The 72,089-nt window shown below is 39.8% G+C and overlaps 2 protein-coding genes and 2 long non-coding RNA genes across 7 annotated transcripts in view; 2 read left to right on the top strand and 2 right to left on the bottom strand.

The window, feature by feature from the left end:
* LOC129720757 (uncharacterized protein K02A2.6-like) overlaps positions 1 to 3,810 on the bottom strand; it is a 5,441-nt gene extending 1,631 nt beyond the window's left edge. Inside the window, exons 1-2 of one of the 4 annotated variants that reach the window (XM_055672452.1) lie at positions 3,166 to 3,810; positions 1 to 2,845 (exon numbers count right to left, since the gene is read on the bottom strand). The exon at positions 1 to 2,845 is cut by the window's left edge and continues 1,631 nt beyond it. In XM_055672452.1, the coding sequence (XP_055528427.1) occupies positions 1 to 2,844 (2,844 nt within the window). In that variant the 5' untranslated portion in view covers position 2,845; positions 3,166 to 3,810. The other 3 variants (XM_055672453.1, XM_055672454.1, XM_055672455.1) reach the window with 3 other exon arrangements.
* A 16,556-nt stretch (positions 3,811 to 20,366) lies between these two features.
* LOC129720759 (uncharacterized) lies at positions 20,367 to 21,103 on the top strand. Its single transcript, XR_008727277.1, has 2 exons — positions 20,367 to 20,738; positions 20,806 to 21,103. It is a non-coding gene; the product is annotated as an uncharacterized LOC129720759 (long non-coding RNA).
* A 22,768-nt stretch (positions 21,104 to 43,871) lies between these two features.
* LOC129720068 (uncharacterized protein K02A2.6-like) lies at positions 43,872 to 45,290 on the top strand. The gene has a single exon (XM_055671478.1). The coding sequence runs from the start codon at positions 43,872 to 43,874 to the stop codon at positions 45,288 to 45,290; it is 1,419 nt and encodes a 472-aa protein (XP_055527453.1).
* A 7,929-nt stretch (positions 45,291 to 53,219) lies between these two features.
* Positions 53,220 to 53,978, bottom strand: LOC129720756 (uncharacterized). The gene is made up of 5 exons (XR_008727275.1): positions 53,894 to 53,978; positions 53,732 to 53,806; positions 53,560 to 53,660; positions 53,407 to 53,492; positions 53,220 to 53,347 (listed from the first exon to the last, which is right to left on the bottom strand). It is a non-coding gene; the product is annotated as an uncharacterized LOC129720756 (long non-coding RNA).
* Positions 53,979 to 72,089: the final 18,111 nt, after the last annotated feature.

Genomic DNA, 72,089 nt, shown 5'->3' with positions numbered 1-72,089 from the left:
TACTTCCAAGTCTTGGTGTTGTGCGTATACATCTAAAAAACTTCGATCTAACTTCTGTGGCCAACCATGCTTCATGTAGTAAACAATTTTTTGCAAAAACGGATCTTTTTGTGATTCACTCGCAATCAAAGCATGGTCTAACGGAAACTCATTGGAAACATTCAAACTCTTTATGTATTCCTTTTGCAGACTTAACGGAACATTTTCAGGAAGAGGAAATCGTGAGCAAAAATCTGCGTTGCCCATCTTTGTTGACGGCCTGTAAACAATGTCAAAATCGTAAATACTCAGTTCCATTACATATCTCTGCAGACGCGTCACAAACAACGTATTTTTTCCTTCCTTCCCGAAAATTCCAATCAATGGCTTATGATCAGTATACACAGTAAACTTTTTGCCAAAAAGAAACTTATGAAACTTTTTGATGGTGCTAACAACTGCCAACGCTTCTAAGTGCAAAATTGGGTAGGATTTTTGTGCATTTGTTAAACTGAAAGAAACAAAACTAATAGGTCTTTCCTCATTCTTGATTTGATGTGCGATTACGCCGCCTAACCCATAACTACATGCATCTGTTACAACGACAACAGGTTTCCTCGGATCATAAAACTCTAACAGCTTTGAACTCAGCAACGCCTGTTTACAGTCTTCAAACACTCGACTACAATCTGAGTCCCAGACAAACTTAACGTCTTTTTTTAATAAACGATACAGACAGCTGAGGCGTGAGGACAAATTGGGTATGAACTTCCCGTAGTAATTAACCAAACCCAAAAATGCCTTCAGTTCAGAAACATTATTCGGAATATTAGCTTTCCGAATAGTCTCGACCTTTTCCGGGCACGGCAACAAACCTCTGTCGCTCAAAATGTGACCCAAGAATGGCAAACTTGAAACAAACCATTTGCATTTTTGCAGATTAATCTTAATATTGGCATTAGAAAGACGCTCTAAGACCAAATTAAGCTTCCGTACACAGTCCGAATAGTCCTTGCCTGCTATCAAAACATCGTCTAAGTAACAGTAAACTCCGTCGATATCCTTCAAAACCAGATCCATGATCCGCTGAAATATAGCCGCACTTGAAGAAGCACCCTGTGGCAAACGATTGTACGTAAACAACCCTTTGATTGTGTTAATCACCATGATTTTTCTTGACCTTTTTGACAACAATAGCTGTGTATACGCACCAGACAGATCAAGAGAACAGAAAACCTTCGCGCCAGCCAAAGAAGCAAACAAATCCTGTGTTAGTGGGAGCGGATACACATTAGGAATCAAAACTTTATTGATAGAAACTTTACAATCAATAACCATCCTAATGCCACCGTCCTTTTTCACCACTTGAATTACGGGTGACGCCCACTCGCTCGAATCTATTGGTGTTATGACTCCATCCTTTTCCAAACAGTCGAGGTGCTGTAAAACCTTGTCCCTCAACCTGTATGGAACGTCATAAGCACGCTTAAAAACCGGTGTATGATCTTTTAAAACTAGATCTGCTTCGAACCCTTTAATTGGCGTACATAAAGATTTATCAAAAACATTGGCAAACTTACTCTGTATCTCTGCAACAATCTGGTCCGGGCAAACTGCCAGTTGATTGATGCTGCTTCCAAACGCCTTCCTCCAGTCAGGAATGAATACATCCAGCCAGTCTCGTCCCAACAAAGGTGTGAAGCAACTTCCACTTCGCAAAACGATCAGTTGAACAGTTTTCGCTTGGCCGTTAAACTCAACTTTTACTGTTATTTCTCCTTCCACCTTCAACTTACTGCCATTGATCACTGCTAATTTCTTGTCGCACGTCTCTAAAGGTATGTGATCGAATTCTCCCTCGTACATCTCCAAACTGATGACGGAGACTGCAGCGCCACAATCAACTTCCATCTTCAACCGCAAGCCGTCAACGAAAACGTTACGGAAACACGGTTCGTTGATTCTATTGACTGATGATATCATCAAACAGTCCATGTCGTCGTCATCCGAGACGGATCTATTCAATCGACGTCTCAAACTTTTCTGATACTCGTTCAATTTTGGCTTTGCTGCTGGAGAATCGACAAACTTCACTGACTTTTTCTTGTTTTTCAAGTCGTAACAAAAACGACGTGTATGCCCACTTCTACGACAGAAATTGCAAAACAGATTTCGTGACTTTGAAGTGGAACGATTTTTTCGGTCAAACGAAACTGATCGGCTTCTGCTCCTTCCTCTGCTAGGCTGACGACTCCGTCCACGCGAGCGATCTCGGAAATCAGACCGATTGTCCCGATTCCCAAGCCTGTTCAACACGCTCGTACGGCGCGAACTGGAATCTCGAGAGATTATTTTCACCCTCTCTCCTGCTGCTTCCGTATTCGTGATGAGTTTCTCCGTTTTCGCCAAGGTTAGATCGTCCTCATCAAACAAACGCCTTTGTAGCTCCTCATCGCGGATTCCACAAACCAACTTATCGCGAATCGCCATGTCCTTAAACTGTCCGAATTCACACAACTCTGCTTGGAGCTTAACAGCTAGTATGAAATCCACAGCTGTTTCATTCGGCCCTTGTTCGCGTTTGTAGAATCTGTAGCGATGGATCAAATCGCTTTCCGTCTTGTCATACCGTTTTTTAAGAGCATCCGTAATCTCCTTAAACGATAAAGCTTTCAAATCCTTGCCAGGGAAAAGAAGCTTTATCTCGCTGTAGACTTCCCTGCTACAGGTAGCGAGAAACGAAACTTTTTGCTCCGCCGGATCAACCACTTTATGATGCGCAAACACCCAGTCCAACTGCTCCAAAAACTGCGCAAACGGAATAGTACCAGGAACGTACGGCTCGATTTGATTCACTAACGGCATACTTGACATGATGAAGAAAAAAAAATTAAAAAAAAAAATTGACAAACTAAAACTTGTACTAGTGTGCAAAATTACAAAAATATTTTTTTCAGTGTATATTTCACTGGTGCGATCAAATCAAAACAAACTGAATTTGATCACCACACAACTCAACATAAAAAAAAGACAGCTGTGAACAACAAAACACTTTTGCCTATTCCGCTTCGTGCGGAACGAAAAACACAAGCAAGAATACAATTTGTTTCGGCGGTGCGATGAAGCAGACAAAAAAAAAAAATGCCGCCGATGATTAGTGTTAGTGCTGAATCAAACAGAACTTACATGCAAAACTTTAATATGCTGCTGTTTGATTATGGTAGTGCAGCATAAACTTTGGCAAAATCAAAAATGGCTCTTTTGCCTATCCGATCACGGTAAAAAACAAAATGAAGCGCAATTCCTCCTGCGTGCTAAACAGTCGAAAAAGGCTTACAATCGCACTTTAAACATGCAGTTAAAACAAGATAAACTGTGCAAAAACTTACGTGATCGTTGACGCAAACCTGTTTGATCGAAATAAAAAAAACTTCAAAAAGTAAAACAAACCTGATCTACCAGGATAAACTTTTTTTTAATAGATTTTTATTATTTCGCGGAAAAACACCACTACCGCTTGTTAACACTGGCTCTCCGCAAACACTTGGCGGGGCAAAACTTTTATAAATTATTTTTTTTTCTGCCGCTTTTTACACCAGCGGGAAACAAACTTTTGGCAAACTGAACGCCGCGAAACCACTTCACCAGCAAACTTAACGCCGGGAAAAAAAAACTGTTCGTAGGCTACGGAAACACTGTCGCAAAACTAAAATGCTCGTACACACGCGAATTTCTAAGAAACAAAAAAACCGATTTCCTCGTCGCCACTAAAATAACTGTGAAAGCTAACGGGACTGGTGATACGCTACTAAAATAAAACGCGAGGTGTACTCTTCGACAGTCAACTATAAACTGATCTATTATCTTCATCAGAACACTGAGCCAGCCAGTTGTTCAGACAGGGTTGTATTCTAGGGTGGTCACCACAAGTTGCTTTGCGAAAAACAGCTTGTACGTCTTTTCATCGCCGTCGTCCTCCGTCAAGTCACTGTTGTAATGTAATTGGAAACTTCCCTTTCTCAATACTTCTTTTCCAATATGCTAATTGCACGGGCTAATGAGGAATAATACGTATTGCACGTAATTCGAAAACACTGAAGACGTAAGAAAGGAAATTATTCAGTAGCATATCCAAGACTTCAACCTTATGTTTTGCTTTTCCAACGACGACCTTAAAGTCGGGGTAAGTAATGGGTGGACGTCTCCGTCATTCTTCATGCAGCATATTTAGAATCTGTCTGCGACCATGAACGTATGCCCATATTCAAAATACTTAAGAAAAATATGACTACTCCTACACCGAGCGGTTGAAAGTGAGACTGGTATACGATTATTTTGCTACTCGATGGCCAAAATAATCGCATATCAGTCTCTTCCTTATTTTTGATTCAAATTTTCACGAAAAAGGTAATTCTTAAATGAAGAAGTTATGATTAGGGTCTGTTTCATTACATTATGTCGTAAAAATAGGAATAACCCAACCCAAACAGCTGAAATACCCAAAACAAGAAAAATATCTTCAAGCGCTGTTTTCTCAACTCGATGATTTTCTAGATGGGACTGATATGCGATTATGGGCAGTATACATGATTCTTAATTTCTATATCAAACATAAGCTATCTCAAAAGGCCGTTGTAGACCTCCTAAAAATGATAAATATTATCACTGGCACGAAAAATCTTCCGGAATGCTTCGAAGCATTTATAGCTGCATTTCATGATCCATACAAATCCTATAGAGTTTATTTTTGTGCTGAGTGCCAGTGTGAACTGGGCAATGATCCTCCTGCAAAAAAAACTGTTTGTTTGGTACCAGGCTACTCTTCAAAAACATTTGAACAGGGGATGACCCCTGTTGAGAATCAAATTAAAGAAACAATTCAAATATACCGCAAAGAAATAGACGAGTACGAGAGTATTATTAGTAAAGGAAACGTGTCAGATATTAATCGGGGAGATGTTTACAACAAAATTAAAAAGGGGGAAGGAGACAAAATTATTTCCCTATCAATAAATACAGATGGCGCAGCAGCATACCGTTGGAGAACAAACAAGCCATGTTATCCTATTTTTTTGGCAGTAAATAATCTCCCACTACGTTTGCCTTTTGCAAAACGTAACATAATTCTTGCTGCTATATGGCTTAGTAAAGGTGATCCGGATATGTGCATGTTTTTCAAAAATCTATGCAAAAAATTAAAATGTTTGCGCTATGGACTGGAAGTTGACAATGATATCTACAAGGTGATAGTACTTCAAACATGCCTAGATTCAATTGCTAGGCCAAAAGTACAGAACACGACACAATTTAACGGGGAATTTGGATGCTCATTGTGTCTCCACAGCGGTGAAATAATCAATGGCAACCAAGTACGATACCCTTGCCAACAATCCAAACTTAGGAACCATAACGAAACACGGCGGTTGATGATGAAAGTACACGATACTGGAACACCACAATTTGGAATCAAAGGGCTCTCGATTTTTCTATATGTTTCAGATTTTGATATAATACATGGTAATTATCTACATCTGTTATCTACAACTTAACCTACAAATATTATTACAGGTTTCCCCCCTGATTATATGAATAATGTTCTTCTGGGAGTAGTCAAGCAATTATGGGAACTTTTCACAGCAACGTCTAATCATACCAAGCCCTATTATGTTGGACGTGAGCTGGAAGAAATTGAACAACGATTAATCGGTATACGCCCTCCAAGTTCTATCCCTCGGTACCCAGGGAAATTGCAAGATTTAAAAAAAAAATAAGGCATCTGACTGGGAAAACATGTTGTTTAATTACTTTTATCCATGTTTTTTTTTAAATTCTTCCAAAAGTTTACTTTGATCATCTCATGATACTTTCTTCAAACATTTTTGAGTTATTAGAAATAAGACTACCATCATCACACAAATATCAAGATGCGAAAAATCTCTTAAAATTTTCGTGAAAAAGTTCGAAAAATATTACGGAAAACTAAATATGGTGTTCAATATATATTTATTAACTCACTTATCTCGTGCTAGGGATTTTGGAGCTTTGTGGAATTCATCATTATTTCCTTACGAAAATGCTAACGGCATAATTCTAGGATATAAAACTATTAGGCCTGTATTACACTGTTTGACCGAGCGTCAAATATTTGTCATTTTTTGACAGATAAAAATTTGGTCAAATATAATTGTTTGTCACTCTCCAATTTTAACATGGGGCAAACACGGGCAAACAACAACCATGATGTCAAATAAATTTGACCATTATGTCAGAAGGTCAAATATTTGACCATTAGACAAAGAGTGTACTACAGGCTTTACCCGTTCAACTATTCTCCAGTAGTTGAAATAAGTGCTTCCAGAAAATATTGTTATAAATGAAACTAATGATGAACGTGAATTTAGTCAAACCGATAGAATTTTGTTAGAAAACACACAATATCGAACTAGTGATTACTGCAAAAAACTTGGCTACGATGACTCTTTTGTTTTGATAAATATTTTTTTCTATTGTATTGATAAAATATTAGTAGATAAAATAGGCGCCACTTGTATCATTGGTGTAAGATTAGTTACTAAAAAACATTATTATAACATGTTCACTTACACGAAGAGTGAAAACTGTTATTTGATAAAAACTGACCTAGTATTTCGTCAATGCATTAGTATTTCTATAGATGTTGATGAAAAAACTATAAACTTTATATCTGTATGCAAATATAGTAGTCAAATTGACTAAAATTGAATCAACCATAAACTTTGATGAGTTTTCGACTGTTGGGATGTTGTGTACTTATGTTATACGTTCGGCTGAGCAGTCACAAAAATTTAGAACTACTTATTTTATACTATCCCATATAAAATAAGTAGTTCTAAATTTTTGTGACTGCTCAGCCGAACGTATAACATAAGTACATTGAATCAACCGGCAATCTTAACATATCATTCAACATACCAACGGATCATCAAATTTTATACTGAATATAATTTCAAATTTATAACAAATTTTCAATGCAGCGAATGAGATCAAAATTAAAGCAAATTTAGATAACTCATAGGCTTCATCTCAACATGATACCTAGCAAAGCATGATTCCATTTTGATTTCATTTGCAAAATATGTAATCATTTTGATACATTTTTGCTGTTAAATTTTGCTCGGGTATCATATCCTATGGCCGATTCGTCGTGCAATTCTAGACTTTAAACACATCGCAAGGAATCAACAAATTTGGAACGTTCAAATAGTACGATACCACATTTAAATTATGTTGGGGCCACATACATCGATCAAAGCAGGTATAGTTTTAAATAGTCTTTGAATTTCTTTTCTTTCCATAACTTTTGAGCTTACTTTGTTATTTGTAAGTTTGAGAGATGAGTCGTTCGTATAACGCTAGTAATGTTCAAATAAGTCATGTAATCTTTGAGATAATAGAACTTTTTTTTTCATTCTCGCTTATTTTTCGTCGGTCTAGTTCCGCCACTGTTGTTGTGCCAAACACCGGCGCCCGGGAGGCGACTCCACCCAGGACCCTAACTTACGACCCGTTGATTAACGGACCGGCGCCAACGGTTTTACTTCCTCATGCGATGGAAGGCCACAGATTTTTCGCCTCAGAAAACTCCCGGTGTCGGCTAGGATTGAACTTAGACCAGTTGGGTTGGTTGTGAGTAGATCACGCCACCCCACAACCATCGACACCTATGTCGGCGTTGGGATTCGAACCCAGGCGTTGAGCGTGTCTGGCGGAGATGTTACCAACCACGCTAGGCCCCCGCCTTACTTTCGTTGTTTTACTAACAATTTAATACATAACGGTGGCTTATTTTCAATTATAATCAAATGAAATGGGAACCTATAGGGCAGCCAAAATTTGAAACCACGTGTTTAATCATAATTCATCAGTTAACCCTTAACTAGCCCGCTCATCTGACAATAATGTTGATCAAATCGGTTGTGTAGTTTCTAATATAATGAAGTTTCGTGATTTTCACATTTCGGTATATTACAGACGAAGTTACAGTTTGATTACAGTAAAATTCAATAGGGTGTTATGCTGAGGGTGTTATGCTGAACCTCTCATTTGACAATAATTTAGTGAAAATCAGCTCAGCCATCTCTGAGAAAAGTGAGTGAGTCCAAGTAGTTTTCGGAATATGTTCCTTTTCATAACTGGATTTCACATTTTTAAACATAACAGGCAAAGTAATAGTCCAAATGCAAAACAAATCAATTGGGTCTTATGGGGCAACTAGACCTTCCATTTGACACTGATTTTATGAAAATCGGTTCAGCCATCTCTGAGAAACATGAGTGAGATTTAACAGTCTTCAGAACACGTTTCTTTTCATAACTTTTGAACCACAAGTCAAATCTTTATGAAATTCAAAACTTAAAGGTAAGCCCGTTCATTTGAAACCAATTCTGTTCAAATCAGTTGTATAGTTTTCGAGATATTGACGTTTCATGATTTTTACATTTTGATACATAACCTCACAACAACAAGACCTTTCATTTGCAATTAATTTCATGAAAATCGGTCCAGCCATCTTTGAGAAAAGTGAGTGAGAATAAAAATCTGCACAAACACACACACACACACACACACACATACACACACACACACATACACACACACACACACACACACACACACACACACACACACACACACACACACACACACACACACACAGAGAAAATGCTCAGCTCGTCGAGCTGAGTCGAGTGATATACGTGATTCGGCCCTTTGGAGCACTTTTATACTTCCGGTTTTGCTAGTGATTGCTATACCTTTCTAGGAGAAAGGCACAACTGATTTTAATGGGGGGTGTTCCACAAAAAACTCTATTTTGTCGTGTCCAACGTACAGATAGGACATCGCAGTTTCCAGCAATTGTTTTTCTTTCAATATTTTCCACAAATTTGCTGAAGGAAGCAAGCTGGTATATTGAAAATAAGAAAAAATATTTTTTTGCAAACCGAAAACGATCCGAAGTATGCTGATTCAGAAAATTGCATATTTTTGGTGGTTTTAATGTTTCAAATCACAAAACTATTACAAAAAAACCTAAATTAATCCACCTAGCGGTCAGACTCAGCCTTTCTCATTCAAACTGATTATTTGTAAAAATAGATTCACATGAATGCTTAAGTTCAATAAAGGTATACACTGGGGTCTTTTTTTACGCGTATGGTTGTACTGCGTTGAAAATATCCGCTTATAAAAAACCGCATAATTTTGAAAAATCGCGTAAGAAAACCCATTTCAATAAAAAGATCCGATTAAAAATAATAGCGCGTAAGTAAATATAAACTTGAAAAATGTTATAATAATGATAACGAAACACACAAAATGAGTTTATAGTGCTATAGTGAAAATTCATTGAAGAACATGACAGTAACTTTTTTAATATAATTTTGCCACATGTTTGAGCTTTCGTTCCTTAATCGGAAGTTAATCGCCATGATCCTGACTCGTATCGTTATAAAAATATTAATGTATTTTTGTTCCTTCTTCCCTAATCAACGGAAATTGCCTATTATTTGATAATAACAGCAAATATACACTAAGGTCGTTTTTTACGTGGGGGATGCGTTTCAAATTTGTATGGGCCCGCGTATAAAACGACTTTTTTGAGTTGAAAATATAACAAAGAAAACCGTCCTAAAACGTTTAAACCTCGTTTGAATATGATAGTGGCCAATCTAGAGACCATAATGCAATATTTTAAATTTTGAGTATTTACACCAAAAATTGTGTTCTTTTTTGAAAACTGATATATGATCACTCGTGGCCTAAAACGGAAAACGTGATTGAAATGAGGTCGATATCTTGTACCGTTTTTGAGTAATGGAGAAAAGCAACCCGCGTAAAAAAAACGCGTAAAAAGCGACCTTACTGTATTAAAAATATGCATTATTTCCCAAGTAACCATAAGCATTAGGAGATAGGATTTTATTAGCACTAATTCAGCCTTGTTTAGGCCCAATAGTTTTATATCATGTTTTTCAATGTTTAGGGTATTATTTTTTCGTAAGTGCCAATAACGAGCGATAGCGAGTGGTCAATTAAAAATAGACGGAACATGGATACTCCACGTAAAAGGAAAAAAACTTTAAGGAGTGGGAATTTTCGACGCAAAGTTCGGGTATATGGAAGCATGAAACTTTCGAAATACCCAATACAAAACAATTGTAAACTAGTGAGTTGGATCCAGGATCTACATCTCCTGGGCTCGTGGTTTCTGAACCGTCAATATCAGAAGATGAAAAAAGTCCCTGATGAATTCCAAATGATGTTGAGGATGAACACATGCACAAAATAAACCATATGTATTACTTCTGAATATTTTTTTGCATTCGTGCCAGACACCAAATAATTAGGGTTCTAAATTTTTTTTCGTTTTTTTTCTTAACTCACATGTCAGAAAAGAAAAATCTCATGGGTGCTTCAATTCAGCATTAGTGATGCATATCAATGGTTACCACTTGCAGCACTTTATCAGATTACTATTTCGCCTTTTCAACATTATATCAGATATATACAAGCATTTAGGTCAGAATAAGTTCTTACCTAGAATTCTGTAATCAAATATAGCAGCGGTTCTCAACTTTTTTTTGTCCGCGTACCCCTTGGCGATATTTTCCAAATCAATTGTATCCCCTGGCTTGGAATGTTCTCGCAAAGTGGGAGAGAGTAGTGGTAGATCATGTTGTGGTAGTTTAGTTCAGGTTTCAAATTGAACTGTGATTTGTTTGATTGCTACAGACATGTTTTAAGAGCAAGTTTGAACAACAAATAAAGTTTTTTTAAAAATGGCTTTGTCCGCCATTACTGATTTTTCTTTCGCGTACCTCCTGAAGGCTCTCGCGTACCCCTAGGGGACACAGCATCACAACACACCCGCCAGACAGTGATACCTGATCGTGCGGCGCTAAAAGAGGTGACGAAAAGCTGCGGCGAACGAATTGTGAGTTGTGAGAGAAAAAAGCGCCAGTTATGACAAAATGTTTTTATGTGTTTTTTATGTATTTTTTAAAAATGTTTGTTTTTTTTTTATATAAAATTGCAGGCGTCAGAAGATGGCTGAAACGCAACAGTAGGCCGAAACGTCACGCAAAGTAATAGATGTTTCATAATTGTTCACCGAAAAATATCAATTAATACAGACAGACAGACAGACAGACAGACAGACAGACAGACAGACAGACAGACAGACAGACAGACAGACAGACAGACAGACAGACAGACAGACAGACAGACAGACAGACAGACAGACAGACAGACAGACAGACAGACAGACAGACAGACAGACAGACAGACAGACAGACAGACAGACAGACAGACAGACAGACAGACAGACAGACAGACAGACAGACAGACAGACAGACAGACAGACAGACAGACAGACAGACAGACAGACAGACAGACAGACAGACAGACAGACAGACAGACAGACAGACAGACAGACAGACAGACAGACAGACAGACAGACAGACAGACAGACAGACAGACAGACAGACAGACAGACAGACAGACAGACAGACAGACAGACAGACAGACAGACAGACAGACAGACAGACAGACAGACAGACAGACAGACAGACAGACAGACAGACAGACAGACAGACAGACAGACAGACAGACAGACAGACAGACAGACAGACAGACAGACAGACAGACAGACAGACAGACAGACAGACAGACAGACAGACAGACAGACAGACAGACAGACAGACAGACAGACAGACAGACAGACAGACAGACAGACAGACAGACAGACAGACAGACAGACAGACAGACAGACAGACAGACAGACAGACAGACAGACAGACAGACAGACAGACAGACAGACAGACAGACAGACAGACAGACAGACAGACAGACAGACAGACAGACAGACAGACAGACAGACAGACAGACAGACAGACAGACAGACAGACAGACAGACAGACAGACAGACAGACAGACAGACAGACAGACAGACAGACAGACAGACAGACAGACAGACAGACAGACAGACAGACAGACAGACAGACAGACAGACAGACAGACAGACAGACAGACAGACAGACAGACAGACAGACAGACAGACAGACAGACAGACAGACAGACAGACAGACAGACAGACAGACAGACAGACAGACAGACAGACAGACAGACAGACAGACAGACAGACAGACAGACAGACAGACAGACAGACAGACAGACAGACAGACAGACAGACAGACAGACAGACAGACAGACAGACAGACAGACAGACAGACAGACAGACAGACAGACAGACAGACAGACAGACAGACAGACAGACAGACAGACAGACAGACAGACAGACAGACAGACAGACAGACAGACAGACAGACAGACAGACAGACAGACAGACAGACAGACAGACAGACAGACAGACAGACAGACAGACAGACAGACAGACAGACAGACAGACAGACAGACAGACAGACAGACAGACAGACAGACAGACAGACAGACAGACAGACAGACAGACAGACTGACAGACAGACAGACAGACAGACAGACAGACAGACAGACAGACAGTTTTCTCACGGCTATTATACATGCAATATCAATATGATTTGTACTGCTCATTCTTTAGCAGAGTCTAATGCTTGTTTATGTGAAAATAAGGAACCGCTAGATTTTATAATTTTTAAAACCACGCTCTATGAGGACCAAACTGTAGGGATTTGTATTATGTTTCTGTTCTAAAAATCTTCACAAATCTTACAGATGATATCTTTGTCTTTTGCTTTATCATTGTGTGGTAAATTAGAATAAAAATATAATAAATGCAAATCACATTCTCTAAAGTGTTTGTAGAACCAGATATCCTCCAATAGCAAAGATAGCATCAACAAAGAGTCGAACGTTCTAGTTTTGACTCAAAACACACTCCTTCTACTACGAAATAGGGTAGGGAACATATTTTAAGCAGCTTTAGGAGCCATCTGTGTATTGAAACGAAAAACGAAATGATTGTGTAAGGTGAAATACAAATATGGATACATCAATTTGTTCAATATCTTTTTCTCTGCCAGCACTTCTAGTAAAGTTTAACAATAATCCATTGAATTACCAACCGGGGAACACTATTCCAACCACCCGGAACCTATTCTAAGCAATTTGGATCTGTTTTGCAGGGGATTTTCTACAGCACCCGAATTGGCGCCTGAATGGCTGCAATTTTGTTTAATTGTTTTCCGATTGATGTTTATTCAAATATTCTTCTATGTAGAACGATATTTTATGTATTCGTAAAACAGCTAGATAATCGGAGTGTTGGTTCTAGACATTGAAATTGTCGTTGGCGGATTCAGGAGTTTGAGGGCCGTTTTCTCAGACTGATTAAAATGGGCGCCACTGCTTAGCCGTTCCTTTTTTTTTGTTTTGACTCCACTGCGACCAGTAGTTTTGATCTTTTGTGGCATTGTCCGGGCGTTTTTCTTTCTTTTTTTAATCCTTTCGCAGTGCTACTTATTGAGAGAAGTAACCTGCTCCATGTTGTCTTCAGACCAGTGGTTATCAAGTCTGGAGGGAAGTTTTGTGTAGAAGAGCCTGAGAATAAACCCATATTTAAAGTCATTTTACCAACGAATGGCTTGGTTCTACTAAGATTCGAGCCTATCACAACTCGCTTGTCAAAGCGGACTCTGTTACTAGAAGGCTACGAATCTCTACATGCCGGTCCTTACCCTTTGTTGTTTTGTAATTGATGCATAACATTTTTTCTTGTTAATGTGTTTCAACGAGGTTTGGATATGTTATGCAGCTCAACGCGATAGATATGATGGCTTACTTAATCCAAAATCGACAAATCTCGAGTTATCTAGTTTTAGCGTTAAGAGGACAATGAGTATTACGTTCACCAATTTTACTTTGAGCCGGTTTTGCGTTGAGTTATTTTTAACCCATTATGGATCGGATCTAGATGCCGATTTTCTCCAATGTGATTTTCATGATGCGGGCTTGTATGGTTTTCCTGTAGGAGCTTATGGCCACTGCTACCATTAGTTAGATATATTGTGGTATCGGCTTGTATAGTTCTAATAAAGCAAAAAATGATGAAATTTTTTTTGACTTTCTACAACTGAATTTTTAACTAGTCGTTTTACACTAGAGCAGGCCGAAGCGTGAAAAAATATGCTAGTAGAACATTTATAAATGCATAGCATAGCATAGCATAGCATAGCATAGCATATTTGATCGCCCGTGTGTTGCCCACGATTAACCAGAATCAGCTGAAATTGCACAAAGAACCGTCAAAATGGTGCCTAGGAGAAGCAAGCCATTTTCAGTGTACAATTCCTGATGATCTCTCTTTTCACTGGTCAATAACGTAGCTGGCCACGCCCAATACAGATCAATAGAGAAAGGGATATCGGGAGTGTTAGTTTAATACTTGTTGCTACTAGAGACCGAGGAATCCTCTGCATCATCCACAGGTATCAAAGGAAGGAATTAGTGTTAGTGGAAAGGAATTGATCTGGATCCATCGAGGTTGATGGTGCGATCTTTTCTACACAAATTCGCGCCCGATAGGGTTACTTCTCGGTCTCTGGGCAACCGACCGCCAGGAGACGATATAAATGAAACCGCGCCACGATCGCTGCATACAGGAGAATTGAAGTTTCTAGTTATGTTCGAAAACCTACAAATCGTAACAATTTGTATCACACCAAACAACATAATCCCGATATTTTTTGCGAATATTTACGATATTTTGTCGCGATTATTTTAATTTTTTTTGTCGCGAATCATTAATCTATTACGATATTTATCGAACGAACGAAACCTACTCTGAATCGCAACGTGCTGGAATAGAACCAACGGGCGGGCAGTCTTCAAATAAATGATTTGGTACACCTCGGAAGTCACAACATACCGAAAATCCTTAGATGAGCAAAGCTCACCCAGGCCGAAGACGCGTTTGCACCGAAGCGTTATGCGCGACCGCTCTATTCCCTCTTACCGACGCATACGCACAGGGACACGGTGTTTCGCGCCGATTATTTTTTACTTCTCGAATAATTAAACTAAGATACCTACTGAGTATAAAAACTGACAATGTTTCATGCATTCATAGCTCGAAAATTTATGAAAATGCAAATATGCATATCGAACAAAACAGAGTTCTGAGTTGAGATACAAAATGCCAAAACAATCGCAATCAAAATTTGGTAGCCATGTCGGCTGACGAGATTTCAACATAATTAAATAAAAATTTTCTATGTGTTTTAACATTTGTTCAAAAGCTGCAAAAATCATAAAACAAGGGCATAAAACTGGACAAAACGTCCGTTATCGTCCGTTCAGAACACGAACGATAAACTTCGAAACGGCTTACTAGCAGCGCAGGCAGGATGTTTAAAGTATCGACGTCAGTCCACTGCGCATACAAGATGCAACGCGAGAAAATTAAACATCGAACATATCTAGAGACGTTATGATACCATCGATACTAACACAGAATCGATCCTTCTACTTCCGATACTTGAGTATCTGGTATCGATGTTTTACCGATGATACTTCATCAATATCGATACACACCGTTCAGTATCGAAAAAAATCAAAACAACCTAAAGAAGAACGAACAAAACAAAAAATTTGCTGTTTCCTGTGCCATTTTGTTGCATCGCATGCATGCATGCCATCTCATCAGCGATGCTAATTCAACAGAAATTTCTGTAGATTAACCAACGGGAACGATCCTCTTCAACGGTGATCCGAAAGTCTAATTTACCGAGCCTTGCGAGCCGCTTTTTTCGAAAACGGGAGCTTATAAAAAAAGCGTAAATGGCCTTCGGTATCTGAAGAAGCTAGTTTTTCTAGGTTCAGTAAATGAAATGAATGAAAATGAATGTCTTCATCTTGAGGAATATACATTAGAAAAGAATTATGATTTTTATTTTCAATGAACTGGTATCGCACAACGATACATGTAGGTATCGATACCTTAGCCTCAATACTATCAGAATATCAATACCATCTCTTGATACAAGTATCGATTCTAAGTATCGATGTTTAATGGTATCGCAACGTCTCTAAACATATCACATAAAGCCGATCATGCTCCTGCTCACGCCCTTTACACACACTGCAAGCGATCACGTACGCGAGAAAACTTCAAAAACGACCTGTTAGAAGCTTCAGAAAAAATAAAACTCTCTTTTCATCGCTGTTCGAATCGGATGATAAAAAAGGTTGCGAGCATTTGCATGCAAAAAGCATCTTGAGAGTGAAAAAAAACACGAGCTGTATGATTTAGGATTTAGCAGTATATATGACCTCTATCGGAAGTTTGTTGAATATCAATTGAAAAGATATTTTGAAGAGAAATTAAAAAACAGCAACAATATAACTAAAGTTATGCAAGACTCTTCAAGCTCTTCATACAGCTATGAAAAGTTGGTCATAAAATTATTATTCACGAAAGATCAGATGGGAAAAAAATAGTAAAAGGAAGATTTTCAGTGGAGAAACGAAGACCATTACGGACGGAACCGTAGATTTTGTGCATCCCACCTATGCTGAATATTTTGCAGCAAATATGTTTGTTGGTACTCTTTAGATGAAAGGTTATCGCTCCGAATACAAATATATGCACCACTTTTTACTGTTTGAAATCCTTAGAGATCGTAACATATTAAAATTTTTAACGTATAAAATGCAAAAAAAAATTAATATTCGTATATGGAGATTGTTAGTTATGTTGTGCTAAAATAAAATGGATGAATTCATATTATTCTAATTCACGACATATCAATAGTTGTTATTGTGCTGCTTTCTGCAGCTGAAAACATGGCTAAAAACATGACTTGAAATAATTTATTACAACAACATTGCAGCGCAACCATTCACCGAAAAAAGTCATCCAAACAATATAGATATTATAATTTATTTATCTAGTGATGCTCATATGATGAGATTAATTAAAACGAATTATAAAATACAATAAGATGTATTAAGGCATGCAAAAAAGATCTCGGTATACTACCTTCCGTAGCTGAAACTGTCAAATTTTTAAAGTAGGACACACAAAAAAAAATAATAAAAATGGATTCGAAAACCATATGGCAACCACTCACTGAGCGCCTCTACTGTTTGCCCCTCTATCCGAAGGTAGATGGCGCTCAAAATCTCTTCAATCAGTCCAAGACACAATTCCAAAACCGATCTTTTTCGATCTGTTTTCAATCTTTCTGAAGTGCGACCTAAAAACAAACAAAACACAATAAATAAAAATGCTACTTATCTGTTTCACGATTTACGCTGGCACATTTCTTCACTTTTCCGGGTAGCAGTAGAACCTAAACTTAACACTTTGACCAATCACACTAATTTTTTTCGCGAAGAAACAACATTTTCACTAAAGATACGAAGAGCAAAATCGCACACATCATCCAGTTGGCTTTGTTGCCAGTCCTCTCGATTAGACCAGTGCACAGTGGTTCAATAAGACAAAAAGCAAAACTCAACTCCATAGCGCCTTTCACCCTCATCCCAGTCTTTGGAACAATTGCTTGTATGAATGACCCGCATAATCGTAAATTGTAAAAAATATGAAAAGTTTATTATAGTAAAAATAAAAAAAGATACTTTTTTGTGTTAAGAGATAGAAGAATAGTTTATTCAGCAAAGTTGTAGAAGATCCAAAACTATGAAACTTTGTTGGAGAAATGAAAATCCTATTCTTTTTTGATACAAAGCTATAAAGTATATTATATGGAACTTACTTAAAAGTTAGTTTTTCGTACTTAACTTTTGTTAGTTGCATCATACGAAAGTGTTGTTGGGAGGAAGTATTAGGGCTCACAAAACACACATTTTTGCCAAAGGCCATTTATCTTCGGGACTTGACTGTTAGTTTTTTGTACTTAACTTTTGTTAGTTGCATTACACGAAAGTGTTGTTGGGAGGAATTGTTAGGGCACACAAAACACACATTTTTGCCAAAGGCCATATATCTTCGGGACTTTTCCTTACAAAGTTATATCATATTTTAGCTCATTTTTTCGATTACTTCAAAAACGTATAGGTTAAAAAGGGGCAAGTGGAATCATGATGTCAATACTTTCCCTTGAAGTTAAGCTGAAGTACTATAAACTTCTTAAGGTTCCATTTGTCCCAATCCACCCATATTCGAGTACGGCGAGCATATGTTACAGTAGGTTTTCATGTATCAAATATATCAACTTTTTTGTGTTAAGAGATAGAGGAATGGTTAATTCGGCGAAGTTTTAGAATGTGCGAAAATATGGATCTTTGCTGAACAAACAAAATTCCTATCTTCATTGTGTAAAGAGTTACAGAGAATTTGCGGTGAAAGTTACCTAAAAGTTAATGTTTTGCACTTAACTTTAATATTTTACAAGAAAACGTTGTTCTTAACTTTTGTTAGTTACATTTTACAAGGAACGTTGTTCGTTTGGGGGAGTTATATCGGACGTTACCTATTGTTACATGGGGGGGAGGAGGAGTTATAGGGGGGAAGGGGGGTTACTAGTAGAACATTTATCAATGGTACAAAAACAATGTCATCTGTTAGTTACTAGAATATATTATTATCAATAGCTTCTATTGTCACGTGGTCCCCGTGGTTTTGTGGTTAGCGATGTCGGTCGGCTAGCTCTCCCACACGGTTGTGACATCGGGTTCGATTCCCGATCAGGTCGAGGATCTTTTCGAGCTGGAAATTTTCTCGACTCAGCACTGGGGCACGGTGTATCGTTGTACTTATCCTACACATGCAAAATGTGCCAAAAAACAATATCGATAACGAATTCTCTCAACTAATCTAGTTGATCGAGACCGCATAAGCCCCCCAGGCTTGCGTGCGATATTGTTTTTTTTTTCTATTGTTTTTCACTTAAAATAATTATTGAAAAATCGTGTTTTTGAACACATTTGCGTGAAACGCTCCACTACCTATAGAATGGGAAGGGAGGGCTGACGGAAGGTTATGTTATACCTAACATTCCCAGCTATCATATACAGAAAACGAAATATATTTATCTCATCTCAGTTATGCGTAAAAAATTTTAAAGTACTGCTAGATAACCTGGCGGGTTAACTATTCACCGCATAAAAAATTCAATAATGTTGCCTAAAACTCTTGAAGTTTCAATTGAATTTTATGCGATTTATTTATGCAGTCCTTATCCATAGTTCAAAAACATATTTAACAGTATATATATAAGTCTGTGATGTTTCAAATTGTAGAAATAAGCGTTCCTTAGTTGATGAAAATTATTGATTATGAAATTATTATGTGTTTAAACTATAAATTAGCTTTTCTAAATCTATAAAAAAATTTCCTTGCAGTTTTTCGCACTTCCAAACAAAACCAAATGGGCGGAACTGATATCGAATTTTAAAATCACGTACAGAATTTTAACTAGATACCGGGCTAGTCCATCACTTGATTTTATTACAATGTCTATATATTATCCACTCTTAGGAATGATTTGTTATAAGTAGTAAATTGGAAAACTTCACCAATCACCTGAATGCAAAAGACTTAAATACTATTCGATTTATATAGTATATATACTAATAGATTTAGTTTTTATACATCAATTATATTTTGAATGTAAAGCAGCGATTACAGTTATGTCATGCTTTGTACAGTGCCCACGATTTGATAGTTGTATTTATAAATTTTGCATTTATGTTACCAACTATCACGTTGTATGAATCATTTTTTCACACCATTAGCAGGGCATTTCAAACACACAGCATGACTATTATAGACGAGATTGTTGAGAATAACAACAAAAAGCAAAAGATACCGTGTTTACCGGCCATGCACAAAACGCATTGCTTTAACCGAAGATAGACACGTAAATATACTGCATTGGAGTAGCTGACTGCAGCTATATAATCTAAGACACAGAGCGAAATACTCTCTTATCAAAGTAACGCCTACTTCTCTCTGCGGCCGGTTTACATTTTATTCGAAAGGGATGCGTCGGTGTGTTGCATTCGGAGAGTAAAGCTAATGATGTTGCACGAGTTTTTCCTGCAACGAAGACTATGATACCGAAAGACAGTGGCGATACAAATAGCATTCGGAGCCAGAACGGTTTACAAGACACAACAAAACAAGCAGCAGAAATATTATGAAATACACGATGAATAAACTGAGCGAACTTGTATACTAGCTCACGCACAGAGAGAGCGTATCGTTCACGTGAACGTTCGAAAAAAGTAGTAAAAGGAATATCCAACTCAATTTCTGTTTATGTAGGATAACATTCACGATGTATGTAAATAATAAATAAACACAAATACAAACCAGATCGAAACAGCAAAACTGAATCTGTATTAATATAAAATATGTTTTGTATTTATTATTCCCTGCAGATCATACTTTCACACCAGTAGTATTGTGTAACTGGTCGCGTTCTGTTGTTAAAGCGTTTCTCTGGTGTTATGAGCGTACTATTTTAGTGACGTACACCTGTTTTTTTTCCAATTTGCAAAACAAATCCAAGCTCTTTTATTCAAAATTAAAGTTCTTTCAAACTACATTTCAAAAGGAAAAACTAACTAGAATATTATGGAAAAGGATCGACCGCCTAGTATTAAATGCGAGGATTTCAGTAATGATGAACCAGAAGCCGCTGATTCATATAATGGTAATTTTTTATTGGTCACTCATCACCATAAAACCAAACCAGTTAAACAAAAATGAACAATGCGTAAGTTGCAAATTGAGCCTAATAATTCACGGTAATGACACGGTAATGCCAAAATCATATATAGAAACATATTCTCAAATAAAGAGAAACATGAAATCACCTATTGTAGGTGGTAATTTTCTGCAAAAACAAATCTGGATATTGGAATTTGTTTGTTGACAAACAATAACCTATGTTACAAAGTGAGTGGTTGAGTTTAAATGGATAAAAATATCTACACATAGTTTTGGACGTTTTGATGATTTATGCTAATAAGAACACTGAACAGTTTGATAGAGAATTTTTTACCTTTGAGCATCTTTGTAATGTGTATTGATACTGTATTCTTTGAAATATATACAATTCGGGTAAGATCTTTACAAAAAAATATGCAGCTATTTTCTTTAAATAAATATGAATTTCATGTACGACTCATGCTACCTCATATATACGAAAGAAATGCCAATACAGGAATTCCGGAATTATCTGTAATTCTAGATTCGATTATCCGGGATTTTATTTTCTGGTGTTCGTTTTAAACTTTTATTTCGAAATTTTACCTGTACCTTCTCTTCTGGCATATTTGTTACGATTTATGTCACTTCCGGCATGTTTGGGATATGTTCGAATCAAGTGAAAATAAATTTATTTATTTTGCTTTTCAAGGTTTTGCCCTTTTCGCCTCAGAAGTAATTTCTGGTTACGCCACTACATCATACCGGTGAAATAAAAAAAGATAATTTTTATTTTATGTTCGTTAATCGCAAATCCCAATATTTTTTCTGTGATTCGATTGGCCGGAAAAGTCGATTATCCGGAATGACTTTTTTTATGTTCCGGATAATCGAATCCTACCTGTACTAGGAAGAGCACAATGTACACATATTGGGCATCAATCATCATAGTGCCGAACGCTGTAATTGATTATACTTGAGCAACGGTTTGATAAATGACGCTCGTACCCGAGCAGGAGAAAATATCACAATAATATCAAAACCAGATATTGAAAACTCGATAATATAATATCTCATTTTGACCATAATATGGTTTACATAGTTGGTAAAATAACAAAAAATAATATCAAAATATTATTCCTTGAAGACCATATGAATAACTCTCTTATTTATAATGACTATAATGCAAGTCAAGCTGTTTTTATTTCTATTTCAAGCAGTAAATGTGGAGCTGACGATTGCAAAATGTACTAACTGGGGGAATAGTTAATTAGAAATTTTACTTAAAATATAGTCCAGCAGGTGGGACTCGAACCCACAACTGTGTTGGACTATATTTTTCGTAAATTTCTAATTAACTATTTCCCCAGTTAGGCTGATACAAATTCCGAATTCTTTTTATGTCCAAGGTTATCAAAGTTAGCAAAGGGGGTGGCAAAAAATAAATTACACCGAGACGAAAAAAAAAAGAAATATCTTTGAACAAAGTTTGTGTGCAAGTTATGACGTTTGTAACTTGCACTCGAATAAATGTTGAAAAATAACACAGTGTGACATAAAATGAAAACAAAAGTTGTAACGGCCTTAGGGAACATCCATAAATGACGTAGCTTTTTGCCTTTCTACTAGAAAGGTATAGCAATCACTTGAAAAACCAAAGGTATAAAAGTGGTCCAAATGGCCGAAAGTCATACCACTCGACCCCTTCCGACGAACTGAGCATTTTCTGTATGTATGTGTGTATGTGCAACTTTTTTTCTCACTCACTTTTCTCAGAGATAGCGATTTTCATGAAATTAACTGCAAATGAAAGGTCTAGTTGCGCCATAGGTTGCTATTGAGTTTCATTGTAATCGGATTTTTAGTTTAGAGGTTATGTATCAAAATGTAGAAATCACGAAACATCAATATCTCAGAAACAACACAACCGATTTGAACAAAATTGGTATCAAATGAACGGGCTACCTGAAAAACTCTTAACTTTTGAGTTTTATGAATATTGAACATGTGGTTCAGAAGTTATGGAAAGAAACGTGTTCTGGAGACTATTTAATCTCACTCATGTTTTCAGAGATGGCTGAACCGATTTTCATAAATTTAGTGTCATATGGAAGGTCTTGTTGCCCCATAAGACCCTATTGAATTTTTTTTTGCAAACGGATTAATCCTTTGCCTGTTATGTTTAAGGGGTTATATACATCTTAAGTTCTCGAAAAACCGAATATTTTTTTATTGCATTATCTTGAAGTGCAACATCTTGAGAACATTTTCACAAATTTTCATAAAGATCTGAGCAATAGGAAGAAAGTTAGGGCGATTTGCAGCGCGCCTCGCCACGGCCGCATAAGTTAAACTTGAAACTTTACACGCGATTATCTCGGAATAGTGTTTTCCGAAAAATGACTTTGCCGTGATCTTTATTGCGGGAAAACTACTAAACCGATTTCCTTCACCTTTTTTTAAAATTTTCGTTAGGGAACATCATAAATGACGTACCATTTTAGGGGGGAGGAGGGGGTTGGCAGTTTTGTGACGAAATGTGACGAGGGGGAGGGTAGGGGGTCAAACCAAGCTACGAAGTAAATATGAAAATAAGAAAAAAAGTGTTTTTTTTTATTGTTCTATTTTATCATTGTTTTGTCTGTTTAGGGTTTTTTTTTATTATTTTCTAGTTTTTACTTGTTCATTCATGTGTTTTTGATAATAAAAACAGGCAAAAAAATATCATGAGAGGGAGGGGGGGGGGTGCCATAATGCTACGTAATTATCTAGAGGGGGTCTTGACTTTGTGACGAAATGCTACGAAGGGGGAGGGGGGACTCAAAAAAACCTAAAAAACCTAAATTGATCCACCTAGCGGTCAGCCCCAGTCTTTCTCATTCAAGCTTTTATTTGTAAATGTAGATTTACATGAACGCTTCAAACGAATGAATGTATATTCACTCTTTAGGTTCTAAAATATTGATGTTGTAATCTATACATATAAAAATGCAGTCCAGGCTGTCTGGCTGTCTGATCCATATAGGCTCCAAAACTACCGCACCGATCGACGTGAAAATTTGTATGTAGGGGTTTTTGGTGCCGATAAAGGTTTCTATGATTGTTTGAGACACCTCCCTCTTCTGGAAGGGAGAGGTCCAATACAAATAAAACACAAATTTGTGCACAACTCAAGAACAAACCAAGCAAATTGAACCGAAACTAAATGGAACCAAATTTGGCAGGTGAGTGTTTTTAGAGGTAACAAATATGTTCCATAATCGACCTCAGGCAACATTTTGGTTTGTAAGATGGCAACTTCCGGTTTCTGGAAAACAGCCAAAAATGGCCGATTTCCACCCAATATAATAATATGCGGATCTAGAATGATACACATGAGCTAAAATCGACCACAGATACCATTTTGAATTCTAAGATGGCGACTTCCGGTATTGGGTGTTATTCGATCATTTTCGGCTGTTTCCCAGGAACATGTGCTTCTTGAAGAGGGAGGAGCGTCGAACCATTATGGACATATTTGTTACCTCTAAAAACATTCAACCAGAATGACGCTCAGAGGCCAGAAATTATCTTAAATACCATTTTCAAATCCAAGATAGCGAATTCCGGTTTGTGAAAAACAGCCTAAAATAACCAAATACCATCCAATATTAGTATTTCTGGAACCAGATGAGCTAACATTTGACCTCAGGCACCATTTTAAATTGCTAAAGGGTAACTTCTAGGAAACAGTCGAAAATGACCGTTTAATACTCTATATGGATATTTCCGTAATCAAGATGATGCATTCATTCTGTGCCGAACACGCATCAGTACTGGACGTGTTTGGTGATCGGTCCGATAGAGTATAAAACAAAAGACGAGTGAACAAGTGTTGGCATTGTTTGCCTGGTCGAGTGAAATAAATCCGGGTTCAAGGTCGTTCCTTTGTGCAACTGTTTCGCATCGTGACTGCCAGCTGGTGCGTAAGCCGATTTGGCTGCTGGCTGGATTGTGCTACAGCAGTGGACGAGACACAAACGAGGAAAAAGAAGAAGCCATCAGTGTCAGCGAGTCGTACCGCTGTGCGGAGTGATCTCACACCTGGCTCGCTGCTGGTGGCTGTTTGGTGCTGCTGTATTGGTGCTGCTGGCTGTAACGGCTGCTACTTCGAACGATCGGACAACCAACCTTACTTGAAGGGAGAAATAAAAAGGTACGTGTTCTTGTCAGCGCTAGTGCGCTAAACATAGCGCGATGGATGTAGATCCCTCGCCTCCCGCGCCACCATCCCCGAACCCCTCTGACCCTGACCCTTCTGTTACCCCCTCCCCTGTTCATTCTTCAGTCCCCCCTCGCCCCAGGCTTTACCCAGACGGAGCCCAGGGCAGCTATACTGTTTATTTTCGGCCAAAGGCAGGACCGAAATCGAAAAAGTTGAACCTCTTGCAGATTTCTAAAGACCTGACGAAGGAGTACAAGGGCGTGACCGAAATTTCCAAGGTCCGGCCTAACAAGCTCCGTGTCGTGGTCGGTAACCTGAAAGAGGCCAACGATATAGCTTGCTCTGAGCTCTTCACACGCGAGTATCGCGTTTACATACCCGCACGAGACGTGGAGATCGACGGTGTCATAACCGATTCGAGTCTGTCCGTCGAGTGTATACTGCAAAGTGCCAAAGGGTGCTTTAAGAACAAAACGTGTCCCGAAGTAAAGGTGCTCGACTGCAAGCAATTGCGGTCAGCATCGATCATCGGTGGCAAAACAGTATACACTCCGTCAGACTCGTTTCGAGTTACGTTCGCCGGGTCTGCACTACCAAGCCACGTCTCGATCCACCGGGTTCGTCTCCCTGTGAGGCTCTACGTGCCCCGCGTCATGAACTGCCTGAATTGCAAGCAGTTAGGCCATACAGCCGCCTACTGCTGCAATAAGGCACGTTGTGGCAAGTGTGGGGAGTCTCATGCGGAAGATTCTTGCAGTGTTAACGCTGAAAAGTGTATTCACTGCGGAGAAAATCTGCATGAGCTCTCGACATGTGCGGTGTACATGCAGCGCAGGGATAAAATAAAACGGTCTCTCAAAGAGCGTTCAAAGCGTTCCTACGCTGACATGCTGAAGAAGACCGTTACCACTTCTCCCGTTACTTCGAACCCCTTCGATCTGTTGCCCTCTGAGGAAACCGATTCTGACGATTCACCAGCGGGAGCATCTTACGCCAATCCTGGGGAGTCTAGAAAGAGGAAAAGTGTTTCCTCTCCTAAACTTCCCAGAAAAGGTCCTAAGATTTCTCAAAGTGAAATGAAGGTTACAAACAAACCAAACAGTGCTGCGGAAAAACCGAAGCAAACTCCTCCTGGGCTGGCAAATTTAAAGTCCCAGAAGGAGTTCCCAGCACTGCCAGGAACATCTAAAACCCCAGTTGCTCCTTTTACACTCCCAGTTGATGAAACAAACTCTGGATTAGTGAAATTTTCTGACATTGTGGACTGGATTTTTGAAACTTTCAATGTACCCGATCCAATTAAAATTTTTCTTACAGCATTCCTCCCAACAGTTAGATCATTTTTGAAGCAGTTGACTGCCCAATGGCCTCTCCTTGCAGCGATTGTATCCTTCGATGCCTAATTCAACTGCGTATATGAAGGATTCTATCTCTGTCTTACAGTGGAATTGTAGAAGTATTTTACCAAAAATTGATTCGTTTAAAGTTTTGATAAATAAAAACAAATGCGATGCATTTTCCCTTTGTGAAACTTGGCTTACTTCAAATATTGATCTCAACTTCCATGATTTTAATATTATTCGCCTTGATCGAGACACCCCATATGGAGGAGTACTTTTAGGGATTAAAAAGTGCTATTCTTTCTATCGTATTAACCTCCCCTCGATTCCAGGCATCGAAGTTGTCGCATGTCAAATGACAATACAAGGTAAAGAGCTTTGTATTGCCTCAATATATATTCCCCCCAGAGCACAGGTTGGGCAACGGCTGCTCTTTGATTTAATAGAACTTCTTCCCTCGCCACGTTTGATTTTGGGAGACTTCAACTCTCATGGCGTGGCTTGGGGCTCCCCATACAATGATAACCGCTCCTCTTTAATCTATAACCTTTGCGATGACTTCGACATGACTATTTTAAACAACGGTGAAATGACACGTATCCCGAAACCTCCAGCGCGCCCAAGCGCTTTGGATCTATCCTTATGTTCGACGTCGCTACGGTTGGATTGCACATGGAAGGTAATCCTCGATCCTCACGGTAGCGACCATCTGCCTATTCTTATTTCAATTACTAACGGGTCAACTCGCATGCGACCAATTGACATTCCGTATGACCTCACACGAAATGTCGATTGGAAGTTATACGAGGAAATGATTTCAAAAGCGGTCGAGTCGATTCAACATCATTCACCACTTGAAGAATACAACCTCCTCGCGGGCTTGATTCTCGACGCCGCGTTGCAAGCCCAAACGAAGAAATATCCCGGCGTAACGATCAAAGAACGGCCTCCCACTCCGTGGTGGGACCAAGAGTGCTCCGATGTCTACACGCAAAGATCCGACGCGTTTAAGGCCTACCAGACGGGAGGTATACCTGGCGACTATTTACGGTATTCGGAGCTTGATACCAAGCTTAAAAGCTTGGCTAAAGCAAAGAAACGTGGATATTGGCGTCGGTTCGTGAACGAGACGTCGAGGGAGACATCGATGAGCACTCTTTGGAACACAGCCCGAAGAATGCGGAATCGCGTAACGGTCAACGAAAGCGAGGAGTCTTCAAGTAGGTGGATATTTGATTTTGCCAGGAAAGTATGTCCGGACTCTGTTCCTGAGCAAAATATTGTTCGCGATGCGTCTCCGGGCCACGACGCGATAGAATCACCTTTTACGATGGCAGAACTTTCAGTTGCCCTCCTGTCCTGTAACAATAACGCGCCTGGATTAGATAGAATCAAATTCAACTTGTTGAAGAATCTACCCGGCAATGCCAAGAGGCGCTTGTTGAACTTGTTCAATAAGTTCCTGGAGCAAGACATTGTACCGCAGGATTGGAGGCAAGTGAAGGTGATCGCCATCCAAAAACCAGGGAAACCAGCTTCTAATCACAACTCTTATAGGCCGATTGCAATGCTATCCTGTATCCGGAAATTGATGGAAAAAATGATACTCCGTCGTTTAGACCACTGGGTCGAATCAAATGGTCTACTATCAGAAACTCAATTTGGCTTCCGCCGTGCCAAAGGGACGAATGATTGTCTTGCGTTGCTTTCAACAGATATTCAGCTGGCGTATGCTCGTAAAGAACAAATGGCGTCTGCGTTCTTGGACATTAAGGGGGCTTTTGATTCCGTTTCTATTGACATTCTTTCGGGTAAACTTCACCGACAAGGATTTTCTCCAATTTTGAACAATTTTTTGCACAACTTGTTGTCCGAAAAGCACATGCATTTTACGCATGGCGATTTGGCAACTTTTCGCATTAGCTACATGGGTCTTCCCCAGGGCTCATGTTTAAGCCCCCTTCTTTACAACTTTTATGTAAATGACATCGACGAATGTCTGGCAAATTCATGCACGATAAGACAACTTGCAGACGACAGTGTAATCTCTGTTACAGGAGCCAAAGCTGCCGATTTGCAAGGACCATTGCAAGATACCTTGGACAATTTGTCTGCTTGGGCTTTACAGCTAGGTATCGAATTCTCTCCGGAGAAGACTGAGATAGTAGTTTTTTCTAGGAAGCATGAACCTGCTCAGCTTCAAACACAATTAATGGGTAAAACGATTTCTCAGGTTTTGGTACACAAATATCTTGGTGTCTGGTTCGACTCTAAAGGCACCTGGGGTTGTCACGTGAGGTATCTGATGAAAAAATGTCAACAAAGAGTGAATTTTCTTCGTACAATAACCGGACAATGGTGGGGAGCCCATCCAGGAGACCTTATAAGGCTTTACCAAACAACGATATTGTCTGTTATTGAATACGGGTGTTTCTGCTTCCGCTCCGCAGCAAACACACATTTGATCAAACTGGAGCGAATACAATATCGTTGTTTGCGTATCGCCTTAGGTTGCATGCAGTCGACCCATACGATGAGTTTGGAGGTTTTAGCTGGAGTACTACCATTGAAAAACCGCTTCTGGAGCCTGTCTTCTCGTATTCTAATCAAATGTGAGGTCTTGAACCGTCCCGTGATTGAAAATTTTGAAAGGTTAATCGAACTTAATTCTCAAACCCGTTTTATGACATTGTATTTCAATCACATGTCCCAAAATATTAACCCTTCTTCGAATATTCCAAATCGTGTCGACTTATCAAATACTTCTGATTCTACTGTGTTTTTCGATACATCCATGATAGAAGAAACTCGTGGAATCCCGGATCATTTACGCGTGCAGCAGATCCCTAAAATTTTTTCCAATAAATATCGAAACATCAACTGCGACAATATGTACTACACTGACGGATCACTTCTTGATGGGTCCACTGGCTTCGGTATCTTCAATAACAATTTAACCGTCTCCCATAAGCTCGATAATCCTGCTTCTGTTTACGTCGCAGAATTAGCTGCAATTCAGTACACCCTAGGGATTATCGAAAAAATGCCCACGGACCATTATTTCATCTTTACGGACAGTCTCAGTTCCATTGAGGCTCTCCGATCGATGAAAGATGTTAAGCACTCTCCGTATTTCCTGGGGAAAATACGGGAACATCTGAGTGCTTTATCCGAAAAATCTACTCAGATTACCTTAGCGTGGGTCCCTTCTCACTGCTCGATACCGGGTAATGAGAAAGCGGACTCTTTGGCTAAGGTGGGCGCAACAAACGGTGATATTTATGAAAGACCAATTGCCTTTAATGAATTTTTCGCACTTGTACGTCAGAATACGATCATCAGTTGGCAAAATGCTTGGACCAGAGGGGAATTGGGAAGGTGGTTACATTCCATAATCCCCAAAGTATCGACGAACCCGTGGTTCAAGGGGTTGGATGTAGGTCGGGATTTCATTTGCGTGATGTCCCGGCTTATGTCCAATCACTATAGATTTGACGCGCTCCTCCGTCGTGTTGGGCTCGGGGAAAGTGGTATCTGTGCCTGTGGTGAAGGTTATCACGACATAGAGCATGTGGTTTGGTCATGCCCTGTACACCGTGACGCCAGGTCTAAATTAATAGCTTCCCTGCAGGCCGAGGGTAGACAGCCGGCTGTTCCTGTTCGTGATGTCTTGGCGAGCCGTGACCTATCCTACATGTCCCTTATATACGTTTTCCTGAAATCCATCCACGCCCCAGTCTAGTCCCGTTCCCCTCCGTCTACACCCAACAAAACGACAAGAACACGTTTGAACCTTAAGCACAAAACCAGCAACCAGACCCCGCACAACAGAACCAGGACCCAAGGACTACGAGCCTCTGTCCCAACTCAAGACATCGTGGCTCAGCAGAACGAATCCATACATGCCATTCGACGATTATCAGACGACCATTGAACAACAAAACACTGATTGGAAATCCCATGCTAGTTTTAAGTTAGACTTAATTTCAGCTCGTAGTCGGCAGCGAGGATAAAAAATTTGCTTTAGTTTTTAAGTCATCAGCTATAATTGGCGCCGTTAAACATTAAATTGTATTTGTGCCGTGTCAAATAAATGTTATGTGAAGAAAAAAAAAAAAAAGATGATGCATAGAAACCAAACATTGACCCTGGTCACCATTTGAATTAAAAGACGACCACTTTTAGTTTCTGGAAAACAAACAAAACAATAAAATTCCTCCCAATATGGGTATTTTCGGTTTCAGATTGATGCCAGAAAATCTGCTGAAAATGACCGATTATATTCAAAATTAAAGCGATGTAGAGAAGTCAAAAGACGAGGATGTTGTCATTTCGATAAAACCAATCATTTTAAACGATTTGTTATTTGACTTTGATTATATCCTATGGCCGATTCGTCGGGCATTTGCAGACTTTAAACACATCGCAAAGAATCAATGACTTTGGAACGTTCAAATAGTGCGATACCACATTTAAAATCTGTTGAGACCACATATATCGATCAAAGCAGGTGTAGTTTTAAATAGTCTTTGAATTTCTTTTCTTTCCATAACTTTTGAGCCACATATCAAATTGTTATTAAATTTGTTATTTGTAAGTTCGAGAGATGACTCGTTCGTATGACACTAGTTATGTTCAAGTAAGTTATGTAATCTTTGAGATAGTAGACTTTCGATGTTTTATAAACAATTTAATACATAACGGTTGCTATAGTTAATTTAATTTATTTATTTTGTCAAACAAAAGTAGACTACATATCTTTATAACTAACTTACATGCTATATGTTATTTATACTAGTGAAAGAGGAAAAAAAAATTTATACATAATTAAATAATGGTTTCTTTACTTGACGGATTATTACAATGAATGTATTCTATCGATTTAAATTGCGCGTTGAATTGAAATATTGTTTTAATTTAGTTCTCGACATAGAAAAGTCAATTGATTCACAGTGTTGGTTATACACTAACATCATTTGATTAATAGGCCCGTATTTAGCATAATTGTTTCGTTGATGATTTAAAGAAAACAAAGTCCGAGTTCGTAAATTTCTAGAAGTTACATAAAAATTGAGTTTTGATCATATTTCGGGTGAATCGACACGCTGAGATACGATATCGTTAACAAATGACATCATTGCTGATTCACGACGGGCTTTTGATGATTGGATGTCAATAAGTCTGCAGCGTTCGTCTTATGATGGTAGGGGAAATAACGTCCATCGTAGATTACGAAGTACATATAACAGGAACTGTTTTTGTACTGATTCTATTCTGTCTACATGTGTTGCAGAAAACGGAGACCATACAATGCTGCAGTATTCTGAAAGTCACCTAACATAGGAATTATAAAGTGTTTTTATTGTGTATGGATCTTGGAAATTATAGCAGAAACGTTTTATAAAACTGAGCATGTTACTAGCCTTATTGATAATTGTATTGTAATGATCAGTGAATGTTAATTTTGAGTCGAGTATGACTCCTAAGTCCCTAACTCGTTCACATTTCTCTACTACCTGATCTCCTAAGGAAATAATAATGCTTGGTATGTTTTTTTTTCTGCCAAAAGCCATCGAACTACATTTTTTTACGTTTAGCTGAAGAAGGCTTTTTTTTACACCACATATAAAAATATTTTATCTCGTTACGAAAAATGTTTACATCATCAGCGTTTTTTATTTCAATGAAAAGTTTTATGTCGTCGGCATAAATAAGAGTTTTTACATGTTTTAGAATAAAGGAAATGTCGTTTACAAATAATATAAATAGTAGAGGGCCCAAGTGAGAGCCTTGAGGAACTCCCGAGGTTACCTGATAGGTTTCGATAGTACGCCTTTAAATTTGACTGTTTGATGACGATCTGTCAGATACGATTCAATCCATTTGAGTAATTGTGGATGAATTCCAATTTTTCATAACTTAAAGAGAAGCAGGGGTATATCAATGCGATGGAAAGCTTCACTGAAATCAGTATATAAGGTTCCAACCTAATTTCCTTTATCCATTGCGTTCAGAGAGAAGTTAATAAACTCGAGAAAGTTAGTTGTTGTTGAGCGACCTTTGAAAAAACCGTGTTGCGTTGGAGTAATTCTATTTTTTATTTGGTGGAATAATTTTTTGTTTATTATTGCTTCAAAAAGCTTAGGTATGCAAGAAAGAATGGCTATGCCTCGATAGTTGCTTATGTCGGATTTTTTACCAGATTGGAACACAGGCACTAGATATCCAGAATTTCGGGAAGCAACCTTATTCCAGCGACATATTGAAAATCAAGAACAGTGGGGAAGTTAGCTCTTTAGCTCTTTAGTCTGGTCCCGGACCTTTAGATGCATCCAGAGCTTTTAAAGTATCTTCAATTTCGCGTGCGCTGACATGTTCAATATTGAAATAGTTGGAAAACTCAGGAAAGTTGATGAAGAATGTATAATCACGATCAGATTCTGAGGAAGTTGTATTATTTTGTTGAAAAAAATCTGCAAATAGATCAGAGATGTCTGCCGGGTTCTCTTCAACTTTGTCATGTAGTTGCATTTTTGAAGGAAAACTTTCAGATTTTAACTTTGATTTTACATATTTGAAAAAATTTTTTGGACAAGATTTGATGTCAAGCTCAGTTTTGACGTTGACTAACGTCTATATCGAAGTTAGGCCCCTGAATTTGAAAATCTAGTAATTCAACCAGAGAGAACCAGAGAAATGTGGTCAGGTTTTGAGCGCTTATTTTGCAGTCATCTATAATCAGGTTTTCGAGGTTTTGGCATCAATCGATCAGAAATTCTTTTACGGTTAAATTTATGTAACAAAAACAAACTTTTGTTTGAGATACACTATTGAAAAATTGGTATTTAATATCGATTGTCTAAATCATACCGCGCAGCCAATCACTACCTCTCTTCCCAAGCACAGTCGACACTAACGGATACAATCGATCTGACTTTGTTGTTATTGTTGTTGTCACTTTCTGTTTCCGATGTTTATGCTGCTGCTAGCGGAAAAAACCTTGCAAATATGCATTTTTTTGTTGGTGTTAATATTACGACAGCGGCCGGCGCCCCATAATTCTGATTCCAAAACCGCACCAGTGACATGCGGACGCTAGGTGATAGCAGCTGAAAGGAGGAAATACAAAATAGTACCGGTCATCTCGTGCCGGTTTCACCCGTTATGCTGGTGGCTTTAGTAGTAAATGGCTACTGCAGAACACTTAAATGGCTGGAATTCTGGACGGACTAACAGGAAACTATAATCGGCAACTGGCACCTTTTGTTGCCTCGAAATTTTGGTACAGAAGCGGCTAATTGAATTTTCTGTTTTACCAAATGCTGCTGCTAGCGGAAAAAAACCTTGCAAAAATGAATGTTTGTGTTGGTGTTAATATTACGACAGCGGCCGGCGCAGCTTTCAAGAAACATTTGTCTCTACCATTCCATCATCTATGTAGCCCCGCCTTCTTTCTAATTATCTGACGAAGCCTTGGTATAAAACGTATCGTTCGAACATTTCACCCCATCAGTTTCACTACTAAACCGTACCGGATACATACGGACGCTCGGTGTTAGCAGCTAAAAGGAGGAAAAACAAAATAGTAACGGTCATCTCGTGCCGGTTTGACCCGTGATGCTGGTGGCTACTGCAAAATACTAAAATGGCTGGAATTCTGGACGGAAACCAGTAAACGAGAAATCGGCAACTGGCACCTTTTGGTGCCTCGCAGTTTTATAATAGAAGCGGTTAGTTGAATTTTATGTTTTACAATTGCTGCTGTTAGCGGAAAAAACCTTCCAAAAATGCATGTTAATGTTGATGTTAATTTCACGACAGCGCTAGGTGTTAGCAGCTGAAAGGAGGAAAGACAAAATAGTACGGGTCATCTCGTGCCGGTTTCACCCGTTATGCTGGTGGCTTTAGTAGTAAATGGCTACTGCAAAACACTAAGATGGCTGAAATTCTGGACGGACTAACCAGGAAACTATAATCGGCAACTGGCACCTTTTGGTGCCTCGAAATTTTGGTACAGAAGCGGCTAATTGAATTTTCTGCTTTACCAAATGCTGCTGCTAGCGGAAAAAACCTTGCAAAAATGCATGTTTGTGTTGGTGTTAATATTACGACAGCGGCCGGCGCAGCTTTCAAGAAACATTTGTCTCTACCATTCCATCATCTATGTAGCCCCGCCTTCTTTCTAATTATCTGACGAAGCCTTGGTATAAAACGTATCGTTCGAACATTTCACCCCATCAGTTTCACTACTAAACCGTACCGGATACATACGGACGCTCGGTGTTAGCAGCTAAAAGGAGGAAAAACAAGATAGTAACGGTCATCTCGTGCCGGTTTGACCCGTGATGCTGGTGGCTACTGCAAAATACTAAAATGGCTGGAATTCTGGACGGAAACCAGTAAACAAGAAATCGGCAACTGGCACCTTTTGGTGCCTCGCAGTTTTATAATAGAAGCGGTTAGTTGAATTTTATGTTTTACAATTGCTGCTGTTAGCGGAAAAAAACCTTCCAAAAATGCATGTTTATGTTGATGTTAATTTCACGACAGCGCTAGGTGTTAGCAGCTGAAAGGAGGAAAGACAAAATAGTACGGGTCATCTCGTGCCGGTTTCACCCGTTATGCTGGTGGCTTTAGTAGTAAATGGCTACTGCAAAACACTTAAATGGCTGAAATTCTGGACGGACTAACCAAGAAACTATAATCGGCAACTGGCACCTTTTGGTGCCTCGAAATTTTGGTACAGAAGCGGCTAATTGAATTTTCTGTTTTACCGAATGCTGCTGCTAGCGGAAAAAACCTTGCAAAAATGCATGTTTGTGTTGGTGTTAATATTACGACAGCGGCCGGCGCAGCTTTCAAGAAACATTCGTCTCTACCATTCCATCATCTATGTAGCCCCGCCTTCTTTCTAATTATCTGACGAAGCCTTGGTATAAAACGTATCGTTCGAACATTTCACCCCATCAGTTTCACTACTAAACCGTACCGGATACATACGGACGCTCGGTGTTAGCAGCTAAAAGGAGGAAAAACAAGATAGTAACGGTCATCTCGTGCCGGTTTGACCCGTGATGCTGGTGGCTACTGCAAAATACTAAAATGGCTGGAATTCTGGACGGAAACCAGTAAACAAGAAATCGGCAACTGGCACCTTTTGGTGCCTCGCAGTTTTATAATAGAAGCGGTTAGTTGAATTTTATGTTTTACAATTGCTGCTGTTAGCGGAAAAAAACCTTCCAAAAATGCATGTTTATGTTGATGTTAATTTCACGACAGCGCTAGGTGTTAGCAGCTGAAAGGAGGAAAGACAAAATAGTACGGGTCATCTCGTGCCGGTTTCACCCGTTATGCTGGTGGCTTTAGTAGTAAATGGCTACTGCAAAACACTTAAATGGCTGAAATTCTGGACGGACTAACCAAGAAACTATAATCGGCAACTGGCACCTTTTGTTGCCTCGAAATTTTGGTACAGAAGCGGCTAATTGAATTTTCTGTTTTACCGAATGCTGCTGCTAGCGGAAAAAACCTTGCAAAAATGCATGTTTGTGTTGGTGTTAATATTACGACAGCGGCCGGCGCAGCTTTCAAGAAACATTCGTCTCTACCATTCCATCATCTATGTAGCCCCGCCTTCTTTCTAATTATCTGACGAAGCCTTGGTATAAAACGTATCGTTCGAACATTTCACCCCATCAGTTTCACTACTAAACCGTACCGGATACATACGGACGCTCGGTGTTAGCAGCTAAAAGGAGGAAAAACAAAATAGTAACGGTCATCTCGTGCCGGTTTGACCCGTGATGCTGGTGGCTACTGCAAAATACTAAAATGGCTGGAATTCTGGACGGAAACCAGTAAACAAGAAATCGGCAACTGGCACCTTTTGGTGCCTCGCAGTTTTATAATAGAAGCGGTTAGTTGAATTTTATGTTTTACAATTGCTGCTGTTAGCGGAAAAAAACCTTGCTAAAATGCATGTTTATGTTGATGTTAATTTCACGACAGCGCTAGGTGTTAGCAGCTGAAAGGAGGAAAGACAAAATAGTACCGGTCATCTCGTGCCGGTTTCACCCGTTATGCTGGTGGCTTTAGTAGTAAATGGCTACTGCAAAACACATAAATGGCTGGAATTCTGGACGGACTAACCCCATTAGTTTCATTACTAAACCGTACCGGCTACATACGGACGCTATCTTGAAAGAATTCTGGACGGACTGACCAAAAACATGGATATATTCGGCACCTGGCCCCTTTTGGTGCCTCGAAATTTTGTTACAGAAGCGGCTAATTGAATTTTCTGTTTTATTACAAAATGCTGCTGCTAGCGGATAAAACCTTGCAAATATGCATCTGTGTGTTGGTGTTAATTTCACGACAGCGGCCGGCGCCCCATCATTTTGATTCCAAAACTGCACCAGCGACATGCGGACGCTAGGTGATAGCAGCTGAAAGGAGGAAAGACAAGAGTACCGGTCATCTCGTGCCGGTTTTACTCGTTATGCTGGTGGCTGTTAGTAATAAATGGCACTGCAAAATACTAAAATAGCTGGAATTCTGGACGGACTAACCAAAAACAAAAATATATTCGGCACCTGGCCCCTTTTGGTGCCTCGAAATTTTGTTACAGAAGCGGCTAATTGAATTTTCTGTTTTACCAAATGCTGCTGATAGCGGAAAAAATCATGCAAAAATGCATGTTTGTGTTGGTGTTAATATTACGACAGCGGCCGGCGCAGCTTTCAAGAAAAAATTTTTCTTACCATTCCATCACCTATGTAGCCCCACCTTCTTTTTGACGTTGACTAACGTCTATATCGAAGTTAGGCCCCTGAATTTGAAAATCTAGTAATTCAACCAGGGAAAACCAGAGAAAAGTGGTCAGGTTTTGAGCGCTTATTTTGCAGTCATCTATAATCAGGTTTTCGAGGTTTTGGCATCAATCGATCAGAAATTCTTTTACGGTTAAATTTATATAACAAAAACAAACTTTTGTTTGAGATACACTATTGAAAAATTGGTAATTAATATCGATTGTCTAAATCATACCGCGCAGCCAATCACTACCTCTCTTCCCAAGCACAGTCGACACTAACGGATACAATCGATCTGACTTTGTTGTTATTGTTGTTGTCACTTTCTGTTTCCGATGTTTATGCTGCTGCTAGCGGAAAAAACCTTGCAAATATGCATTTTTTGTTGGTGTTAATATTACGACAGCGGCTGGCGCCCCATAATTCTGATTCCAAAACCGCACCAGTGACATGCGGACGCTAGGTGATAGCAGCTGAAAGGAGGAAATACAAAATAGTACCGGTCATCTCGTGCCGGTCTCACCCGTTATGCTGGTGGCTTTAGTAGTAAATGGCTACTGCAAAACACTTAAATGGCTGGAATTCTGGACGGACTAACCAGGAAACTATAATCGGCAACTGGCACCTTTTGGTGCCTCGAAATTTTGGTACAGAAGCGGCTAATTGAATTTTCTGTTTTACCAAATGCTGCTGCTAGCGGAAAAAACCTTGCAAAAATGAATGTTTGTGTTGGTGTTAATATTACGACAGCGGCCGGCGCAGCTTTCAAGAAGCATTTGTCTCTACCATTCCATCATCTATGTAGCCCCGCCTTCTTTCTAATTATCTGACGAAGCCTTGGTATGAAACGTATCGTTCGAACATTTCACCCCATCAGTTTCACTACTAAACCGTACCGGATACATACGGACGCTCGGTGTTAGCAGCTAAAAGGAGGAAAAACAAAATAGTAACGGTCATCTCGTGCCGGTTTGACCCGTGATGCTGGTGGCTACTGCAAAATACTAAAATGGCTGGAATTCTGGACGGAAACCAGTAAACAAGAAATCGGCAACTGGCACCTTTTGGTGCCTCGCAGTTTTATAATAGAAGCGGTTAGTTGAATTTTATGTTTTACAATTGCTGCTGTTAGCGGAAAAAAACCTTCCAAAAATGCATGTTTATGTTGATGTTAATTTCACGACAGCGCTAGGTGTTAGCAGCTGAAAGGAGGAAAGACAAAATAGTACCGGTCATCTCGTGCCGGTTTCACCCGTTATGCTGGTGGCTTTAGTAGTAAATGGCTACTGCAAAACACTTAAATGGCTGGAATTCTGGACGGACTAACCAGGAAACTATAATCGGCAACTGGCACCTTTTGGTGCCTCGAAATTTTGGTACAGAAGCGGCTAATTGAATTTTCTGCTTTACCAAATGCTGCTGCTAGCGGAAAAAACCTTGCAAAAATGCATGTTTGTGTTGGTGTTAATATTACGACAGCGGCCGGCGCAGCTTTCAAGAAACATTTGTCTCTACCATTCCATCATCTATGTAGCCCCGCCTTCTTTCTAATTATCTGACGAAGCCTTGGTATAAAACGTATCGTTCGAACATTTCACTACTAAACCGTACCGGATACATACGGACGCTCGGTGTTAGCAGCTAAAAGGAGAAAAAACAAAATAGTAACGGTCATCTCGTGCCGGTTTGACCCGTGATGCTGGTGGCTACTGCAAAATACTAAAATGGCTGGAATTCTGGACGGAAACCAGTAAACAAGAAATCGGCAACTGGCACCTTTTGGTGCCTCGCAGTTTTATAATAGAAGCGGTTAGTTGAATTTTATGTTTTACAATTGCTGCTGTTAGCGGAAAAAAACCTTGCTAAAATGCATGTTTATGTTGATGTTAATTTCACGACAGCGCTAGGTGTTAGCAGCTGAAAGGAGGAAAGACAAAATAGTACCGGTCATCTCGTGCCGGTTTCACCCGTTATGCTGGTGGCTTTAGTAGTAAATGGCTACTGCAAAACACTTAAATGGCTGGAATTCTGGACGGACTAACCAGGAAACTATAATCGGCAACTGGCACCTTTTGGTGCTTTGAAATTTTGTTACAGAAGCGGCTAATTGAATTTTCTGTTTTACCAAATGCTGCTGCAAGCGGAAAAAACCTTGCATAAATGCATGTTTGTGTTGGTGTTAATATTACGACAGCGGCCGGCCCAGCTTTCAAGAAAAAATTTTTCTTACCATTCCATCACCTATGTAGTCCCTCCTTCTTTTTATTTATCTGGCGAAGCCTTGGTATAAAACGTACCGTTCGAACATTTCACCCCATCAGTTTCATTACTAAACCGTACCGGCTACATACGGACGCTATCTTGAAAGAATTCTGGACGGACTGACCAAAAACATGGATATATTCGGCACCTGGCCCCTTTTGGTGCCTCGAAATTTTGTTACAGAAGCGGCTAATTGAATTTTCTGTTTTATTACAAAATGCTGCTGCTAGCGGATAAAACCTTGCATAAATGCATCTGTTTGTTGGTGTTAATTTTACGACAGCGGCCGGCGCCCCATCATTTTGATTCCAAAACTGCACCAGCGACATGCGGACGCTAGGTGATAGCAGCTGAAAGGAGGAAAGACAAGAGTACCGGTCATTTCGTGCCGGTTTTACTCGTTATGCTGGTGGCTGTTAGTAATAAATGGCACTGCAAAACACTAAAATGGCTGGAATTCTGGACGGACTAACCAAAAACAAAAATATATTCGGCACCTGGCCCCTTTTGGTGCCTCGAAATTTTGTTACAGAAGCGGCTAATTGAATTTTCTGTTTTACAAAATGCTGCTGCTAGCGGATAAAACCTTGCAAATATGCATCTTTTTGTTGGTGTTAATTTTACGACAGCGGCCGGCGCCCCATCATTTTGATTCCAAAACTGCACCAGCGACATGCGGACATATGTCATTTATATTATTTATTAATTATTGTTCAAAGCGCTCTAATGTCAGCAAATAAGAAAGCACTGTTAGATGAAAAATATAGAGTCCTACGTCATGCGGTATGTATGAAATGACAGCGATTAAATAAGAGAGATCCATTCTTCTAGTATTCAGCATTCAGAAATGCACTGTTAGATAAAATTGCAACAAATACTGGAGTTGCAATTCCCTCTACTATTTGTTTTAATGGAATATAAGAATACGGTAGTCAACGTCATGCGGTCGTGTCTTGAATACCACCCTCCTACTTTTTTGGTGTGAACTCTTCAAACGTTTTACTAATGGCATCGTTTAATTCGCCGCAAGTATTAAGATAAGTTGTTAAAGCATCACAGTTTTTATGAGTTTTGTATTTTTTATGTGCTTTTTGTTTGCGATTTTTTAAGTTTTCAATTTGTCTATTGTACCAGACTGGGTATTTGGAATTGCCATGACGTCTTATTCTTTTCAATGGTATATCGCTAATAAATAAATCAGATAATATTTTATAATAAATTTCTATAGCCGAATCGACGTTTCCATCTTCACACAATTCATCTTGCCAGTTGATACCATTTAGTTTATGTTATAATTCATCATAGTTTGTGTTGTATTACCTATTCAATTATTTTTATACTTTGACCTGCCCCTCGCTTCACGAGAAGTAGAGTAGTTCGAATTCACCATGTACGAACAGTTATTCAACGACCCACATGTGTAAGACACTGAATAAACATACTGGTTATTATTCGATCTTTTATTAGAGTTAAAGAAAGTTCTTGTATCTCTTTCATGAATACGACATGGTGTCAGAAGCGGTCGCGTAGTGTTTTCTGCGCCTTGGAAAGTGAAAATATCTCCAAAATCGTTTTTCGCGAGTGGAAAATTCTCTCCGGCGTGGGGCTGAGGCCTACGTTTTTTTTTCTCTTTCCTATCTCTCGTCGCATAAGCGTTGGTGTGCGTGTAGCGGGACCGTCGGTGGTTGTATCCAGACGGTGAATGTATTGAACCTCATTGGAGGACCGTGTGGTTAATTTTCGTGTTCGTGTCGGTACCGAGTAAAACAATATGGAAGATTTTCGTGTACCGCTTGTAAGGCAGAACGCTTTGTTCGCTGCTTTGACAGAACGTATCATTAACTTGCAAGTGAATGCTCCTGCGCCGATTGCTAGTGCATCTCAGCCGGTCCCACAGCCTCTTCCGCTATGTTTGGAGGGAGACATGGGTGATAATTTCGTTTTTTTCGAGCGTAATTGGAACAATTATGCTAATGCAATAGGCATGAACCAGTGGCCGGCTGATCAAAATTCCAAGAAAGTTGGGTTCTTGTTATCAGTGATCGGTTTTGAGGCTCTCCGAAAGTATTTTAATTTTGAGCTAACAGACGACCAGCGTGCTTCGCCGGAGGTAGCTTTGATAGCAATAAAAGCTAAAGTGGTTCGCGAACTGAATACATATTTAGATCTGTTCGAATTTTTATCGGCTAGGCAAGAACTAGAGCCGATTGATGAGTTTGTAATGAAGTTGAAAATGCTAGCTAAGCCGTGCCAGTTAGGGGCATTTGAAGAAAAGTTTCTTACGTATAAAGTGATTACTGCTAATAAGTGGCCGCATCTTCGGAAGCGGTTGATTACTTCCAAAGACATTACCTTCCACAAAGTGGTAGATGAGTGTAGACTCGAAGAAGTTTCGGTTCGGCGTTTTAAGGCGCTTGGGGGTGAACAGGAAAGTGAAGTGAACTCCATACAAACCAGAAAAGGCAACGTTGAGAAAAAATACTGCAAGTTTTGTGGAGGACGACATATTTTCGAAAAGGGTTTGTGTCCCGCTTTTGGACAAAAGTGTAGAAAGTGTAAAGCGAAAAATCACTTTGAGAAGATGTGCCCAACAAACAAGGGTGCTGTTAAGAAGCGAAGAGTAAAGAAAGTGAATAACTCTGACGATAGTGACTGCAGTGAATCCATTGTGAGCAGTGAAGCTGGAGATTCGGGTGAAGAACGCCAGATTGGAAAAATTTACAACAATGCTTCGCAAGGTGGACACGTCTTGGCGGATATACGTTTCAAGTTGAACGGTCGCTGGAAGAAAGTGAAGTGCGAACTGGACACAGGCGCGAACACGAGTCTGATTGGGTATAACTGAATGAGAAAGCTTTATGGCAAAACTTAACCCGAGATTTTGCCCTCTGACTTCAAACTTCAGAGCTTTGGTGGCAACCCAATCCCTGTTCTCGGTGAAGTAAAAATTCCGTGTCAGCATAAAGAACAAAAAGTTACATTGGTGTTGCAAGTTGTCGATGTTGATCACCGGCCTCTTCTCTCAGCAAATGTGTGTGATGTGTTGGGCCTCGTAAAGTTTTGTAATACGGTGTCCTACAAGCGACCATAATAAACCGAACATCATACGGATGTCTGGCAGATTCACCGAATTGAAGCGGATCGCATTGTGGATAAATTTGACGAGGTGTTCAGCGGCTATGGAAGGATCGAAGGAGTAGTGAAGCTGGAGGTTGATCCGATGGTGCCACCACTGATCCAGCAACCTCGTCGGATTCCGATCGCACTTCGGGGAAAATTAAAGGTAGAACTAGATAATCTGGAGAAGAACGGGATCATCGTGAAGGACGGGAGCATACCGAATGGGTGAGCAATATTCTGCTGGTCAACCGATCGTCTACAGGTGAGTCGTTCAGAATCTGTCTTGACCCGATACCCCTAAACAAGGCTCTAAAACGTCCAAATTTACAATTTTTGACACTAGATGAAGTGCTGCCTGAGCTTTCGCATGCCAAAGTCTTCTCAACAGTAGATGCCAAGAAAGGTTTTTGGCAGGTGGTATTGGATGAGGCGAGTAGTAAGTTGACCACGTTTTGGACCCCTTTTGGGAGATACCGTTGGGTCAGATTACCATTTGGGATTTCTTCGGCACCTGAAATCTTTCAAATGAAAATGAGAGAGGTTTTGGAGGGGTTAGACGGAGTTGAATGTCTCGCTGATGATGTTTTGATATTCGGTCGAGGTGAAACTCTAGAAGAGGCTATGAAGGACCACAATCGATGTCTTCAACAGCTTTTGGATCGTTTCCGCCAGCTTAATGTGAAACTCAATCATTCAAAACTTACGCTTTGTCAGCCATCAGTAAAATTTTTTGGACATTTGTTGACGGATAAAGGCCTTCAAGCTGACAATTCGAAGTTGTCCGTTATCAGAAATTATCCATCTCCCACGGATCGCAAGGAGTTACAACGTTTCATAGGCATGCTTAACTACCTAAGTCGTTTTATTCCGAACCTAAGCTCGAACTTACATGCCTTTCGCAAAATGCTGTCGGAAAAAGACCCTTGGTTGTGGAATTCGCAGTACCAGCTGGAATTTGACAGAGTTAAAGCGCTAGTGTCGGATATCAGAAATCTCCAGTATTACGATATAAACAAACCGCTCTGGATCGAGTGCGATGCCAGTTCTCATGGGTTAGGTGTTGCTGTGTACCAGGACGCAGGTGTGATAGGATATGCCTCTCGAGTACTAACGCCGACGGAGCAAAACTACGCACAAATAGAGAAGGAACTGTTGGCTGTGCTCTACGCATGTGTACGGTTTGACCAACTGATTATCGGAAATGCCAAAACTGTTGTCAAAACGGACCATAAGCCTCTAATCACCATTTTTCAAAAACCTCTATTGAAAGCTCCAAAACGTCTCCAACACATGCTCTTGAATTTGCAACGATACAATATCCAACTGCAGTTTGTCTCTGGCAAAGATAATGTTCTTGCTGATGCTATTTCTCGTGCTCCGGAAAATTCTAAAGCGGACTATTCACAATTTCAAAAGCATAAATCTACCGTGTTTTCGGAGACGTCGAAAGCATCGATCTAAGCAGTTTTCTAAGCATCTCGGACGATCGGATTAACAACATCATGGAGAAAACTTCCGAAGATTCAGTACTACAAACAGTAATTCAGTATACCAAGCAAGGTTGGCCGGTGAAAATCAGCAATCTTCCAGTTTCTGTGAAGCCTTTCTTCAAGCATCGCCATGAAATTTCCTATCAGGACGGTTTAGTGTTTCGTGGGGATCGTGTCGTGATTCCAAGCTCGCTGCGTCGAATGTTAACTGAAAAGCTTCACGTGGGCCATCCCGGAATCGAAGCCTCGCTGAGGCTCGCCAGATCTAACATCTTCTGGCCCGGAATGAATGATCAAATTAAGAATCGTATCCAGGAATGTGAAACTTGTGCCAAATTCGCTGCATCTCAAACAAAGCCTCCCATGAAATCCCATCCTATACCAGTATATCCATTCCAGCTGGTATCAATGGATGTCTTCTTTCAAGTGTATCAAGGAAAGCAACGTAAATTCCTAGTAACCGTGGACCACTATTCCGACTATTTTGAAATTGATATCCTCAAAGACTTAACTCCTTCGTCAGTCATTCAGGCATGTAAACGCAACTTCGCTTGTCACGGAACACCTCAAAGGGTCATATCGGACAATGGTTCAAATTTTGTCAATGAGGAAATGGTGCAGTTCAGCAAGCAATGGGACTTTAAGCACTCCACCTCGGCTCCGTATCACCAGCAGGCAAATGGGAAAGCCGAGGCTGCAGTAAAAATCGCAAAGCACTTAATCAAGAAGACAGCAGAATCTGGTCAGGACCTGTGGTTGGCGTTACAGCTTTGGCGTAATACACCGAACAACATCGGTAGTAGTCAGGCATCGAGATTGTTTTCCCGTGGTACGAGGTGTGCCATTCCTATGCCGGGTACGAACTTGGTACCTAGTGTCGTCGAAAACGTGCCGGAAGCAATTTTAAAAAATCGACAGAAGATAATATATGACTACGATAAACATTCTCGGCGCCTGCCCGAACTGGACATCGGTTCTCCAGTGTATGTCCAACTTAGACCGGAATCATCTAAGGTGTGGACTCCTGGAATAGTGAAAAACAGACTGGGAGATCGATCGTATATGGTTGAAGTCGAAGGAACCAGTTATAGACGAGATACTGTTAACGTTAAACCACGCAAAGAACCGGTTGCACCTCTTGTGACCATTCAGGATTGTTTGCCTAGCACATCCACTGCAACCACTTTCGTGACAGTCCCAGACTGCACTCAACCTGGATTACCTTCACCTGTAATACCAACCATGGGATTCTCCGGACCTGCTGCTTTGACTACTGTGGTGGAACCTCAACGATCCGATGTCTCTCAACAGCTTTTAAGTACCCCATCTACTTCCGCAACTTCTAACAGTGCGTCTCCACGGGCTGCACGTCCTAAACGTCAAACCAGAATTCCCTCTAAGTTTAAAGATTTCATTGTTGCAATGAAGTAGTTTAAGTTTCTTATTTTTGCATTAGGGAGAGGATGTTGTATTACCTATTCAATTATTTTTATACTTTGACCTGCCCTCGCTTCACGAGAAGTAGAGTAGTTCGAATTCACCATGTACGAACAGTTATTCAACGACCCACATGTGTAAGACACTGAATAAACATACTGGTTATTATTCGATCTTTTATTAGAGTTAAAGAAAGTTCTTGTATCTCTTTCATGAATACGACAGTTTGCTGACTGAAAGTCAAAAACATCTTCGAATTCGTATTCATCAGGTCTTTTATTCACATGCACAAATAAAGAAAGTGCTATTGCTATATGATAAACTTCGTTTTCCCATAATGGTTGTAATGAATTCGTCACACAAAAGTCTTCACTAATGTTGGTCATTAACAGATCAAGATAACAATTTTGTCCATTTTTCACGTGATTTATTTGATTAAGGCCATGACTAGAGGTTTTATCAAAAAGAAGTTGCAGCGTTTCATTTTCGCCAGTAATTGGAAGTAAAATACTATGGTTATCAATGTCCGGAATAAAATCAATGTTGCGTTGATAGAAATCACCGAATATGTGGAGTTTTACTTCAGGTAACAGCTTAGATGCTATATTTTCAACAACATGAAAAAACTTTTCAAAAATTTCTTTCCGCGCATTATTTGGAGGGAAATAGACAGAGACAAATACGTGTGTCTCTCCTGCTAGTTCTGCTTTAACCCAAACATGTTCGAACTCTTCAAACTGAATGGTGTCGATAAGCACTGAATTAAAGTCTACTGACACCGCAATTAAAACACCACCACCGGATTTCATTTCAGATAGTTGATAGTTACGGTCATTTCTATAGACATAATATCGGCAACCGAAGACTTCTTCGCTGCGAACACCCTCATCCCAGCTGGTTTCGGTTGCTAAAATAACAGAAAATGAACAGGATAGTAAGTTTTTTTTGAATTTCGTTAATTTTGTGAGCGCCTCGCATGCGATTAAAATTTTGACAATATACAGAGATCTCGGTAGTGGTGGGGTGTTCGAGTGTAGAAGCTAAAGAATTAGAGTCATTATTAACAGAAGTGTTTACCAGAGCAGAGCAGGTCGTGTCATTTCCTACCTCTTCAGGTTGAACAAAATTTTCGCCAGCAACGGTCCTCTGATGAGTGAGTCAATTGCGTTGAAGACACGAGTGCCTAGATGAGCACGCAATGCATTGTGAAGTAGGAAGGTGTCCATGTTCGCTGATCATCTGGGGTTGAGAAAGTGGAAACGCGCCGTTCGCCGGGTATGGGTTAAGAGTTTCGCTTCTTTGAAATTGAATCGTAGGAATGAAGTTAGCTTGAGGTCTGGAGAAACGGTCTTTCGCTGCTGCAAGAAGCACTCTGTCAGGTGGTAGCAGTTGATTTGCATGGAAACGATTAGAGTTGGTGTGTTGTCGATCATTGTGAGAGTTGGTGCCGTTATTGTGTTGTCTGTTGACCATGTTATAGTTGGGACTATTGTGATTATTCAAAAAACTGTTTTTGACGTAACGGTTGGGGTTGGTATATCTACGGTTACTATTGGTGTTGAAGTTGTTGTTCTGTCGTCTATGATAGTTGTTGTTGTTGTTGTTACTGTTAATGTTGCTATAGACGTGATTTCTGTCCGGTAAATTGCTGCTCCTGAATGCTCGATTTCGTTGTCGTGAACGTTTTTGCCTATTTCGCCATGCTCTGAATCGTATTCTGTCCTGTTCTTAACGACGCTTTTCGTCAAAGGATCGCCAGTCAGCTTTCCAACGCTTTGTTGATCCAATTAAACGCCATCCCTAATGATCACAATCATTCTGTGAAACTGGCGAGGTGGAAAGCTGAGTTTTTTTCTGTATTGTGTCAAATTTGGTAGATAACGATTTCAGCTCGTCCAAAATATTGAGCTTGATATTTGGATCTTCATGAGGGCTTTGTTTGCCAAGCTGATTTATTTCGTTTTTTATTTCTTGTCGCAATTCAATCGAAGTAAGGTCAACCAGCGACGTTAAATGATTTTTTAGTGTAGAAAGTGCCCCCGATATGCTATGGTTTTTGTTGATGGTGGCTAACTCATGCTTTAGATTATTGAGCAGCGTTTCAAGATTATATATATCTTCCGTTGCAGTATACGTCTGGTTCGGCTGGTTTGGGTATTGCAGTTTGAATTTATGCACCACCTGTGTGTTTGAATCAATCTGAGTCACCAGCAGCTTTTGCTGTTCGGTCAGCTCTTTCAACTCAAACGTCATCGTTACATAAGTTTGGCATGGGCCGCAGCATGGTAGCAGGTATGATGTGAGGTCGGCAGTTCTTTTGTTTGATGTTGTGTCAGCAGTTCTTTTGTCAGCAGCTCTTGTAACGCGATTTGAGCCACGGTTAGACGGTAACCCCACACAGGAGGGGTGAAATTTACGACTCTACCCAACGCACGACCACAGCTCTTCGATGGTAGAGTCAAAACAAACTTCGCAACGTTCGCTCATGTTTGGCATAAACAAAACAAAACACTACCGATTAAAATAAACTTCGCGCAAACAAAATAAGTATAAACTGACTTATACACGCCGGGAGCGACTAAGAAACACGTCCGAACTGGTTGACGGTCAAACTTACTTCCGATTATTCGATTATAATGAAATAAAATGGGAACGTATAGGGCAGCCAAACTTTGAAACCATGTGTTCAATCATAATTCATCAGTTACCCCTTAACTAGCCCGCTCATCTGATAATGATATTAATCAAATCGGTTGTGTAGTTTCTGAAATAATGAAGTTTCGTGATTATCACATTTCGGTACATTACAGACGAAGTTACAGTTTGATTACAGTCAAATTCAGTAGGGTGTTATGAGGCAGCTTGACTTATTAATTGACACTAATTTTGTGGAAATCGGTTCAGCCATCTCTGAGAAAAGTGAGTGAATGCAAGTAGTCTTCGGAATATGTCCCTTTTCATAGCTGGATTTCACATTTTTAAACATAACAGGCAAAGTAATAGTCCGATTTCAAAACAAATCAATAGGGTCTTATGGGGCAACTAGACCTTCCATTTGACACTGATTTTATGGAAATCGGTTCAGCCATCTCTGAGAAACATGAGTGAGATTAAACAGTGTTCAGAACATGTTTCTTTTCATAACTTTTGAACCACAAGTTCAATCTATATAAAATTCAAAAGTTAAGGGTTTTTAGGTAGCCCTTTCATTTGAAACCAATTTTGTTCAAATCGGTTGTGTAGTTTTCGAGATAATGATGTTTCATGATTTTTACATTTTGATACATAACCTCTAAACTGAAAATCCGATTACAAAAAAATTGAATAGGGTCTTATGGGACAAAAAGACCTTTCATTTGCAATTAATTTCATGAAAATCGGTCCAGCCATCTCTGAGAAAAGTGAGTGAGAATAAAAATCTGCACATACACACACATACACACACACACACACACACACACACACACACACACACACATACAGAAAATGCTCAGCTCGTTGAGCTAAGTCAAGTGATATATGCCATTCAGCCCTTTGGAGCACTTGTATACTTTCGGTTTTGCAAGTGATTGCTATACCTTTCTAGGAGAAAGGCAAAAAAGCTACATCATTTATGGATGTTTCCTTATTTAATCCGCCTGTCCTTGAACGATCCGAAAGAAACATATTCCGAAGACTACTTGGACTCACTCACTTTTCTCAAAGATGGTTGAACCGATTTTCACAAAATTAGGGTCAAATGAAAGGTCTAGCTGCCTCATAACACCCTATTGAATTTTGCTGTAATCGGACTGTAACTTGGTCTGTAATGTATCGAAATGTGAAAATCACGAGACTTCATTATCTCAGAAACTACACAACCGATTTGAACAATATTGATATCAGATGAACGGGCTAGTTAAGGGTTAACTGATGAATTATGATTGAACACGTGGTTTCAAAGTTTGGCTGCCCTATACGCTCCGTTATGTATTAAATTGTTAAAACAACGAAAGTCTATTATCTCAAGCATTACACGACTTATTTGAACATAACTGATGTCATACAAACGAGTCATCTCTCAAACTAACAAATAACAAACCTCAAAACAATTTGATATGCTGTTCAAAATTTTGGAAAGAAAAGAAACTCAAAAACTATTCAACACTATACCTGCTTTGATCAATATATATGGCCTCAACATGATTTAAATGTGGTATCGTACTATTTGAACGTTCCCGGTATCGCTCGTTATTAAATTGTTCGAAATTAAGAGTCATTTCTTTTATTTCGCTATTTCTTAAGCACTAACATCACGTCAAATTTCGCATTTTATACTTCCATTACAACATCAATATTTTAAAGCCTAAAGAGTGAATATACTTTTATTGGATTCAAGCATGCATGTAAATCTATTTTTACAAATAATAAGTTGGAATGAGAAAGGCTGAGTCTGACCGATAGGTGGATTAATTTAGGTTTTTTAAGGTTTTTTGACCCTCTCCTCCCCCATCGTAGCAAAGTCAGGACCCCCCTCTAGATAATTACGTAGCTTTATAACAACCACCCCTCCCCCCCCCCATAACTTTCTTTTTTGCAAATTTTATTATCCAAAACATACCTTGTGTCATTAAAGAACAAGAAAAGACAAGGAAGGAATAAAAATGACCCTAAGCAGACAAAACAGTGATAAAAACGAACAATTATAAAAAATCCAAATTTTTTTTCTTAGTTTCATGTTTGCTACGTAGCTTGGCTTGAACCCCCACCCTCCCCCTCGTCACATTTCGTCACAAAACTGCGACCCCCCCCTACCTCCCCCCTCAAATGCTACGTCATTTATGAATGTTCCCTTAGTACATTTTTCAATCGTCAGTTCCACATTTACTGCTTGAAATAGACATATGAATAACATATCTTGATATTATGATAACACACCAATAACTTGCTCTAAAAACCAAGAAAATAACCGGTTCCGATATTCTCGAATTATTAGATACCAAATGCATAACTGAACATACTATAAATACAGTCAAACCTGTTTTTGTGCGAAGGATACGGACCGCACAAAAAAATCGCATAAAAAAAATCATTTGAAACTTCACGTGCAGCTACAAAACAATATTTCCACAGCATCACCTTTTTGCCTTTCTCCTAGAAAGTTATAGCAATCACTTGCAAAACCGAAAGTATACAAGTGCTCCAAAGGGCCGAATGGCATATATCACTCAACTCAGCTCGACGAGCTGAGCATTTTCTGTATGTGTGTGTGTATGTGTGTGTGTGTGTGTGTGTGTGTGTGTGTGTGTGTGTGTGTGTGTGTGTGTGTGTGTATGTGCAGATTTTTATTCTCACTCACTTTTCTCAGAGATGGCTGGACCGATTTTCATGAAATTAATTGCAAATGAAAGGTCTTCTTGTCCCATAAGACCCTATTCAATTTTTTTGTAATCGGATTTTCAGTTTAGAGGTTATGTATCAAAATGTAAAAATCATGAAACATCATTATCTCGAAAACTACACAACCGATTTGAACAAAATTGGTTTCAAATGAAAGGGCTACCTAAAAACCCTTAACTTTTGAATTTTATATAGATTGAACTTGTGGTTCAAAAGTTATGAAAAGAAACATGTTCTGAACACTGTCTATTTTCACTCATGTTTCTCAGAGATGGCTGAACCGATTTTCATAAAATCAGTGTCAAATGAAGGTCTAGTTGCCCCATAAGACCCTATTGATTTGTTTTGCAATCGGACTATTACTTTGCCTGTAATGTTCAAAAATGTGAAATCCAGCTATGAAAAGGAACATATTCCGAAGACTACTTGAACTCACTCACTTTTCTCAGAGATGGCTGAACCGATTTTCACAAAATTAGTGACAATTAATATGTCCAACTGCCTCATAACACCCTATTGAATTTGACTGTAATCAAACTGTAACTTCGTTTGTAATGTACCGAAATTTGAAAATCACGTAAATTTATTTTCTCAGAAACTACACAACCGATTTGATCAATATTATTATCAGATGAGCGAGCTAGTTAAGAGTTAATCGATGAATTATGATTGAACACTTGGTTTCAAAGTTTGGCTGCCCTATACGTTCCCATTTCATTTGATGTTAATTGAGCTTAAGCCACCGTTATGTATTAAATTGTTAATAAAACAACGAAAGTCTATTATTTCAAAGATTACATAACTTACTTGAACATAACTAGTGTCATACGAACGAGTCATCTCTCGAACTTACCAATAACAAATTTAATAACAATTTGATATGTGGCTCAAAAGTTATGGAAAGAAAAGAAATTAAAAGGCTATTTAAAACTATACCTGCTTTGATTGATATATGTGGTCTCAACATAATTTAAATGTGGTTTTGTACTATTTGAACGTTCCAAATTCATTGATTCCTTGCGATGTGTTTAAAGTCTGCAAATGCACGACGAATCGGTCATAAAAAAAAGCAAAGCTACATTCCGATTCGGAACTTGACCTTCTGTTTACTATACACAGACTTCGCAGCCAGTCGTTAAGTGTACAGGACAATTGCGAGGCTAGCGCTACGATCCTACTGACACTAACAGTCTCTCCCGAGTCGAGACTCGAACCTACGACGACCGGCTTGTTAGGCCAGCATCGTACCTCGAGACCAGATGGGGAGATGGGGAGAATCGGTCATAGGATATGATAAAAGTCAAAAGACAAATCGTTTGAAATGATTGGTTTTATCGAAATGACAACATCCTCGACTTTTGGCTTCTGTACATCGCCCTAATTCTGAATATATTCATATTGGGTGGTATTCGGTCATTTTCAGCAGACTTTCTGGCATCAATCTGACACCGGGAATACTCATATTGGGAGGTATTTAGTTATTTTGGTTGTTTTCCAGAAACTAACAGTGGTCGTCTTTAAATTCAAAATGGTGTCAAGGGTCAATGTTTGGTTTCTATGCATCATTAATTTTAAGATAATTTCTGGTCTCTGAGCGTCATTCTGCTTGAAGAAACACTCATATTGGGTGTAATTCGATCATTTTCCGCTGTTTCCCAGGAACCGGAAGTCGCCAACCTAGAATCCAAAATGGGGTCTGTAATCGATTTCAGCTGCTGTGCACAGTGTGAGTGTCCACTTGTGAGTGCCGTTAGAATTTTTTTTCGCTCTGATAAAAGATAGTTTTCAACCCGTTTTACTACATACCAATCGCAATAACCATTATCAGATTATCAGTAACGATAAACTTCGTTTGCGTTTAGTGGAATACTCACAATTACTTCATTATTCGATCGCTTTATTTGAGCTTTTAATCTTCGCCTACCGGTACAATGGCAAGCATTTGTTTTTCTTGCACAAACGATTTGTCAAAGGAGGAGGATATAACATGTAAAGGATTTTGCAAGTCGACCTTCCTTCTTCAATGTGTCAAACTCAAGAATGATTTTGAGGATATCGTTCCGAGTAGCGGACAATTGTTCTGGATGTGTGCTGCTTGCACAAAAATGATGAATAATGCAACCTTTCGACAAGCAATCGCCTCCACCAACGAGGCTATGCTTCATCTTGAGGTGCAACAAAACAAAGTGCTAGAGGAGTTGCGAAGTGAAGTACAAAATCGAACCTGATATAATAGTGCCACTCACTCGAGAGGATACAAAGTGCTGGTTGTACTTGTCGAAATTTGATCCACGCGCCACCGTGGACGAAATTTCTAGATTGGTACGCAGCAATTTGGATATCGAGCCGGCTTCGATAGTTGAAGTAGTAAAGCTAGTTCCCCGTGGCCGTAGACTGGATGAACTAACCAATGTTGCTTTCAAAGTGGGAGTGAACTCGGATTATAAGGAGAAAGCCATGTCTGCCTCGTCTTGGCAGAAGGGTATTTATTTCCAGGAATTCGAATTTACCCGTGGTGGCCAACCGAAGCCGTTTCGTGTCCCTCCGCCAGTCCAGCCAAACAACGAACAACCAAACAATGAGCAGCCTCCGACAGTCTAGTTCGATCTCACCCATGCCGTTGCTTCCCGCTACAGGACACAATGTGTTTATCTCTCGTTTACCTGAGCCGTCTGTTAAAGAAACGAGTTATAACAGAAAGAAAAGCGAAATTAACTTGCATATATACTACCAGAATGTAAACAGTATCCGGAGTAGTGGCCGTCTTCAAGCAATTTTCATGTCTGCACTGGAGCGCGATTTCGACATTTACGCATTCTGTGAAACAAATTTAGATGAATCAATCCATAACCAATTTGTATTACCACCATCGTTTGCAGTTTACCGTTGTGATAGATCCTCAACCAATTCCGATAAGAGCAGTGGTGGCGGTGTTCTCATTGCTGTTAATGAACGGCTTTGTAGCAATGTAGCTTTTGAATCCTCCTGCAATGAGCAAATAACCGTTAAGATTCAATTGGGAAAAACGGAGTTTATTCTATGTTGTGTATATTTACCTCCCGACTCGAACTTTTGCCGTTTTGCATCGTACGTTGGAAGCATGCGAAACATAGTCGATTCGTCACTTGAAGCTGAAAGTAAAATTATTGTAATGGGCGATTTCAATCTGAAAAATACGATCTGGTGGCGTGAAACTGAAAATAATTTACATCTCTTACCGTTTGATGTCCGTCAACCAGAAGAAGAGCTCCTTGTTGATTCTATGGCTGCTTGCGGTTTTTTCCAAGTTTGCGACATCCCGAATCAAAACAATAGGTTTTTAGATTTGTTGTTTACCACTGATGATGAGTGCTGCCGGGTCGAGGTGAGTGATCCAGTGATAAGGAATGAAGTGCACCACAATGCCATGTCAATTGACGTTAATATGAGAGAGCTGCCTGTACCAGACGAAACACAAAAGAAAATGGTTTTGGACACTCATCTTATCGATGATGCTGTGAGTGCACACATAACCGAAGAATTACTACATGTAGACTGGCACAACGTTTTTGTCTGTGATGATGCATTTAGCATGGAAGATAGTATGCCCAGCGTTGCTTCTATGTTAGAGTCTTTAAAGAAAAAATGCATTTTTGATGCAATTGATGTTAATGCCTGCTTGGTGGAAACAGCAACTGACTTCAATGTTGTTGTCTTCTATTTTGTGGTTTATGGTATATTGGCGCGTCATTGTAAAATGCGAAAAGTTGAAGCTAAGTTCAATTATCCGGCATGGTTTGATCAAGAAACAATAACACTGCTTACACAGAAAAAGAAGCTTTATAATAGATTCCGTCGAACAAAGTCAGAAGTTGATGAAAATGCGTATAGGCAAACCAGAAACGCCTTAAAAGATAGACACCGGTCACAGCATCGGCTGTACATGGATGAGCTGCAACGAAACATTCAGTCAAACCCTAAGCATTTTTGGAAGTTCGTGAACGATAAGCGCAAAAATAGTGGTATTCCCACGAATGTTGTATATAATTCTAAGAAAAGTGAAAGTATCCAGGATGCCGCTGACTTGTTTGCTGAGCATTTCAAAAGTGTCTATGACCATAATGCTTCTGGTAATGTGCCTCAATTCGCGTCCTCCGAATCTAGTATGCCCATTCTAGCCGTGTCTATGGAAACAATTCGTGAGAAAATATTGTTGCTGGATGTATCTAAGGAATCGGGACCGGACGGAATACCGAATTCATTGTTGCGAAGCTGTGTGGATGGTTTTTTGCTTCCGCTTCTCACGCTCTTCAATGCATCTTTAACGAAAGGAATTTTCCCGAAAATCTGGAAGATATCGCATATTGTTCCCATCCATAAATCCTGTATCAGACTAACCGTTGTAGTGGTTGACCGCTACCGTTCCGTTCCTTTTCGACCAATCAGAGCACAGCGGTCGACCGTCGCTTGTTGTTGTTGTAAAAAATAGAATTATTTCTATTTTTGCCGCCAACCGTTCCCAACGGTTGGCGACTGCTGTCATTGACATGGCAAAGGCAAGCGTGCCTCTTCACACCTACACAAAGTCACATATAGAGAGTAGTATCAGTTAGTTATTTATTAAAATTATGAAAATGAAAATGAAGTGAAAATTTTTAACAAAAATTGAATTGAAATAAAACTCAAACCTAATCTTACATTTATTTTTTACTGACTATAATTGAGAATTGCAACGATTTTTTCGGAACTTATTCGACATTAATCGGTCCTATTAATGTTTTGACTGGCTGTCGTGTGTGCCAAAAAGAGAAGCACACATTTTTATTCGATAAGTCTCTATATGTGACTTTGTGTAGGTGTGAAGAGGCACGTTTGCCTTTGCCATGTCAATGACAGCAGTCGCCAACCGTTGGGAACGGTTGGCGGCAAAAATAGAAATAATTCTATTTTTTACAACAACAACAAGCGACGGTCGACCGCTGTGCTCTGATTGGTCGAAAAGGAACGGAACGGTAGCTGTCAACCGCTACAACGGTTAGTCTGATACAGGCTTAAGAATGGTTCGAAAATATCAGTCGCAAATTATAGAGGCGTAACTATCCTTTCAGCAATACCAAAGATGTTTGAAAGCGTTTTTTACGAACATGCATATAAGTGGATTGAACCACAAATCCTGAGTTGCCAGCACGGATTTTTGAGAAAACGCTCCACCGTGACAAATTTAGTGGAATTTGTATCTAGGACAATACACTGGATGACAGAAGGTTACCAGGTTGATACAATATATACAGACATGTCTAAAGCATTTGACTTGGTCAACATAGATGCGATTATTGCTGTGCTAAGAAAGTATGGTTTTAATGGAGTATGTTTAAAATGGAATGAACTGATGAACTGAATGAAATGGAATGAATGAACTCCCGGGTCTGCTTACTGATGTTTTCATACTAATATATGCGGATGATGTAAAGATTTTCATGCCAATACGATGCCCGAAGGATTATGTGATGCTTCAGAGCAATTTGTGCCGCTTTCTTGTTTTTTTGTCAAATGTTTGGTCTAAACGTCAACGTCTCTAAATGTTGCGTAGTGTCATTTGGTCGTCAAACCAACAAAATCGCTTACGACTACAGCTTAGGTACAGATGTAGTTAAAAGAACGACCTGCCATTGTGACTTAGGTGAGAATTGGACAGCGAGTTAACCTTTAGAAGACACATCGAGAAGGTAGTGACGAGAGCAAACTCACAATTTGGTATAGTAAAACGTTTTGGCCGTGAACTGAATGATCCCTATACAATTGTTGCAATATACAACGGACCAGACAAGGATTGAGTATGCTAGCATGGTTTGGCGGCCGTACTTTAATGTACATGTTAACCGGATTGAACGAGTACAGAAAAAGTTTGTACGGTTTGCGCTGCGCAATCTTGGATGGAGAGACGAAATGCCTGACTATCGGTTTTTATGCATGCTAGTGGGAATCAATAGCCTTGGAGACCGTAGAATGTAGATCGACGTCCTATTTCTAAAGGATCTGGACTCAGGGAAATATAGTGCACCGTACTTATGCAGCCAATTGACGAGGTACGAAGGTAGAGCCGATCTAAGGAGGGTAAGGAGGTTCCACTTGCGAACAGGGTTCAAAATTATGCCAGGAATGAGCCGTTATATAGACTGATGGCTGCCTACAATGATCTTTGGCCATATGTAAAACTGGAGATGTAAACGGAACAGTTGAAAACTAACTTTAGGCAATATTTTAACAGTAATGTGTAATACCTTTTTTTTTTAAGTCTGATAACGGGGAAATCCTATATATCAATAAAAACCATTATTATTATTATTATTTGTGTATCATTCTAGATCCCGAGATACTCATGTTAGACGGAAATCGGCCATTTTTGGCTGTTTTCCAGAAACCACAAGTTGCCATCCTACGTTTCATAATGGTGTCTGAAGTCGATATGTGGCTCCAGTGCATCATTACGATTCCGAAAATACCCATATTGGGTGGTATTTGGTCGTTTGCCGCTGTTTTTCCAAAACCGGAAGTCGCCAGCTTAGAATTCAAAATGGTATCTGCGGTCGAATTTAGCTCCTGTGTATCTTTCTTTATCCGGATTATATTGGGTGGAAATCGTCCATTTTTGGCTGTTTTCCAGAAACCGGAAGTTGCCATCTTACAATCCAAAATGTCAAATCAAACATATTTGTTACCACTAAAAACATTCACCTGCCAAATATGGTTCCATTAAGTTGATTAGTTCGCGAGATGTGCAGAAATTTGTGCAGGAACATGTGCTTCCATAAGAGGGAGGGGCTTCGAACCATTATGGACATATTTATTACCCTTTAAAACATCCACATGCCAAATTCGGTTTCATTTGCTTGGTTTGTTCTTGAGTTGTGCAGAAATTTATGTTTAATTTGTATTGGACCCCTCCTTTCTAGAAGAGGGAGGGGTCTCAAACTATCATAGGAACCTTTATCGGGACCAAAAACCCCTACATACGAATTTTCACGTCGATCGGTTCGGTAGTTTTCGAGCCTATATGGATCAAACAGACAGGCAGACCGGACTACATTTTTATAAGTATAGATTACAACATCAATATCTTAGAACCTAAAGAGTGAATATACATTTATTGGATTGAAGCGTTCATGTAAATCTATTCTTACAAATAAAAGTTTGAATGAGAAAGGCTGGGTCTGACCGCTAGGTGGATTAATTTAGGTTTTTATACAGGGATAGGGACCGCATAAAAAAAATTTCAGTTAAAAATAACTCGAAAGTTGTTGATTCTGATTTAGAATACCTATGAGAACAATTTTAAAACATCGGATTGATAAACGAAGCTTTTTTAAACATGTTAATCCTTTCAACCGCTTTCCTTCGTAGGCAAGCAATTCGTGACTTTTCCTACGTAAAACTGGCTCAAATAGTAATTTTTGGACGCAACACTTCTGTAATGCGTCGGAATTCATTCCAAGAATCGGAAAAACTAAATGGCTGAAAATGTTATCGGAAGTGGTCCTTTTTCATATGCCGCACAAAAAAAATCGCACAAAAACAGTCGCACAAAAAAAGTCGCACAAAATAAATTTCGCACAAAAAAATATCGCACAAAAACAGGTTTGACTGTAATAAATAATAAACTATTTGCACATGGAGCGCGCTTTTACTGAGCTATTCGAAAATAGGGATACCATTCGTCCTGATTCAGCAGAACATGTCCTAATTTTGAGATCCTATTTGGACGTCCTGATTTATTTTTCATATTCTAGCATTTGTCCTGATTTTCTAAATATATTCAATGTTGTAGTGAGGCAAAAATATGCAGAATTTTTGAAAATCATTAACTCTTTTCGATTCCAGGATACAACGATCACTAAGAACGATTTGTTTTTGGTTGAACCTTAGTGAAGTGACGAGAGAAATCATCTAGGCGTTGCACAGTGTTTTATTTTGCCGTTTTCGTGCGATTAATTAAATAGCGTTTCAAATGTTGATTATACCCATAATGTATGTTCTGAGAAATTTCAAGATATTCAAAAATACATCTTTAAATGTAGGAAAATAAGTGATCAATCCACCTAAAAGTGAGATAGAAAATTTATTTTTTTAACAGATTGAGATAGCTGCATAGTATCTTCGGCAAAATTTTAGGCGATCTCAAAACAATAAACTTTGTCGAAGGCACCATGCGTCTATCTCTAATATGTTACGAGCAACATAAAGTTTTCTATGAAGAGGTTCTGAAAATCACAATTTTCGTTATAACTTTTTTCTCAGATTTTTTCGAATTTTCAAACCTTCTAAGTTATCTGTCATCCCAATATGGATGTTTATGCTGAGCATTTGTATTATTTATCTCCCAAAATAAAAAAGTTATTTGACATATTTCGATATTTTTGGGGATATTTTCACCTCAACCATCTCAAAATTACGCAATTTTACGCACGTGGCAGTTTCATACGATGAAATAACTATCCTTAGACTTTCAATTAAAGGTACACATTTTGGTATGTAAGAGTATGTAAGTAGCCTTTTTAACTGTTTTTCGAGGCTACTCGGCGCCGATTTTTGTATACAAAAATTTAAAAATAAAATATGAGTTTCGAAAGTGGCCCCAAACGATCCTGAGCTAAACATAATACGCTTTGATAAGGTTACAAAAAATAGAGAAAATGTTAGAAATAGATTAACTAAAAATTGAGTTTTTTCCAATATTCAGTTATATATTCAGTATTGTAAGCATATATTGACATTTCAAATCGCTACCCGTCAAATGAGCTGGCAGTTGGAAGTAAAACTCAGAAGAGACAGGATCGTTGTTGCCTGCTCCGCTGTTAAGCTGTCCGACTTTGTGAAAGCAAATAGACGCGAGTCCGCTTGACGTTCATTCGTTCGATTGCTGCTATCGTTAGCTACACCAGGTTGTTTACGGCGCGTGTGTTTTTTTCGATTCGGCTCTGTGCTGAACAAACAATCGCCTGCAGTGGAATAACTGAAGCACGCCCCCCGCGCCGCCGTCGGCCACGCCGTTTGAAGCACTAAGCTGCTGCTGGTGGAACAACAGGCTGCAGATAGGCAGCAAAGACAACGTCGCTACAGAGTAGAGCGGATAATAGAGATAGTTTTTTTTTCTTGTTTTTTTTTACGGTATCGTTTATAAATCTAAAATTGACATTGAGTTTGAGCATTTGATCTTCGGCCTGACATGGACGAAGAAGAGACTGACTCCTGTGATTCCGGATATGCAAACCATCCCGCTTCTACGTCCGTTCCGGGCGGGTACAGAGTCCCGCGGATCAGAAAAGGAGCCGCGCAAGACCTGATCCATCGGGCGAAGTTGTATCCGGAAGGATATCTGGGCCCGTGGTTAGTATATTTTAGGCCCAAAATGAAACCATTAAACACTATGCAAATTTGTAAGGATCTGGCACGGTTTTCAGCCATGACAGAGATAACTTAAGTCCGCCCTGATAAACTGCGTGTCTCGCTGTCAGACCTCAAACAAGCAAACGAGATTGCTGTTTGTGAGCTTTTTACGCTGGAGTACTTCGTGTACATTCCAGCTCGTGCAGTGGAGGTCGACGGCGTGGTTACCGACTCGAGTCTGACCGTCGAGGATTTGCTGAAGACTGGAAAAGGCGCTTTCAAAGATTGTAGCCTTAAACCAGTTAAGATTCTCGATTGTAAGCGATTACATTTAGCGTCGTTTGACAAGGATGTGAAAACTTACATCCAATCAGACTCTTTTCGTGTGACTTTTGCCGGGTCTGCTCTGCCGAGTTATGTGCTCGTGGACAAGGTGCGTCTACCCGTGCGCTTGTTTGTGCCGCGGGTAATGAATTGCCACAAGTGCAAACAGTTGAGCCACACGGCATCCCACTGTGGCAATAAAGCACGTTGTGGCAAGTGCGGAGAGCAACATGCGGACGATGCCTGCAATAAGGTCGCTGAAAAGTGCCTCAATTGTGGGCAGAGTCCGCATGAGCTGTCTGCATGTCCCGCGTACAAACAGCGCCAAGAAAAGATCAAGCGGTCTCTGAAAGAGCGCTCTAAGCGCACTTTCGCAGAAATGCTCAAAAAGGCCGCTGCCACCGAACTGGTTTCCCCGAATCTTTTTGAGGTCTTGTCGTCCAATGAGACTGATTCTGACGATTCAGTTGGAGAACCTACCTTTGCCGAGCCCGGGAAGTCTAGGAAGCGAAAAAACCTCTCTTCCCCTAAACTCCCTAGGAAGGGACAGAGAAGGTCTCCATCTGAAATGGCTAATACTAAAAAACAATAAAGTGCTGTAGAAAATCCAAAGCAAACTCCTCCAGGATTGGCAAAATTGAATTCTAGTAAGGAGTTCCCAGCACTTCCAGGAACATAAAAAAACCCACCTGTTCCTTCTTTTTCGTACAAGATTCAGCCAGAATCTGGATTGCTGAATTTTTCAGATATTGTGGACTGGATTTTTGGAAATTTCAACATAACTGATCCCCTTAAAAGTCTTCTGCTGGCATTTATACCGTATTTCTACCAACAGTTAAAACGTTTTTGAAGCAGTTGACTGCTAAATGGCCCCTCCTTGCAGCGATCGTATCCTTCGATGGCTAATTCATCGGCTGAGAATTGTAGAAGTATCATCCCCAAAATTGATTCATTTAAAGTTTTGATTAATAAGTATAAATGCGATGCATTTTCCCTCTGTGAAACCGGGCTCACTTCAAATGAAGATCTTTACTTCCATGATTTTAATATTATTCGCCTCGACCGAGATATCCCTTACGGAGGAGTCCTTCTAGGGATTAAGAAGTGCTATTCTTTCTATCGTATTAATCTCCCCTCGGTCCCAGGCGTCGAAGCTGTCGCATGTCAAATGACAATACAAGGTAAAGAGCTTTGTATTGTCTCTATATATATATTCCTCCCAGAGCACAGGTTGGGCAACGGCTGCTCTTTGATTTAATAGAACTTCTTCCCTCCCCACGCTTGATTTTGGGAGATTTTAACTCTCACGGCGTGGCTTGGGGTTCCCCTTCTAATGATAACCGTTCCTCTTTGATCTATAACATCTGCGACGACTTCGACATGACAATTTTAAACAACGGGGACATAGCACGCGTTCCGAAACCCTCAGCGCGCCCCAGTGCTTTAGATTTATCTTTATGTTCAACATCGCTACGGTTGGATTGCATATGGAAGGTAGTCCTCGATCCCCACGGTAGCGATCATTTGCCTATCCAAATTTCAATTGATAATGGTTCAACTCGCACGCGAACAGTATGACCTCACACGGAATATCGATTGGAAGTTATTCGAGGAAATGATTTCAGAAGCTGTCGAGTCGATTCAACATCATCCACCACTTGAAGAATACAACCTCCTCGCGGGCTTAATTCTCGACGCCGCGTTGCAAGCCCAAACGAAGAAATATCCCGGTGTGACGATCAAAGAACGGCCTCCCACTCCGTGGTGGGACAAAGAGTGCTCCGATGTCTACACGGAAAAATCCGACGCGTTTAAGGCCTTTTTTCGGATGAAACGTAAACCCGACGACTTTAAGCGGTATTTGGAGCTTGAGACCAAGTTTAAAACTTGGTCCGAGCAAAGAAACGCGGATATTGACGTCGGTTTGTAAACGAAACGTCGAAGGAGACATCGATGAGCACTCTTTGGAACACAGCCCGAAGAATGCGAAATCGTATAACGGTCAACGAAAGCGAGGAGTCTTCAAGTCGGTGGATATTTGATTTTGCCAGGAAAGTATGTCCGGACTCTGTTCCTGCGCAAAACATTGTTCACGATATGTCTCCATCCATCTTCCACGACGCGATGGAATCACCTTTTACGATGGCAGAATGTTCAGTTGCCTTCCCGTCCTGTAACAATAACGCGCCTGGGTTAGATAGAATCAAACTCAACTTGTTGAAGAATCTACCCGGCACTGCCAAGAGGCGCTTGTTGAACTTGTTCAATAAGTTCCTGGAGCAAAACATTGTACCGCAGGATTGGAGGCAAGTGAAGGTGATCGCCATCCAAAAACCGGGAAAACCAGCTTCTAATCACAACTCTTATAGGTCGATTGCAATGCTATCCTGTATCCGGAAATTGATGGAGAAAATGATACTCCGTCGTTCAGGCCATTGGGTCGAATCAAACGGTCTACTATCAGATACTCAATTTGGCTTCCGCCGCGCCAAAGGAACGAATGATTGTCTTGCGTTGCTTTCTACAGATATTCAGCTAGCCTTTGCTCGCAAAGAACAAATGGCATCTGTGTTCTTGGACATTAAGGGGGCTTTTGATTCCGTTTCTATTGACATTCTTTCGGGCAAACTTCACCGACAAGGATTTTCACCAATTTGAAACATTTTTTTGCATAATTTATTGTCCGGAAAGCATATGCATTTTACGCATGGTGATTTGGCAACTTTTCATATTAGCTACATGGGTCTTCCCCAGGGTTCATGCTTAAGCCCCCTTCTTTATAATTTTTATGTAAATGACATCGACGAATGTCTGGCAAATTCATGCACGATAAGACAACTTGCGGACGACAGCATGGTTTCTATTACTGGAGCCAGAGCTGCCGATTTGCAAGGACCATTGCAAGATACCTTGGACAATTTGTCTACTTGGGCTTTACAGCTAGGTATCGAATTCTCTCCGGAGAAGACTGAGATAGTAGTTTTTTCTATGAAACGCGAGCCTGCTCAGCTCCACTTACAGTTAATGGGTGAAACTATTTCACAGGTTTTGGTATATAAATATCTTGGTGTCTGGTTCGATTCGAAAGGCACCTGGGGATGTCACGTTCGGTATTTGATAAAAAAATGTCAACAGAGAGTGAATTTTCTCCGGACAATTACTGGATCATGGTGGGGAGCCCACCCAGGAGACCTTATAAGGCTTTACCAAACAACGATTTTGTCGGTGCTTGAGTACGGGTGTTTCTGCTTCCGCTCCGCTGCTAACACCCACTTAATCAAGCTGGAACGATTGCAGTATCGTTGTTTGCGTATTGCCTTAGGCTGCATGCATTCGACCCATACGATGAGTTTGGAAGTTTTGGCGGGCGTTCTCCCACTAAAAGACCGATTTTGGGATTTGACTACTCGTATTCTCATCAAATGTGAGGTCTTGAACCCCTTGGTAATTGAAAATTTCGATAGGCTAGTTGAACTTAATTCTCAAACCCGTTTCATGACAGTGTATTTCAATCACATGTCTCAAAGTATAAATCCTTCCTCATACACCTCCAATCGTGTCAACTTGTTGGATACTTCTGTTTCTACTGTGTTTTTCGATACATCCATGATGGAAGAAACTCGTGGAATCCCGGATCATTTACGCGGGCAGCAGATCCCTAAAATATTTTATAACAAATATAAAAACATCAACTGCGAAAATGCGTTTCATACTGATGGATCACTTCTCAACGGGTCCACTGGCTTCGGTATCTTCAACAATAATTTTACCGCCTCCTTCAAGCTCGATAATCCTGCTTCTGTTTACGTCGCAGAATTGGCTGCAATTCAGTATACCTTAGGGATTATTGAAAAAATGCCCACGGACCATTACTTTATCTTTACGGACAGTCTCAGTTCTATTGAGGCTCTCCAATCGATGAAAAATGCATAGCACTCTCCGTATTTCCTGGGGAAAATAAGGGAACATTCGAGTGCTTTATCCGAAAAATCTTCTCAAATTACCTTAGTGTGGGTCCCTTCTCTTTGTTCCATTCCGGGCAATGAGAAAGCGGACACTTTGGCTAAGGTGGGCGCAACAAACGGTGATATTTACGATAGACCAATTGCCTACAATGAATTTTTGCAAATCTTACGTCAGAATACGCTCGTCAACTGGCAGAGCTCGTGGGATAATGGAGAACTGGGAAGGTGGCTACACAGCATCATCCCCAAGGTTTCCACCAAACCTTGGTTTCGGGGGTTGGATGTAGGACGAGAATTCATTCGCGTGATGTCTCGGATTATGTCCAACCACTACGGGTTAGATGCACACCTATTGCGTATTGTTTATTAATTTATTTATTTACTACGTCTTCAGACCAAGCTGTACAGACTGACTTATCCCTAACTAGTTTAAATACCTAACACTTATTTTAAAACGATGTCTAGTTACATTGAAATCAAACACATTTATATTATTTAGTAGGGCAAAACATCTTTCCAGTGGGTGATTTTGTCCGAATACAGTCCGGTGCGTAGTAGTCCGGAATAACAAGCGTTGGCGAGATCGACGCGCTGGCGCATTGAAGTTCACCTTTTGCAGTAGGTCCGGGCAGTCAATATGGTGTGTACCACGTCGACGGCAAACATTCGTTGTAAGTATGTCCGTCTTTGATGCAAGGGTTCCAGTTTTATTAAACGGCATCGCTGGTCATACGGCGGTAATCTTTGTGGGTCGTTTAGGTAGTCGTCGTAGTGCAAAACGGAGAAAACATCGCTGTATTCTCTCTATGCGAACAATTTGGGTTTCGTGGTAAGGAACCCAAATTTACGCTGTTCAAATTTGGACACTTCGAACAATAGAGCAGTAAAGCGTTTTGAGTGCGTATACATCGCTGAAATCGCGTGTGTGTCGGCGGATGAAACCGAGCAAAGCGAAAGCCTTACTCGTAGTCGCTGCGATGTGCTCGTTAAAACTGAGCTTGCTGTTCATGATCACTCCTAAGTCCTTCATTGAAAAAACTCGTTCAAGACTCGAACCATTCGCTTCATACTCGTAACGCCACTGCGTCCGCATTCTAGCAAAGCTGATTACCTTGCACTTCGTCCCGTTAATCGCCATCCCGTTCAGCTTACACCAGCTTGTTACGATGTCGATGTTCTGCTGCAGAGCGGCACAATCGATCAAAGAACTGATTACTCGGTATATCTTCAAATCATCGGCGTACATCAGATGATGAGAGTCAAGGCGGTTGGTCAAGTCGTTTACAAATAAAATGAAAATTAAAGGACCAAGGAGGCTACCTTGCGGCACACCAGATGGTGTCGGAAACCGGCCTGACTTTACGGATTTATATTTCACGAAAGCGGATCTGTCCCGTAGGTAGGAGCGCAACCACAAGATAAGCCAGTTAGGGAAGCCCAGCTTCTCAAGCTTTTTCAACGTCAGCTCGTGGGGTACCTTATCGAAGGCAAAGTCTACGTCGATACTGTCCACTTGACAGCGTTTGTCCAAACTAGCGGTAAGAAAACTTGCGTATGCCATGAGGTTCGTAGCAGTAGAACGATTTTCGACAAAGCCGTGTTGGTGTTGGGATATTATGGGCTTAGCGGCTGCGTAGAATTTATCGTGAATTAGAAGCTCGAGCGTTTTGGCGAGACAACAGAGAATCGAGATTGGTCGGTAGTTAGTGACGTTATGAGCACTTCCGGCTTTGTGAATGGGCGTGACAGCAGACATTTTCCATGCCTCCGGAAATATACCTTCTGATAACGACAGGTTGAAAATGTGGCATACCGGTGATGCAGGTACCTCCGCGCAGCGCTGAATGAATACCGGGGGCAGTTTGTCCGAACCAGGGCCTTTTAACGTGTCAAGTGATTTCAGCGCGATGGCAACCTCGGCTGCGGTGAAAGTTGGACGTGGCAAGTGTATATCGAACGATGGCAAGGAGTTTAACAGTTCCGGGGAAACAGCCGGAGAGTTAAAGTTGTACACCGATTTGAAAAAAGCGGCAAAAAGTTCGACTGAATCTTCATCGTCGTTACTGGTTGTGCCCTCGTAAGACATCACTGATGGGATTGACTGTGTGCCTTTTTTACTTTTGAAGCAGCGCCAGAAAGAGGACGGATCCACCTTAGCCTCACTTTCAATTCGGAAGATATAATTACGTTAAGCAGAATGGAGGCATTCATCGTACTCTGTCTCCAGCATGCGAAGGGTTATTCTGTTTCCGGCGGTACGATGGCGCATAAATCGGCGGCGAGCTTTACGGAGGACATTACGTTTGTGTCGAAGTGTGGCGTTCCACTACGGGTGATTGTTCGAGTGTCGGATGCTAGTTGTACGAAAAGGTGTATTTCTGGCAATTATTTTAAATAGCTCGTCATAAAAAATTGCAACGGCCTCGTCAGTATTAGCTTCATAAAAAGCTTCATCCCAGTTTAGCAAGCTGAGCTCGGCAACAACAGCGTCATAGTTGCATCGATTGAAATCGAGGTTACGGTTTGCAGGAGTTACAATAGGATTTTCTGGTAAGCATGGCATTGTTAGGCGTAGAACGAAAGGTTTATGGTGACGGTCACAGGGTAGAATAGTAAAAGGCACGCCGATCAGTTCAATTTCGCTGCTGTTGCTTACAAAAGCCAAGTCTAGTAGCCTTTCATGGGTATTCGGTAAGTCGCAAATTTGCTGCAGTCCACTAGCGATCATATTTTCCGTGAAAATAAGCTCCTGTTCTGATGACGCGTTCGTTGGCAGAAATGAGTCCACATCGTTATCGTAAGACCAATTCAGATGAGGTATCTACCGATAGTAGTCGCCGACTACTATCACTGAATCGCCGCTGGCTGCCCTGGTCGCTAATTGCTGCACACTGTTAGCGTGGGCGACATATCTATCAGGTCCAACAGCGAACCTTAAGTTTATTCCGCACAGATAGATTGATTTAGTCGAAAGGGAAATTTGCACAGCAATTTGTTCGAGTGCATCACATCCTTCTAGCTGCACGAGAGCGCTGGAGATTGAATTCTTAACAGCAATGAGTGTACCACCGCCTCTTCGCAGGCTGCTGGTCGCACACTACGATCGCAGCTGAAAATATTATAGTCAGATGACAACTCGGCATTTTTAATATCATCTATTGGGCTCACGGACATTAACCATTGCGTTTGTGGATCATGACATCGAACACGTAGTTTGGGTGTGTGCTGAATTCCGTAACGCTAGATCCTTACTTTTGAATACACTCAGGGCCCGAAATATACAACCCTACGTCCCGGTCCGCGATATCTTGGCCCAACGGAACACTTCATACTTGATGCTGATCTACGGCTATTTGAAAAGCATAAGGGTACCCATTTAACAATTCCAACAAACAGAACCGTCGAAAAAAAAACCATGCTAGTTTTAGTTGTAGACTTAGTTTGAGCTCGTAGTCGGCAGCGAGGATAAAAATTTGCCTTAGCTTATAAGAGAAACTAGAAAAAAGACCCAGTTGGCTTCGTTAAACATTATATGTATAGTGCCGTGTCAAATATACGTTTTGATAAAAAAATGAGCTGGCATTTGCGACGGGAATGTCAACGGTCCTTACAAAAAAAAAAACAGAATTAATATGGGTATTTGTCCACGGGGGGGGGGGGGGGTTAATATTCGTTAAAAATCTGTCCACGTGGTATGTGGATGGCCCCTTAAAACATTTTCGGAAGACGCGAAATCTTTGCTCGCTCCTTTTGAAAACGGGGAAGAAGAATAAATTAAATTTGAAAAAAGCTACTATTAACATCCACGCTTACAAAACTGAATAAACAACTGAATATAAGGAAAACTCAATTTTTAGTTAATCTATTTCTAACATTTTCTCCATTTTTTGTAATCTCATAAAACATGCATGCATGTTTAGCTCAACATCGGTCGGGGCCACTTTCGAAACTCAAAACTGCTTTATTTTTAAATTTTTGTATACAAAAATTGGCACCGAATAGCTTTGAAAAACAGCCGAAAAGGCTGCTTACATACTCTAACATACCAGAGTGTGTACCTTTAATTGAAAGTTTAAGGATAGTTATTTCATCGTATGAAACTGCCACGTGCGTAAAATTGCGTAATTTTGAAATGGTTGAGGTGAAAGTATCCCCAAAAATATCGAAATATGTCACATAACTTTTTTATTTTGGGAGATTTTTTTTTAAAGGGGGGATTTGTTAGCAGCTTAAGTATTTATGATAAATATTAGTAAATAATGAGTATGTGTGTCCAATCACAAATGGTGACTTCTCAACACTGTTAGAAATTTGTAATTTTAATTGTTAGGATTTGTTTGCTTTCGCAATTAGGACTTATCATTCGTAGGGATTTAAACCTACTTGTCAGAAAAGGGGAAGTAAACTTACAACTAACTTAATTGCTAACTTATTGGCTATAAAGAGAGCTTATCGTAGCAATTGAGGATTGCAACGATTTTTGTCGAAAATTGTTAATAATTTTATTTGACATAGCTTCTAATGGTTCAACACCAGTAAGTCTATGTAATTCGAGTGTACCAAACCATGGAGGACGCAACTTGACCAGATCGGTACAGCATAAAGCATTGCTGGTCTAAAACTTTGTTTGTAAATCGAAAGTTTGTTTTTTGAACAAAGTTTAGAATTCCTGTTAATGAGAGGATATAAACTTCTCGTATATTTGATGCACTTGGCTTGTATACTCTCAATGTGCTCTTTGAAAATAAGTTTTTTATCATAAATTAGTCCCAAGTACTTAACCTTGCCGGACCAACTTAAAATAACCCCATTCATCTTGACAACGTGATTATTGTTTGGCTTGAGGAAAGAAGCCCTAGGCTTATGCGGAAAAATTATCATTTGAGTTTTAGAAGCATTGGGAGAGATTTTCCACTTTTGCAAGTAGGAAGAAAAAATATGTAAACTTTTCTGCAATCGACTGCATATGACGCGAAGACTTTTTCCTTTTACGGAAATGCTTGTGTCATCGCAGAACAATGACTTTGTGCATCCTGGAGGCAAATCAGGAAGATCTGAAGTGAATATGTTGTACAGGACTGGACCCAAAACTGAACCTTGAGGTACACCTGCTCTGACAGGAAATCTATCAGATTTTGAATTCTGATAGACAACCTGCAGAGTTCGATCAGTAAGATAATTTTTTAAAATTTTGATTAGGAAAATTGGAAAATTAAAAGTTTGCAATTTTGCAATCAAACCTTTATGCCAAACACTGTCGAATGCTTTTTCTATGTCTAAAAGAGCAGCTCCAGTGGAATAACCTTCAGATTTGTTAGCTCGTGCCATATTAGTAACTCTGAGCAATTGATGAGTAGTGGAATGCCCATGGCGAAATCCAAACTGTTCATCTGCAAAAATTGAATTTTCGTTAATGTGTGACATCATTCTGTTAAGAATAATTCTCTCAAACAGTTTACTTATTGAAGAAAGCAAACTGATTGGTCGATAACTTGAAACTTCAGCTGGGTTCTTATCCGGTTTTAAAATTGGAGTAATTTTTGCATTTTTCCATAATTTGGGAAAATATGCAATTTTGAAGCAGCTATTGAAAATTTTCACTAAAAATTCCATTGTGCTCTCAGGGAGATGTTTGATTAGTATAATAAAGATTCCATCGTCACCAGGTGCTTTCATATTTTTGAAATTTTTAATAATTGATTTAATCTCATTCAAGTTAGTTTCAATTATTTCTGCAGGTAAAAAATTCTGGGAAGAAATTAAATCAAATTGACGTGTGACTTCATTTGCAATTGGACTCACAAAATTCAAATTTGAGTTATGAACACTCTCAAACTGCTAAGCAAGTCTTTGAGCCTTTTGTTCATTGGAAACAAGAAAACGTTCACCATCTTTTAAAACTGGAATAGGCTTTGAATGTTTCTTAAGAATCTTCGACAGCTTCCAAAAAGGTTTTGAATATGGTTTCAATTTTTCAACTTTAGTCTCAAAATTTTGATTTTCTCAGAAGACTATGTTTAATCTCTTTCTGTAAATCTTTACAAATAGTTTTAAAAACAGGGTCACAAGAACGTTGATATTGACGTCTGCGGACATTTTTCAAACGAATTAGAAGTTGAAGATTTTCGTCAATTATTGGTGAATCCAATTTCACTTGAGCCTTTGGAACAGAATAATTCCTGGCATCAACAATTGCACATTTTAATGCTTCCAAAGCGGAATCAATATTCACTTCGTTTTACAAATCAAGCTCATTATTGAAATTTCTCTCAATATGATATTTGTATCTTTCCCAATTAGCCTTGTTATAATTAAAAACAGAGCTCATAGGGTTTAAAACTGATTCATGTGATAAAGAAAAAGTTATTGGAAGATGGTCAGAAGCAAAGTCAGCATGTGTGATCAAATCACTACATACATGACTGTGATCTGTAAGCACCAAATCAATTGTTGAAGGGTTTCTTACAGAAGAAAAGCATGTAGGACTATTCGGAGACAAAATAGAATAGTATCCTGAAGAACAATCATTGAATAAAATTTTGCCATTGGAATTACTTTGAGAATTATTCCATGAACGATGTCTAGCATTCGTTGTTTTGCTTTCGTCTCGATTAGACGCAAATTGTTTATCTCCGTTTGAGTTCGCAAAATAACAATACACGAGTTATCGTACGGGTGTTTTTTTGTCGATTAGTTCTTGTGTTGCGCGATAACAATAGCCTGTTGTATATCGGCAGAAACATCTGCACACTGGTAGGGGCAGGCTACCCCGCCAGTGATTCGATACGCAGCTGATATATCAGCAAGAATAATTCTCCCGCACCGCTGTTACCCCGCTAGCAGCACGGACCACCATACGATCGAGCGAGTGGAAGTCAACTACAAGGTCGCGTGTAAGAATCGGCCACTGTGTCACAACACGAAGCTGGATCGTCATTGTTTGTTCTGCGGAGACACTCGATTAATCCAACTATCAGCCGTGAGGTCGTGACTTAGACGTTCGGTGAAGTATTACATTTAGAATTTTTACTATAATTATCAATATTATTACTATGTTATAATATTATTATTAATATTATTATTGATATTATTATTATTGTTATTATTATTATTATTACCACAATTATTATTATTATTATTATTACTATTGTTATTAGTATTAGTATTACTGTCTTTTTTTTTATTTGATCCATTGTAGATTGAAAAATTGTTTTTAAAATTTAATATCAACTACTTGAACCCCCCCCCCCCCCATATTCGAATATTTATCGTTTGTGTGCGGTAGAGCGTAACGCTCCCGCAAAATGGACGACATGCAGGTGCAACTTTTCCTGGAGGTGGAAACAAACGGGGAAGAAATTGAAATTTCTCCCATCAGCTCACCCCTACCTTCCCCTGTGCCCTCCCCTTTGCCAAGTCCTGTACCAAGAGTACCGGAAGTACGGGTAAAAGCTTACCCAGATGCCGCTGGCGGTCCCTACGTTGTTTTTTTCCGGCCCATAAAGAAGCCATTGAATATTATTCAAATTGGCAAAGACCTGGCAAAACATTTTTCGGCCGTAACCGAGATTACGAATGTGAGGCCGAACAAACTGCGAGTTGTCGTGAGTAGCTTGAAGCAAGCAAACGAAATTGCTGGCTACGAGCTCTTCACGAGAGAGTATCGCGTGTACATCCCTGCCAAGGATGTAGAAATCGACGGTGTGGTTACCGAGGGAAACCTCACGGTCGATGACATTTTGCGTCATGGAGTTGGCTGTTT

Source organism: Wyeomyia smithii, chromosome 2 (assembly GCF_029784165.1).
Source record: "Wyeomyia smithii strain HCP4-BCI-WySm-NY-G18 chromosome 2, ASM2978416v1, whole genome shotgun sequence".
NCBI lineage: Eukaryota > Metazoa > Arthropoda > Insecta > Diptera > Culicidae > Wyeomyia > Wyeomyia smithii.
The sequence above is the reverse complement of the archived record's forward strand: the minus strand, read 5'-3'. Positions and strand labels throughout refer to the sequence as shown.

What these genes read in the sequence shown, in the direction of transcription:
- LOC129720068 (XM_055671478.1), top strand. Translation starts at nt 43,872, where the DNA reads ATGGAGAAAACTTCCGAAGATTCAGTACTACAAACAGTAATTCAGTAT.